Genomic DNA, 72,089 nt, shown 5'->3' on the forward strand with positions numbered 1-72,089 from the left:
TTGAACATTAAAATGGGAAATAGACAACCAGATCATTGCTCCATATACACAGCTGAATTCGGGGACATCATGGAAGCCCTAAGATGGATTAAAGAAAATAATATCAAACAAGCAGTAATATTAAGTGGCTCTCTAAGCGTCATTTCGTCTGTCCTCAACAATAATACCGACTCATGAGAAACTTTCCTTAAACAAACTTATATGTCAATTAAAAGATTAACTAATAACCATCAAATAGTTGACTTCATGTGGGTACCATCCCACATTGATATAAAAGGAAATGAATTAGCTGACCAAGTAGCGAAGCAAAAACTGCCGGGTTCCAGAAGACCTAACACATTTTCAACACCTGCCAAAAACTGAAGAAAGAAAGAACCAAGCTAAAAACGGAGCAAAATAAGATTGGATCCCCGGTGACATACTCAGAGTTTCTAATGAATAACAATCCCAACCGTAACCTCACATATATAAATATAATAAACTTTATATACGAATCTGGGTTACAAAAAAACTCCCCCCAAAAACCTAAACAAACAAAGTACCATCATTATACCATCCGTAATACAGTTGGTCATCTCACCAACGGACGCCCCTCTTGGTGTAACTGGGTTTGGAATTAGGTGCGAGGGTAGCATTCAGTTTACCGCCCAAGTAGGGGTGTGTACCGTCAACGCGGGCTGATGCTGCACCGAGTATTCGGCAAAGATATCTGTCTTAACAAAATAGATTTAGCCTGAAAAATAAAATAACACCACATAAATAACCAAAATAAAGTATGCGCAACTTATGATAACTAAAAGACAAGCAATACAATATAATACTAAAGTATCATAATTAAAATATCCATAATACAGTGGGTCATTTCAAACCGGACACCCCTCTTGGTGTAACTGGGTGGTGAATTAGGTGCGTGGGTAGCATACGGTTTACGGTCCAAGTAGGGGTGTGTACCGCCAAGCGCGGGCTGGTGCTGCACCTGCACCTATCAGACACTGCAGCACCATGGGTTGTCTGGATATATGACCCGCTAAATAAATAGCATTCAATTAATTATAACTAGGAAACAGGCTAACAATCTAAAAGAACAATAAGATCGGATGTCTTTGACACGTCTCAGCGACCCGTGTACTCGTCAAAGATATGTCTTAACAAAATAGACTTAGCCTGAAAATAAAATAACACCATATTAATAGCTCCATCCATAAGCTAGGGAAATGAATCAAACATAAATATAGACCAGCAAATAATAAGGGATAATAAACAAGACCTAATATCTTATGTAAATAGGTGCAACTAGAACAGTGGGGAAAAAAAACATACGAAAGGACTTGTGGGGGGAGCAGAGTGCGAACCCACTGGTGGAAGGCGAGGACAGGCAAGATCCTCAGACGTGGTTATCGTCTACTGCTAGGACCAACCACAAGGGGTGAGGGGGATTGTAACAGGCTGCTGTTCCTAACTCCCCTAATGTGTAAAATTTAAAATAAAAACCATTTTACATTTATATTTTCATTATACTTCTTTAGCCTTATCTATTCATTTCTTTACTCTGAACAACCACTTCTTCTCTAACAACCACCAACAGCATGTGCACTAATAACTCATTACCTCTGAGGACTCGGTAACACTATAACCAAATGTGACAGCTATAATACTATTAAGGTACTCTAACACCTAGAAACACGAATAAGACCCGCAAATTAGATCATATAAGGTGATCAAACACCCAAGATCATCAGTCCCCGCCACACAAAGTGGCACTCCAGTTACCACCACTAGGAAAGCAAGGCCCTAAATTAGCACTTATAAAGTAGTCTAAACACCAAAGACCATCAGGACCGGCAGCACAAGGCTGCAATCAAACCAGATAACACCAGATAATATGACCCCAAATTTAATCCAACAGCAAAGGTGGTCTAAACATCTAAAGACCATCAGGACCAGCTGTACAAGGCGGCAATCATCTCAATAAAGCTGTCACCCTAGGTACCTCTCTTCGTCTTAACTCTCAAACAAAATCAGCACAGAGTTTTTTCAAAATTGTGTCAGACGGCAAATTTAGAATAAAAATACTATGCAGTCAAAGGCACCAACCTGTGACCTTGGATCTGACCTTCCCGCCATCTCGTCCATTGCCACGGCCAGACATCAAAATCTATCAGCGTGCAGTGCACGTCCCTTGCGCTGCCTTCATAAGTATGAGTGCGTGAGGGGTCCATTCCCATCATACACACCTTAGGCAATTCAGTAGATGCGGACTGAAAAGTTTAGTGTGTGTTGGGTCTATTCCCACTCTCTTCAAAGTCCTACATTCAGACAGTTAGGGACTAATCTTAGTCCCACTGCCTGATGACTTCAATTAAACACTTGAGCACGTAAAAGCCTGGAGGAAGTGGCTCGAACTCCTTTCAACAGGAATAATTAAACAGCCTGATGTGCAGGCATAAAACAGTGGTACATGCACGGTTGTGCGAAAACCATTTCAATCCAAAGTAAGTAAGTAAGTCGTTTGCGCCATTCAGCATTGAATAAAAGAAGATGGCAATAGATTTGTTCATCAAACTGAAGGACTGTTGGTACTGGATCACGGATGCAGTCTATGTGGTGGAAAGGCTTTAGAAGGAATATAAGTATCAAGGTAGCCTAGACTTTGTGACTAGCTTGAAAGTAGCCAGGGTTCTGGTACAAGTTATGATAGAGGAGGAAGTATAAAAGTTAAGAGTTTTCATTCAACCTCCATAAGTCAGAGTGGGAACCTTGAAGGAGGCGCTTGATGGTGGCATCAAAGTCAGGTGCTTTTTACAAGACACTGCATTGGACAGACTGGTCATTTGTGAAGTGGGGGCTGGACCAACTAAAGAAAGGAGAACAAATCATGAGAAAAGTGCTGGAAGAAGAGGTGAAAAAGATTGAAGTTAACTGGGATAAAGAAAGTAAGGACAAAGAAAACAGAAAGAAAAAAGAGGAGTTTGAAAGACTGAATGAAAATTGGATGAAGATACAGGCAAAAGTTAGATTGATGGGAAATACTGACTTGATTCCAGAGACGGAAAAGAAGTAGAAGAAAGGAATTATTGATAAAGTGAGGAGATGGTGGAAGAACTGGAGAAAATAGAAGAACCCAAAGGCCCTTTTCAGGACCATTCATATGCCTCAAAAAGATTTGCTTTCTTGCCTACAATTTTTTGTTAGTCGGTTGTATAGTTGTTTGTGTTTGTATGTTGTATGTATTATATATGTCTATGTCCCGCCAAGAGTTCTAGGTCCCCATTTCCCCGCCGTTTGATCGATTTGAGGTCAGCTCCTTGCAACATTGTTACCCGTTTTTAGTAATGTGACCTTCACCTTGCCTGTTCCATTCCTATTGTCCGTATATAACCCAAGCCTTGTGTCCGTATATTGCCCCAAGTTGTTTTTGACTGAGATTTCTCTTGTCCGTATATCGTCCCAGGGGGTTCTGTAATGTATTTTCCCACTGTCCGTATATCGTCCCCCTTCACTACTACCATGGTTTAATTTATCAAGTACTCGAGCCTTGTGTAAGTCTCTTTAAATAAATATAAAATAATTACATAAATAAAAATTAGACAAAAAATAAACAAATAAATCATTATTTGTCATAACTTAAAATCCACTTGCCCGGCAACGCGATATTTTTAACTAATTTTGACACCTATCATGTCCAGAAAATTTAAATGTTCGGTCTTTTATTATATACATTGATCACTGAACCCTGGTTCACATCCTCCTGAAGTATGCTGGCTGAATCGGACAATTCCAGATTTGGCCCAATTACGTACTGTTTCAGATCAAATTATGGGCTTATTTGGACCAAATGCTATGCTGATTCGAACCATGTGAACTATTATAAGAAAATAATGGAATACACATACATGATTTCAATTTAGTAGTGGTTACTATTTTCTCAGTCATAGTAAGGGAACTATAATGTTGATTTTCAGCTCTTAAGTGTACGTCCAGGTGAAATCTGATATGATCTATCTCTTTTATTGTTTTCGCCAAAACATTTCAGTGTTTACAATGAAGAAATCGTAAGGGTGTTCTTTTAATTAATATCTTTGCAAAAACATTTTGAAACTGTTCGTAAGTCGGGCCAGTATGGCCGACTCCCAACACTATCACACAGTAAAGTATCCAACTTCAGCCATGGTTTTTATTGATTTCCTATGCTAATCGTAGTTTTCTTTGCAATATAGTTTCATAGTTACCCAATAAACATCGTGTAAAGAATTATTGATCAGTATCACAATATGAAAACGTACTTTAGTGTTGTCATGTAATTTGTATCTTGAAAAGTGTAAAATCTCGAACTAGTACACCAAGTTATTTTACTTTCATTCTAATCCTTTAAAAATTTTGCAAGTATTAATGAAAGTAAACATATCATTTAAGCATATATTAAATCCATTAAATCTCTCTCTCTCTCTCTCTCTCTCTCTCTCTCTCTCTCTCTCTATATATATATATATATATATATAATGGCACTTCCATGCAACTAAAGAGCACACAAATATTTAAAATCAGCACTATAATTTATGTTATAGAGTTGTGTTAAATTTATTAAATTGGAACATTATAACAAAATTGCTTTAATTGATCAAGCGAGTTATCAGTTAATGGCGTTCCACTGAATCAAAAATATGAAACAGTTTAAATCAATTAATGGTGTTCAAAGCAATCAAAAATATGAAACAGTTGCAATCAATTAATGGCTTTCCAATCAAATAAAGTATGAAAGTGTTCAACCGATGGTGATAATATGATGTTTAATTATAGCGTCATCAATCATTTATTTGTGTTATGAATGGGGGGGGGGGGGGGGAATAACAAACGAAGATTGGTAAAATATATTTCCTATTTCAACAGAGATAATACCACCATTTTCGTTACATTATCATTTTCTTTACCATTGTCATTACGAGGTCAGTATGATCTTACTCTAATTGAAAACAAAATTATACGTTCTTCTACTTTGGGCTTTCCGCCAGGTATAGAAGACATTTTGCGATCGATTATTGTCTGCGACGCTGTTGGCTTCCATTTTTATCTATGGTATTATTTGTTACCGTTTTTGTATTTATTTTAGTTTTTGTTTGTTTTGGAATGACGTATGCTACAAGGCTTGGGTTGTCAGCTGTGTTTGACACAATAGACCATGATATATTATTTCACCGTCTTCTTACTATGATTGAAGCCCTACTTAGTCAACAAATTGTGTCCGTAAATGGAAGACATTACAGACCAGTTGATCTGTTTTGGTGCTCACCGTTCTCCTCTTTCTATAAACTCAGCCGCTGTCATGTGTCATAGATCGACATCCGGTGTCTCACCAACTGTATGATGATGTCACTCAAATATACAGATCTAGCTGCCCATCTGAAGTTGAGGCTACCATCCAAGTCGTAGAGAGGTGCATGTCAGATGTGAAATTATGGGCAACATGTAACAAGCTGCAGGTGAATGATGATAAAACTGAAGCCATCATGATCACCATGCAAGGACTTTCTCATATACATCCTTTACCTACAACAATAATTATCAGCAACACCATCATTAACCTTTATTAGCTACCCGTTCGATCCAGAATCAAATACAAAATCTGTTCACTATGCTACATTTCGTTGACTGGCTCCACCTCAACAGACCTTTCTGACCTCATTAATGTGTACACCCCATCTAGAAACTAACACTCCTTTTCTGACAATCGCATTCTCATTGTTCCCACTGTTAAAACGAAGTCATACGGACAATGTTCATTTGTGTGCCATGCCCCAGCTACGTACAGCATATTGCCCATAGATGTTAGACATAAAGACACAGTAATCTCACTCAAGAGTGCTCTTAAAACTCACCTATTTCGCCTACAAGAACGGACTTAAAGACAATAATGTTTACTTAATTACTGTTAGCATATTTTGTCTTGGAATTTCATGATGTTTATGTTTGTAATCTTGTCGTAGTGTATGTTTGTATATGTTATCTAAAGCGCATCCTTGATAGACTCCCTTGCCATTGCCTCTTCCTACTGAAGGTAACTTAGCTGTCACGGGTGCTAGAGGCGAGCTTGATGTTAGAAAGAGCCATATTCTGAAGGAAACAAAATTATACCGAGTGACAAAGTTGCTTCACATATCCTCCATTACCCGTTCTGACATAGGACTCAGTCTATCATACTATAAAATACAATGATAGACAGGTCCTATGTCAAAACTGGTCATGGGCGGTAATCTGAAGCAATTTTATAAATCGGTATGATTTGTTTTCCTTCAGATTATTGGCTTTTTTTTCTCAACATCAAGCTTGCGTCGAGGACCTGTGCTTAGCTGTCACCTGGCATAGATCTAGTTTGGAAGCTCTCGACAGTCACCAACACTTTGTCGATAAGGAGGTTGTAGAAATATTTCGAATCATGCGCGAACTCGGCGCTCTTTTACGCGTTCTAGAAGAACAATATATCTGATGCAGTTGTTCTGGCATGTTCAAGATGATGGTACACATGTGATCACTCATGTTTAGCAGAGTCCAATCTGGTAAAATGTAGCAACTTGTACTGCTGCCTGATTATGGGTATGAGTTCTGAGAGGGCTGCAGCCAATATACCAATACTATCTCTATATCACCATGTGATCCGTCCATGGCGCAGCAACACGAATATATAAACATTCTTGCATTTGTGTGCTGTCCATTCTAGGCCTATAGATCATTGATGAATTTGCACTCATTAATCATTTACGACATATGAAAATTGCGAAAAAAATTATTAATAATGCCCGTTATCTAACTTAATTTATTATGGTACATAATTTCATCGCAATCCTTTCTGTTTTCCGTTCACCCCTCCCTTCTCATGAATAAGGGAAAAAGTACGCAGAAACCTGGAGTCAGAGAGAATTTTTTGGGGGGCTGGATGAAGATCTTGAAACTGAACTGACACGAAGCAACGTACAAGAACATGCTTCGACGTAACGGCATGTGTACACTTTCTGTGGGATTTAAGTAAACCTATTATGATGTTCTGAACATCGATTATTATTAATTAAATATTAAAATGTCCAAAGACCACCCATCCACCCCCTCTCTCTCGAAAATCAATGAAAAGAAAAGCGTAGAGGATTTTCATTTTGTGTCAACGTGTTTCTCCGTTAATTTTACATTGCAGATTTACGATATTGAACTCGCGTGCAATTCATTTTGAACTCACGTGAACAAAGGAACTAGTTTCTATTGTAAACAAACAATGGATGCAGACGCCAGCACTTTTGATTTATTTTATTTATTTGTGGATGAAGTAGACCAACTTAATGAACTAAAGCAGATGTTTAGTGGACTGCCACATACCAGCTGCTTTGGCACATTTCGCATTAACTTTTTTGATACAATGTTTCGTATTTAAGCTAGCTATAGACGCCAGACAGGGTCCTTACAAATAATATGCAAGTGACAAGGCATATGCTGTATTCTTTCGCTGGTAATAAGACTGGCAAAAAATATAGTTACGGTTTTACATCCCGAATTTCTTAAAAATGTACTTTCTTAGTTCTACAAATCCGAATATTTGATCCATGTCATGCGTTCTCAAGCTCGATTATACATTTCGAAATTGTACTGTAATTTCGACTATATTCCAAGTGCAATTAAATCCACCTTACTGCACTCAAAATAAAATAAATATTAAATTATTTTTGTTAATTGCAATTGAAGGACTTCATATTTTTCCCACATTATAATTTCAAAAATTAAATGACAGAACAGAAACACACTTTCAGATGTCAACACGCTTTTCCCTCGCTGTTTCATCCGATATATTTCATGAAGAATTGGCAGATAAATCCAGTCCATTATCACAAAATTTCGTAGAATCGACAAAAATATCAAAATCTATTAATTCCAGATCAAGTGGAAAAGTTGTTGCAATGCGCATTCATTCACAATATGACTCCACATTTCAATTTTAAGTTGACCAAAACGACATTTTCTTTCGAAAGTTATTTATGGCGTGCTACTAAGTTTAAATTGATCTGGGCGGAGTTATGTGCTCATTAATAATGTTGCTGTGTAATGATGAATCTGCGCTTGTGTATTTATTTTGGAATACGGCATACATTCGGTTACTTTGTTTCGTGAAGTGCATTTTTGTTCACATAAGTAAGCCTTAGGTAGAATGAAAAAATGAGCATATAATAAAAAGGTTACTGTATTTCTATGGGAAAATACGAGCTCGTTTTGTCAGATGGACATACTGCACTCACAAGGTCGTACGGTATTTCCATCCGAAAAACTCGTTCATATGTTCCCATACAAATGCAGTAACAAATATATATATATATATATATATATATATATATATATATACATATATATATATATACATAATATATATATATATATATATATATATATATATATATATATATATATATATATATATATATATATATATATATATATAACCATGTGATACGGTGATGAAAACAAGCAGAATTGTTGATTGAAACTTGAAAAGACTTCAGATACATTTAAACTATGAAAAAAACTGCTTTTTAAAAGCAACTGTTAAAGAGTCTCTAACTGGTTATCAAAAGATAAACATCGAAATTTGAGAAGAGAAATTAGCCGAGAACTATGAAGACAAGATGTACAAAATGGTGGAACTTTTGCAATCACAAAAGAACGTGAATTATAATACACATACCAAGAAACAAACAGGCAATAAAGTATAACTTTGGCACTTATTGCAGGATGTTTGTGAAAATTAACGTTTAAAACATTATTAATTTTGTACCTTTTGTTCCCTTGTAATTGTTTGTTGTATGTAAACCGTTGATTAAAACCACAAATAAGAAACTAGCTAATGTTAGAATAATCGAAGTGGCACAATTAGCCAAGAAACAATCTGTCTAGCTGATTTCAAAAGCGTATTGTACTACAAATTATACCATGAACCGCTGGTAATTGGTAATATCTTTCTTGGCAAATGGAACACATAATTGGCAATATTTGTAATGCCGTGTTTGACATTGTCTACAAATGAAATCTGTGCTATCGACTCCACAACTACTACAACCAACGCGTGCTCCTCATCCAAGACCTGTTAAACATTTGACTAAATTTGATATGGATATCGCAAGCGTAACATTACTGTAATGTTTGAATTTATGTTTCGAATACGATCCATAAAGTGATTATCTAGCCTCGTTAAATGTCCTGCAAAATGAGTTCTTTGTCTTCCAGCATTTTGAAACACTTCTTGCAGCTCAGCAGTTTTAGTGATATCTGCTTCTATGCGTACGTGTTTCATTATATACCATGTCTCTTTGTCATGCATTTCAACATCTGGGCTCATGTCTTCTCATTTTCCGATGACTACTTTCACAGTGTTTGTATAATATTTTACTCCCTTGCCATCTTGTGGAATTAAAGAATCTTTGACCTGTAGTTTTAAACGTTATATTGAAAACGTTGCCCGGTAATTAAATTGATTCTCTAACATCAGTATATTGTTTTAAAACGTAGCTCTGCAGTTAGTTTGTTTCAGTTTAAATCCTCCCATCTCTGTTTAATGAAGTAGAAAGCCCATCATCTTTAACTATAGGATTAACATTTGTTTGTTATTGATTTGTTTTCTTGATTGCCAGGTTGTCCCTCGGCTTCTCCAACCTGCATACCTGTTAAAGTGACCTTCATTTTTTTGCGTAGCTTTAGAGTGTTGTGCCAACATTATATTTGGTCTACCATTTTAATCAAAATTTGTGTTTTAGTTGTCTCCTTCTTCGTAAAACAAAATCCTTCCACCAATGTTTGATAAGGTTTAATGAATTTATATTATTACATATTTGTTTAAATTAAAATTAACAAACTTTTCGTAATTATCCCCTTAAACGAGAGATATAAAATTAAAAGAACGTACGTTGATATCGTTTAATATGGTTCGATATTTTTAATGATTGATTTTATTCAGAATGATATATATTATAATCGTTTCCAGGCTAAATCTTAATAATCTCTAAAACAACCCTCCGACTTTGGGACACAGTGAAATGGATGGAGAACAATTTGAAAATATTTGTGTTTTAACATGTACTACTATCAAGATATATATTAATATTAGTGAAGACGAATACGAACGGAATAAAAATATGTATAGCAAATGTGACATGCAAGGAAATAACTGGAACAACTTTGACAATAATTTGGAAATAATGGACAGAAAACATATCAAGAAAACATATGAGAGTTTTGTAATTGTTTGATCACCTAAACAACCATGTCAGATAGTGTCATCCAGAAAGCAACAAAAGATATTCGATATTTTACTGAGTTCTATCATTTTGGATGAGATTGTCGTCTTCATTGGTATCGGCTTGATAATATTTAAACACATTCATTTTAAAACGTCAGTGGAGGTGAACCAGAACGTTGACATACATAACTTTAAACGGAACACTGAAATACTAGCAAACGTGTACTGAAAACATTCTTTGAACAGGGCTGTAACAATGTATGCCATCACATGAGTGCCCGTGTACCAGATAGTTATCTATTCTAGAAATCGAAAGAAGACATAAAACAGACACGCTATTCAAAATCTCAACAATGTCACAGCATCTTTAAAAGCTTTGATTTTGTTATTATGCTTTCCTATTTGTCTTAATGAATGACATCTGAATCATATTAAATCTATGGACACAAATTTTATATGTCCAGTGTTTGACCCGTGAAAGCGATTCTTTTAATGGTCTGGTTGGAAGAGGACAAATAAAGCACACGGAATGACAATCTATATAGTCATCTCATTGATTAACATCTGTGAAGATTACTAATTTCCTGTGTAAATGATTAGAAGGTTAAAAATTATTCTCATTGTCTTATCATACGTTATAATTTCTTTGATTACTTGAAATACTGTTGTGGTATCTTTTATTTTTGTACCGTTTTGTGCACTCATTCCAGGACCTCTGTTCTCTTCTATAGATAAGTGAAGTCAATCAATCCTGATTTTCCTCTCGCCAGTTTTTGAAACAATTTTTATTTTGAACTTTCCAATTGCATCTTTGCTCACACCAGAAAGGGTTACTGTAAATCTCACTTTTCTTTGTTCAAGAACGTTACGTAGTTTTCTATGTGACATTTTGAGTATATTTAGCTTGTTAATTTCATTACTGAATTTTTCAATGAATTTTTAGTACTCAAAGTTGGTGAGAGCAAAATTGAAGAAATGTTTTTGTTGACAAAACATCAGACAAGGTAACTTCACAAAATAAGCAGTATCTATGAAGAGGTGAATTTTGGAAACAAACTGGACAACGTTCACAAACAAAAGAAAGAGGCAAAAGGAAGATCAGTATATTATTATCTTAGGTTTAAATTGATGTACATAAAGAGTACTACAGGTTTGACTGCTCAAAGTCCAATTTCAGACATAATTTAAGGAAGGCGAATTTTCATAGCAAAGAACAGTATTAATTAGTATTTAACATTTACCACCCTTTCAAAGTAGATATTTAAGATTTCAATAGTTTCTGCAGCAAACACAAGCTTTGGATAATTCACAAAGTTGATTGTTGCGGTTTCTTTGAGCCAATTTACATTTTGTAAAACAAGAGCGCGCATACTCAGCATTACAAACCAGTTAAGTTGTTAAACAACGTAAGCATTAAATAGCTTAAGAATGAATATGAGTACAAGCGGAGATAATGATGATAATTGTATTTTACGGTTAAATAAAAAACGCAGAAGAAACGAGAAAGCTTAAGCAAAAGAGCAAAACCTGAAATCATACCCAGACTACCAAATCAGCCTGTACAATCTGTTGAAAATCATAAGGTTTACTTATGTCAAACTTTGCAATTGGGAAACAATAGTAAGTGCGACAATATTGTTATCTACATTACATTTTGCTTCACAAAGACCAGACTGTGACATCAACTCCAGTTCAATACAAAATTACAATGATTTGATTAAAGATTTCAAGCCTTACAGAGGTGTTAGAGAAAAATACAATACAATAAGTTGGACGCTGCTTTTACTGACTTGTCCTCTAATAGTATTAATGCCGTTATAGGAAAACTTAAATAATCGAAACCTCCAGATTTGTCCAAGCCTCCTGGTAAATACGCAACTTATGAAAATGTATTTACTGTCATTGGTATGGCTGCCAGAGTTAACTGTTTCAAATGTAGGTAAATAAATAGAATCACAACGTAATGAAAATACATATCTCGTCATAAACAAGAGAAAACACCACAGAGGATACAACGAACTCCATCCAACACATCACTGTTGTATACAGCTTCCAAATAGTATGAAGCCTGAACAAAATATATAGATAGGAATACATGGGTTGCTGCCAAATGGCATAACTGTACCTGGCTTATTTTTTCGTAGCATTCGATGTCACGATTAAAGGAACAGTTAGGGAAGTAAACAATTGGGGAAGAAAGGTAAATAAAGTCATAACTATTTTTACGGTAGTGATGCTATTTACAAGTTTAAAGTCAGCATTATTTGTATGGCGTTCAGAGAATTTTGTTTATAATATTATGTAAGAACAACAAAATTAAGCAGGGTATCATAAATAAAAAATGAAGAAAGTCGAGGTTATGACCGCTGAAAAACACACTAGTACAGAAGCTATTCAATTGTCAGTTTTAGGAAAGAGTATTAAAATACAATTTTACATTCAAATAATAACATATCGTTGTTCATTGTACCGTTTGACATTCCAAAGCATCAAAAATGAAAGAACCAGGTTATGAGTTGTAAAGAAAACTGACTCCATCTTAAGTCAGACTCAGTGGTGCCATAAGTTAACGAGAAACATTGGAACGGGTCTTCTAGGACTACATCACATTAATCCTATATTAAAAACGCACAGATAAGATTTTGTTTAATGCAGATGCATAACAGATATTAATTACTCTGAAAAGGTTACCAAACATGATTATATCATTGTGATACATCAAATCTATTGTCACATCAGCACCCTAAAAGTATAAAATAAACAACCCGACCTTACTTATAAATAAATTTCCACTAGCAGATGGGCACCTCTGACATGTTCCGGAGGACCGGAGTACTCAGCAAGGGTGTCCCTCTTACTCAAAAATAACAACCTGTAAAACATATACAACCCACCCAAATGCTCTCTAAAACCAGATTCATGTGCATAGACAGACGGGCGCTTTTGATAGGTCCCTAGTGACCTGAATACTTAGCAAAGGTTCATGTCTTCTTAAGTCCCAAATAAATCCTTAAAAATCAACAAAAAATACTATTTATAAAAAAAAAATCATCTCTACTCTCTACCTAGCCCTAACATGAAAGACAGCCAAGGTAATACTGCGGCCTACTTCTGTGATACAGACCATACTAACTCTAAGCAGCACAGAGTTTTCCATCCAATCCAACCTAGCTCAGTTTTGGACACAAAAACCAAAACTAAAAATTCTGGCAAGTACATCCATTTAGATCAGTATCCCGCAATGAGCGAACTCCTGCCTGCAAATGGTCGCCTGCCTTCCTGGTCACTTCCTCCCTTGCCTCAGTCGGACACAAATAATCGTGCAACGCACGCATAAAGCACCTAACATAAATAAAAGCAAAAATAAATGAATAGCGAGTGGCACTATGGTGTCAGAATCCTTACACAATTCTATCAAGAGGCCTACAAGAACTACCCAGTCCAGCAGCTAGTAGATACAGCCAACTACATCTCTACGCTACACAGCTACCATTTCCCCGTAATTACCCGAGAGGAAAAAGGACTGCGCAGAAATGTAAAGAAGCAGAAGAAAAACGGGGAACATTTGCTTAAAGTGCTACCAATATTGCCTCTTATCCAGGGAATCATTTTGGCTTGGTATCACGTTTCGATAAAATTATTATGCACACTAACTTGATCCTTCAATCCCCCGCTTCAACAAAACTCAAACCTTTTATGACCTAACAGTGACCAAACGTTTTATATGTCGCTCAGGCATATTAGTTATTAAACATTTGTAGGGCATCTACAACATACACTATGTACTAGAATTTTTACGATTGTTAGGACGTGGGAAAATCGCAACGGGCGTTACATACTGCTTGAGTCGACACCTAGTACAGTCAATAACGGACTGAAATCAACTCTTTGTTAACATGAGTGCGTGTTGGTCCCATTCCCTCTCGTGAAAGCCCTTCATTCAGGTCGTTAGAGACGTATAGTCCTACGACATGGCGGCTAAATTAGCAGTGCTCCTTGAGCACATAAACGCCTGGGGGCGTGGCATTAATTCCTTCCCCCAGGAACATTTAGCATCCCGCTGTGTGGGAATAAACCCGTCACACATGCCATTTTGGGCGCACGCGACGTAAATCCAAGTAATGAATCAATCAAACATCAGCACATTCAATACTAGAATTTATTTGGAACACTATACTTTTGGCCTTGTGATAAAAAATTTTACGATGGTTTGCGATTCGATTCACAATACTGTAAGTTCCTTTCAAATTTAAACTTTTGTTATAGATAAATTAATTATTTGTTGAATTTTACTAAACGTGGTGGTTTTGCATTTTGTTATTTAACTGAAGATCATAGTCTTAACTATATAAAGATATACAAAATAAATATGGAATCTGTTATAATTCTGATCTAGAACAATCTTTTAGAAATATAGTTTTCTTTATAATGATAAAACATGTGCATGAACATATATTTAAATATAGTTAAACAAGTATCTTCGAATTCATAATTAGATATCATCTTCAAAAGTAAAAACTTAGGCTCATGATGTTTCTAGATGAGAAAATGCATATTTGTCAATAGAGATGTGATCGAGACAAGCATGTATGTATATTTAATTGTGTGCTTAACCTTTTACTGTGTAGATGATGTCAACAGCATCTTTATTGTACTCGAACTTCGATTCAACTCATGCCTCCAGACGCCAGAATTTTAAATTTTATAAACGATCCCATTGCATTCAAAATGCATAGCTGATTCAGATTATGTTAAAAATTGTCAAATAATGAAACTGATTCACGATACTGCTCCCCTAAGTACAAAGATTCAAGGTAGTAAACATATGGGTGCTATGTATATAAAGTATGTATGAAGATATATTTTAATTTAATACATAAAGTTGTTGTGAAATACAGATGATATACTCAAAAGATTTTGTAAATAATTTAGCTTCATATTTCCATCGAAGTAGATCCACTCAATGATGAAGTTGCTTACTGCCCCTATTCTATCATTTGAAAGGTCGCAGTGAAGGGTATTTGATTCTCTTCTTCCATTGCGATAGCGTGTAACTCTGTATCACCAAATACAAAGACCACAATGACATTCCTTTCCTCTTCGGTTGGGTCTCGAATGATCACGTCCAATGTCCCGAGAAGCTGACATCCAGGGTCTGTAACAAAATTCGGATTCTTCGAAGGTGAAACGTACACTTTGAGTGCAAGCGCAGTCTGGTACGGCGTTAATGTATTGTATATTTGAAGCACTCTATGGCCGCTCTCAACCTGTGTATCGACCTCTATGAATGAGCTGAATACATCAGCACAGTGCGGTTTTTGATTCACCATCACGCGTTTACTTGCAGGATGTTTACCTGGCTCAAATTCTGGAGTAATCTTGACGCCATACGTATATCGAAGAACTCTAGCTTCGATTATTTCCGGTTTCCAACCAAATACAACCGCACCATTCAAAACCGATAGACCAGCCTCCCGTGGTACGATCACTTTCAAACCCATCTTGTCTTGGAACTTATTTCTGATGACGTCTTGTACAAATCCGGACTCAGAGAAGCCTCCAACCATAAGAATCATGGATACGCCAGGGGTCTTTTCCAGCAACTTCTCTACATGATCGACGATCTTATCCGTTACCTGCCTGAATAGGTCCCGAACCAGTTCCGGATCCAGACGCATTTTATCACTAATCAACTTAATTTGGTTGCTGTAAGGAGATTTCTCTACGCAATCTTTGAATGTGCACTTTTTCTTATCGTTGCATATTTTCTGAAGTGAAGCTGGCAACTACAAATTAGAATGTGATAACTTTCATAAAAATGAGGAACTATTGATGTTGTAGTAATAGTAGGACTTAGATTAACATTCAATTTATTTGACAGTTTTAATTTGAATTGCCGATTTCTAAAACAAATGAGAAGAAATTCGGGAGGATATAGTTTTCATTAATATTTTTAATTTTTGAATAAAAAATCGACTCTTGAAATGCAAATATTATCATACCACTGGATCCTACAGTCCATCGCTTGAATATTAATGCTATTCTAACGCAGATATTCGAAAATAGAATGTTATCGTTGTTTGTTGGTAAAATCCCTTATATAATTTACATAAGTATAGATTATATATGCATACTATACATATATAGATTATATATACATACTATACATATATAGATTATATATACATGCTATACATATACATATATAGATTATATATATATACATACTATACATATATAGATTATATATACATACTATACATATACATATATAGATTATATATACATATTATACATATATAGATTATATATACATACTATATATAGGATTTTATTCACCATACTGTAAGTTTTACTTTTTCACTTTGTATATTAGGGAAAAATTATATTTTCAATTTTACAAGCGTTGTTGATTTTCGCTCTTTTTTGTTACATAATTTAAGAACTTTGAACCATAATAACACAAACACACACAAACACACAAACACACACACACACACACACACACGACCAACGTGACTATCGATAAAGTCGAAGTTAAATTTAAAACTACATGAGCAAAGTGAACTGGGCTGTGGGGAGCATATATATACATTAGTGTGCAGTAAAATCAGCTTAACTAGGCAGGTATCATACTCTACATAGCGTTTCATGTGTACTTTCAGTAACGAAAATACGTTAGCTGAATGCTTATTACCGTTACCCCAAGGGGAGGCTTTTACTTCAGTCAACACCAACGTAGATCTCAGAAGAATTAACATAATCTGTAATAACGCCAAGAAATCATAACTATTAATTAATAAATTAATGGGAAAGACCACGGAGTAGCTAAACATGCTGATGTGTGAAGTGGCTGCATACAAACATACTATCGAGGAGGCACAGCCTTTTTCCGGAGAACATTGTCGACTGATGTAATTAACTCAGTGATTACGAGTGATACACATAGGATGGATAGTTTTCTTTTAGAGTGATAGTGAACGGTGTAACATGAGAGGAATAGCGAGATTAAATCAAAATATGAGATATTATGTGATATGCATATTAAGTGCTCAAATTGAAATCGGAACATAGACTGTTTCCACCGAATAGGACACTGTTAAAGTATTGTTCTTGTGTAAACGAAATCATGGAATATTTCAGGAATAATTCGGATTCATAGGTCAGTCTAACAGTCTTGTTCGTGGTATAAATTTGTTATCTAGTGACAAGGTGACGATGAAAGGTAGCTTTATTGATAACAATACAGTATGAAAGACGTCAGATACATTTCGAATACTAGTCAATATTGCCATACATACATGCATATATATATATATATATATATATATATATATATATATATATATATATATATATATATATAACACCGGTAAACATACTTATTTCCAAGCATTAAAGGACCTACGACGAATACAATAAGAGAAAGTGGGTAAGAACTATATAGACAAGTACTACAAAATGATGGAAGTCTTGAAATCATAATGGCACATGATTTAAACAACATAGATCACGCAACCTACACTCATTTATTTATAATCTTGGTAATTATCCCTGGAAGTGATGAGAATAAGGTTTTCAAATATAATTAATGTTTAACTTATGACCTCCTTTTAATTTTTTTTTATTGTATATAAACGTTTGATTAAAACAATGAATGAGAAACTAATGAATGATGTAGTAATCAAAAACCAGCCTAGATAGAAAGAACCTATCCAGTTTATTTCAAAAGCCAGGTAATGCCCCTCTGTATAGCTTGAATACATAATTTGCAATATTTGTAATGCTATGTTTGTCTTTGTCCACGAATGACCACATGAAAATGTGACACTTTCTCCACCAATCCTCATCCACGACCTGTTAAACATTTTACTAAATTTAATATGCATAGAGCAAGAATTGATGACATCATGCCCTTAGCTTTTACACTAGTGGCAATCATACAATCTTTCTTTTTGAACAGATGCTTCAACTTATCTAATATAATTTAAATTTTTAACGTTTGAATGTATTTATTTATCCTTGATTTTTCTCTCTTCCATATGGTAATTGCCACGCTGTTCCTTGTCTTATCCAACATAAAGACTTTATAAATTCACTTTTTTGCGAAGCTATAGAGTTTCGAGTGAATATTATATGTGGACTATCATTTACATCAACTTTATTTTTTCATTGCATACCTCTTGTCAGTATAATATCATTCAATCATTTTTTTTAAAAATAATGCTTAATGAATTTATAGAGTTGCATATGTGCTTAAATTATAAGTAGCAAAAGATTTGTATTTATCCACTTAACCTACAAAAAGAGTTTGACAAAAATTTTCATTGAAGTTGGTTCGATATTTTCTATTGATTAATTATGTTTAGAATTATCTCTCTTCTAATTTGCTTCAAGATAAATCTTCAAAGGCTCCACTACACACATCCGCCATTTTAATATTGTGAAATGGATTGAGAACAACTAAGAGAGATTTTCTTTAAAAGAGATAATAATAGAAGGGGACGGGTTAGTTTTGGTGAAGACAAATACGAGCCGAAAATAAAAATATAGTATACCAAATGCGACAGACAAGGAAATACCTGGAAAAACTTTTACTGCTAAGAATCTGGAAACAAATTAGACGGAAAAAATCGAGAAAATCTATGAGAAAATGAACACTAGTAGACATTATGATGAGAATTATTATTTAGGCTTAAAATACAAGTATAAAACTAGAAAATTATGAAGTAAAAAACAAAACAAACTTTTAACGCAAAAAACTAAAACAGCCCATACAATCTGGGGAAATCTTGAACGTTTTCTATGATACACCTTGCAAATAAAGCACAATAATAATTGCACCAATATTTTTATCTACGGTGCCTTTGAATACACAGAACATGTAATGATATTAATTTCAGATTAATTCAGATTAATTTAATTAAGAATTATTGATTAAAGATATCCAGCATTATACAAGTTGTAGAAAAGATAAAACAAAGTATGTCTTATTTTAAACTGGGTAGACATAAGCCCGAGACTCGCTTAAGTTGTAATGTGTTGCAATCGCTGATTTAGGAATTGCAGGAATTGCATTACGTTTATAATTCCCTTAGCTTTTATAGGTCTTGGTGCAATTTTACTAGGCTGAACACGATGAAATAGTAATACAATTGATGAAAACTTTGAACAGGATTGATGATATGGTGCGACAGGTAATAAGCGATAAGAAATAAGTCGGAACACATTTAGGCGAGTTACAACTGATATAATGAAATAAAGAAAGAATCATAATAATAAGGAAGAAAATTAGCAGCTTAGCCAAGATACTGAAGAGTTAATACGGTTTTGTTTGAGGAGAGAACTAAAAACGGAGAAATAAATATTAATGAAGCTTATAGCAAACTAGAATCCCATAATTACTATAATGTAGGATAAGAGCTACAAGCAAGCTGGAAACAACGTAAAATATTTTAAAATGAATCTAAATGTTTTAACTCTCCGCTGTTTAAATTTTATATTTATAAACGGAAATGTATATCACAACAGAAAGAGAAAATGAAAAAGAAAACTATTTTAAAAATTCAATTGAAAACGGGAATTATAGTCTTACAGTATTATTAAAGAACATATTCTTGTTGGTTTTTAAAAATATTTCAAATGGTCTCAAGAACAACATTATTTATTACACAAATAACAAGAACTGATCCACACTGATGGATTATGAAATCTTGCCAATTAGTCTGGGAAAGTCAAAGAAGGAAAGACAGTTAGTAATGACAATATAAAAAGTATTAATTGAAAGAACTCAACATTTCTCGTTAAGTTTATGAATAATTATAGTGTATATAAGCAATTTCAGCTCTAAATTGCCAGGAGTCAATAGTCAGAGACCTACATGCATGCATACATATACTGAAACAGTTGCGGAATTGGCAATCTAAACACTTAAATTGTTTACCGAACACAACCTATTATCAATTTTATTATAGTCTCTATCTGTTAGAAATGTTTCTCATGACGTCTTTGTTTTCCACAATGTTAATGAAAACATAAAACAATTACAAATCGGAACGATGACCAAGTGAGATATCAGCCGTAAAGACGAAGCCTGAAAGGTAATGCATCTCCAGGATGTGCCTGTAATATATTTTTTCCGCGTAGCTCAGACAACTTAAAGTACTAATTTCATGTTAAGTAAAATACCGTATGGGTGAAATTATGTTTGTGTAAAGTCCTTATAGAAAACGGAAGAGATTGGTGTGATACTAGACTAATCAATAACAGTGACGTAAACTCAGAGCGTAGCCATTTAGGCCATGCGCTAAAATTATAGAATGCTATTTCAAACAGCGTGTACAAAACGTGTTGATACTCAAATATTTAAGACTTTGGATTATAATAGTTTTGAAAAGGTATAAAAGCATGGCAAGAATAAGTAGAAAACAAACTTGTATTTATATATTAGAGTGGGATTTAAAGCGCTACGCAAACTGACAAGCTGCAAATCAGGTTGGCGAAAGAAAAGAAAAGATTTGTACATGACATGTTTAAACAAAGCTTTTAATACCATCTCCAATGCTATTAGAATATTGCAAGTGGTATGAAATGAAGCAGACGTAAATACCCCCTCATTAATACTTACAACGATTTTTGAGCAAAGAATAAAGTCAGGGATAGTTGCATTGGAGATCGACATCGAGAAAAACAAACGTAGTAATAGGATGAATGCAATAATTTGCAATTACCGTCAGAGCATTTAAAGAAAACGTTAAACGATGGGAAACAACAAAATGGACAAGAAATAGAAAAACGCAACGATTCTAAAAGCTATGTAAGCAAATTTAAAGAAATTAAAGAAAGGATAATTTCTAATTCAACATTAATAGCGTTAATGTAGTACCAGCAGTTACCGTTTCTTTTATAATTTAATAAATGCATTGTCACAGTTACAAAAGAAACATCATTTACCAGAAAAAATAATACAAATAAATGAGAACAAATAAATGTAAGTCTGAATGAAAGCATAACCAGAAAACGAAGTATCTATAACTAATTTTAAACGAAAGAATCAAAATGTGTTAAAATAACAGACTTTACGACATTTGAAATAGCACAAATTCACTCCACTCCCAACATCATCGGTTAAAAATACCCAACCCAGACACTAAAGGGTACGTTTATTAAGAACTGATCCGTAACATCGATGTGGTATAAGTTCTTGCCACGAACCATTTTGCTTTGCTCACGTAGTTTTGCTTATGACCGCGTGCTAGATTTTTATCACATTAATTTTAAAACCCTATCATAATTCATCTTTGAAAAGACATGGCACCCTCTTTTCATTTATGAAATATTGAATATATAATCTTTTATTAAAATCATTTGTGTTAAAAAGTGAATGTATTCTTTATGCCATTGTATAAAACAACATACTTGTCAACCTAGATTTAATGGAGACAAGCCAATTATGTCTCAATTACAAAAGATTGTTGCAAGTAATTTTGTTGTAGAAAAATATAGTGTCAATGGAAACTGTACATCGGAGTAATTTTTGACAATATATGGTTATTGAACAAGCAGTTAATATATTCATACAGTACTTTATTTATTCTGTATTTAGGTCTTTCTGTTTTCACATTGGGAAGCAAACATATGTTTTCAGTTGTATATTACCTGGCAGCAATGAATGGAATAATGACACATATTTTAATGCAGCTTCCTATATGTGACATTGTGCATATAAATCTGCATAAAAGATTGTGACATACTATGAGATGTTGAATTAGTTGAGAAGAATGAATATAAAGATATTGAGAGGACATATTCTGACAATGTTTCAAAGATGATTATGCAGAAAAATGTTTATTATCTGATATGAAACCCTGTCACATATCAGCTATATCACATTTATTTGCTCTAAGAACCTATTTGCTTTTCTCACACGGTTTTGCTTATACTTTCGGCGATGGCGATATTTTTGTGGTCCGTATCTGTTTTTCTAAGTATAGTATTGTAAGTGTAAGTGCACAAGGGATTGTATTGATCAAAGCTTCCAATAACATTGTTATCTGGAACGAATGATTAAATCTTTTTCCGATCTAATTTGAACAATTTATTTCTGTATACTTACGTTTGAAATGTATAACATATTTTATTGGATGGGGCTAACTCTACATAATAGTTATAGAGCAAGTAAACTGTAATATTCTCTAAAACCTGATATTGCGTTTTATATGACAAGATATATGTCATCTCTGATGATTTAAGTTATGAATATAAAGTTTCACCAGTCTATTGTTTTAAGTTATTCATCTATATTTGTCAATTAGAATGTGTATAAAGGTGTTTTAGTATATTAATGTTATTTAATCACTACTTGTCATAATTTTCTGTGGTTGATTATATGTGGTACAAAATGTTTGACTACAATTTATATGACGTAAATATACATGATTCCTGTGGGAAGTAGTTACCTTCATGGTCAGCATATCTTTGGTGGATGCAGTCAGATTCCTCTTAGTGGACTCAAATTCTCTGAAGAGATCCATGTAGTCGTACATCTCTTCCTTCTGAAAGGCTGTCATCGCTGGATTGCCAGTTAAGTCCAGTATGAGTTGGAAGAAAGCGGCGTCAACTGCTGTACCTCCCCACGGACCACCACTCGCCTTGGCAATCTCCTTCAGTTTACCACCCGCAAGCTTCTCGTGCATTGTAATGTCCGCTGTGCCGCCTTCGGTATCATAGAATTCATGAAATATTTCATTCTCCTATCTTGAATAATTTGTGTTTTTCTGGAAAGGCTAATATAACTAGCTCAGACAATTGCAAGTATCTATATAATTTAAATATTTTCATATCTGAGGTTCCGGAATTTAAGCATTAAAGAAATTGCATCATTTATGCTTCAAAATGGATGATTATAATCGAATATTAAAAGCTCTAAAATATACTTTGCTATATTTTGTCCTAAGTAGTGGCACTAAGAGAATTGTCTGAGAAATCACGGCATTCATTAAAAGTATTTTTTTCTTGAAATGGACGTCACGGATATAATTTGTGTTATGAATGGTCTTTGCAAAGGAGACATACGTTTTATTTCTTCTCTCTTTCAGACACTATTTCGCAAATGTAAACGTATAAACTGATATAAAGAGCAAAACGTGCATCTACCTCCAAGGTCCAAAACCATGTATTTTGTTCCAGTTGGAGCAGCGCCAAAATGCACTTGTCCTTTCTGAGTGCAAAATTTGTCTACAGGTAGATACTGGCAGTAGAGAGAGGCTGCCTCCGGTTCCAAGGCGATGTCAAGATTGTCAGACAAAATGCCAGCCTGATTGTAGAGATTGTAATGGTGTGATACAATTAGTTAGCAAATTAAATGATAGCTAATATAAAAGAGAATTACCAAACTTTTTAAACCGTTCTACACTCAGCTAAATGGTGTATTACAAGCGAAAGGAAGAAGTATGTTATTCAAGAATAGTGTTATAAACATACTGGTCCAGACCTATATATACGAGAAACAGATTTGAATTAAATCACTCATCTTCATACAATTTTCACAAGACCCGCTCGGATGTAAATATTTAATTCACCTCTTCGACTGAAACAAACATCTCTCTTCTAAATCACCACAAGGACATCATATGACACATCTGTTAAACCATTTGCATCAATAGAAACTGGGATGTCAAATCATTTTAAACGTGCATCGATGTTTAAGCTGCACTAGGATCAAAATGCGTGACGAGTTGTCCAATTTTCTTCGTAAAGGACCAGATAAGCTTGACGCAGTGAATTCTGTCAGGATATGGCACTGTACAATAGGATGACAATGCAAGTGATGTTGAAAACCAACTGTTCCTGCGGTCGCTATGTTTTTTAACTGTTCAATTTCAGAAGAGACTCAACATATATGAAAAATGAGAATTGTATGAATGTAAGGAGAGATTTGCAAATTTCGGGGTACTCTCTAAAGGCAGGGCTGTGAGAACGGCACGCATAATCATGCTAATGGATGATCAAGCTAACTGATCATCAAGTAACAGATGATGTCTTCACCTTGATCATCCATACCATTTTTGTTACTAGTACCTCAGCACGCACGCATAGAGCGTCCGTTACAGAATTATCGAGTTCATATGATTCTGTTAATATCACAATCGTTTGAATACCTGTTCTGCTGCTGTTCTCATGAACTGTTTGGCGGAGTCATTCCAGATGGCAGGGACTGTAAGGACCCAGTGAATCTCCTCTTTTTGGACTCCCGTCCCCTGTTTGTCCAACATTTTCATCAGGTGGCTCATCAGACACTGAATGGACAGGGAGAAAACCTGTAAAGCCGGCATTTTCTTTCCCGTCTCGTCCTGAAGTTGTGAGTCTTTTTTCAGGCCCTGAAGATTGATATACATATGAATAATATTCTACATCGCATTCTTGGAATATTTAAATAATCTCATTTGAACGAAATCTAGTTTGTATTGGTACACCATTTCAAGTCTGTTTGTATGCATTATCATACTAAGAACTTCAAAATGCACAGAGTTAGGACTTATACAATAATAATGCTTATCAGGTCTTTTGGGACTCAGCAATTCATTGCACTGGTAGTTTTGGAGGAACAACATTTTATTTTATTTTGTCTTCGTATTACATATTTTTTGGTCATGAGAATTTATGTCAACTTATTATTGCTATTTAATTCCCATTTAATTTTTAGCCCTCACCACCGACATCCCCAAGCCCTAGTCCTGATAAGGCCACAGTTTAGATGTCTTTCTGGATAACTTTCTTCATCATCATATTCTAATATGGTTTCCACGATTAGTTGTGGTTCCCTCTCTTCCCCCCATATATATATATATATATATATATATATATATATATATATATATATATATATATATATATATATATATATATATATATATATAATTCCAAAATCATCTTCTGCTACAAAATTTTCATAAAAAATATTTTTATAAATGGCATTTATTTTCACTTTTACATTCATTCCATTACAATTTAATGCCATATATTGTCACTTTTACATTCATTTCATTACAATGTAATGGCTAAAATGCTTCAAAATGATCTACTGGAAAAGGATTATGAACACCCCTAGCTGTGCTCGTCCATTGACTGGTATTTTATTTTCACTTCTTTCACGGTACTTTTAACTGTATCAATTTCCTCCTTACAATAACATATTCAATGGTGTTCAATGTTTCAGTACCTCCTCACATTTTAACTTAGAAAATTATTCGTTTGCTACAACCAAGAATTTCAATAAAGATCCGAGGGTACTATCCCCTCAGATGACACACTCTTTCACCATATGACGTAATCAATGTAATTCTTACAATTTCCCTTAACCATCCACGGACTTATTTGTCCAGAGGAAGGACAAAATGTCATATTATTTTGTTATTATAGATACTATGAACTGAACAATATTTAAAATTAATTAGATGGGAAGCAAAATTCGATACATTAGATGTACTCTACAACATATTTTGTTGGAATATTTTTTACTCGGGTTTTCCTTTCACGCAACTCCATAATTTTTGGAAAGAGCGTCTTGTATTGTAAAAATGTTTCTTCTGAAAATTAGCTTAAGCATGGCTGTACTCACTTCACCCTCTTGCAACTTCATCTTGAACCTCCGGAAGTAATACCATTTTGCATTTTCCCCATCCATGCAGAGATCGGCATACTTGTCCTCCGCCTCAAATCCGAAGCTGTGGATTTTCTGATTTTTGTCCAAGAGAAGACAAGTCGGTGTTTTGTAGGACATTAGGTTTGCTTTCCCGCCATTCCAAGCCTGGGGCGCCGAAATTTTGGTTGGATCTTTGTCAAAGTCATGTTTGAACTGAAAGGCATACCCGGAATAGGCTGTTCCGAAGTCAATGGCCACAACAAGAACGTGATTCTTTCCTTTAAGTGACATTCCTAAGATAAGAGTGCTAAATGTAAAACATGCATGTCATTTTTGGCAAAAATAAATTCAATGATGATTTTGAAAAATGAATAAAAGAAAGTATAAATCAATTAATTAAAACTATTACCTGTATTTACAATAGACGCAAGATTTACAGGGATACGACAACGTTGAAATAAATAATCAGCAATTTCTGGCACCCTCGCGCTGTGCAATATTTTTATATCAACCAAATCGTGTTTATATACGACAACAATACAATAATATTTTAAGCCTATATCTCGCACTAAGGTATATAACTTTCTTGAAAAATGTCTTGTCAAAAATAGTTTCTTGACCAGGATCTTTATAACTGACGATAGGACGTTCTCAATCCAGTGCTAAATCCTCTTAGAAATGTAATTCTTATTAATTTTACGCCAATGTACTATACATTGCAAGCAAATGAAGTCGAAACACTTTGTCACTATAAAATCTTCATGTGGTGCTGTGCCGTAAAACTTGAAACAAGCCAAGACAAAACCAAACAGACAGGGTGGCGCTGGTGAATGCGTAAAATCCAATAATTTGGAACATTGGGTTGACTCGAGCATTGTTTGGTGAGAACTATATCGACAGTTTGCAAAAGTAAACTCGTCTTAAGCCAAATGAGAGGAAACCAGGGAGGATCCGAAGCTCTCCATTATTATTAACCAAAATAATGATCTGCTACAGATAGGGTATGGAGAGTACAAATTGGCTGTAGCCAAGATAAGTTTCACTTTTAGTCTCGCTGCCATATATATATATAATAATAATAATAATGAAGACTTTGTATAGCGCCTAATCTTTAGAAGCTCTAAGCGCTTTAGAAAATTAGACAACACCTATATGATAAAAAAACATATAATGATATGATTACAAAAACAAACACCATGAAATTATAAAACATTAAAAAAATATGCTGAGAATATTTTAGGCAGGAAACATTATTAGGTCTTTAAGTTTGTTCTTGCAGTCGAAATAAGTGAGTTTTGAGAGCACTCTTGAATGTGATCACTGTGTCTTTGTGTCTAAGTTCAGTGGGCAATTCATTCCACGTTGCTGGGCCCTGGTATGCAAAAGAACGCTGTCCATATGACTTTGTTTTCATAGTGGGAATAATGAGTATACGATTGTCAGAAGAGGAGCGTAAGTATCTTGCTGGTGCGTACACATAGGTGAGGTCGGATAGGTATGTTGGACTAGAGTCCGACAGTGAAACGTAGCACAGAGAACAAATTTTGTGTTTGATTCTGGATCGAATGGATAACCAGTTTAGGGTACAGAGCAGCCGGGAGGTGTGCTCTGATCGTTGTACTCTAAGTATGATCCGAGCAGCTGTGTTTTGAACTTTTTGAAGTTTCTGGAGTAGATATTGAGATGAACCAGACAGAATTGAGTTACAATAGTCCAGTCTTGAAAGTACTAATGAACACACAAGTGTTTTAGTGGCATCAATTGAAAGATATTTGTGAATTGAGCTGATGCGTCTCAGCTCAAGATATGCAGCCTTGCATATGTTCATGACATGTTGGTGCAATGTGAGAGTACTGTCCAGAGTAACACCTAGGTTTCGTACTGATTGTGTGAATTTAATGTTGGTGTTGCTGATATTTATTGTTTGAGGTAAAGGATGTGAATGAGAAAGTCTTTGTGTTGTGATCAAAATGGCATCAGTTTTATCATCATTCATCTGCAGCTTGTTACATGTCATCCATGATTTCACATCAGAAATGCACCTCTCTACACCTTGGATGGTAGCATCAACTTCAGTTGGGTGGCTAGATTTGTATATTTGGGTGTCATCAGCGTACAATTGGTGAGACACTGGATGATGATCTATGACACTTGAGAGCGAATGAGTGTACATAATGAAGAGAACAGGCCCAAGAACAGACCCCTGTGAAACACCACAACATAGATCAACTGGGCTGGAGTGTATTCCATGTGCAGATACAATCTGTGTCCTGTTCACCAAGTAGGACTTGAACCACAGTAAGGCTGTATCATGAATGCCAAATACATGCTGGAGACGGTGAAGTAATATAGCATGGTCTATTGTGTCAAATGCTGCAGACAAATCAAGGAGGGTGAGGACTGTAATCTTTCCGCTATCCAACACAGAATGTCATTAACTACTTTTAGAAGAGTAGTTTCAGTACTGTGGCAAGGGCGATATGCAGATTGTACATTGCTAAAAAGACTGTTTGAATTTAGATGAGATGCAAGCTGGGATAGAACAACCTTTTCTAAGATTTTTTATATGAATGGGAGATTAGAAACTGGGCGGTAGTTCTTTAAATCGTTATGGTCTAGTGTTGGTTTCTCCAGCAGAGGCTTTACAATGGCAGTTTTGAAAAATGATGGGAATTCCCCAGATGAGAGAGAGGTATTAATAACATCAGTTAGTGAAGGCAATACTGGATCTAAGCACTCAAGCAGCAGTGATGTTGAAATTGGATCAAGTTCACATGACTTTGGTGCACTCTTCATCAGGATTGTACCTACGAAATCCATAGAGACAGGTTTAAATGCTGCTAATCGTTGCCGCTCAAATTCTGTATCCCAACTGTATGGTGACGACGAGTCAATTGAAATTGCGGTGTCAAGCTTATCTCTAATGGTTTGTACTTTGTCACGGAAGAAATTTGCAAACATGTCCGGAAGGTCGACTGGAAAGAAGGTAGTTGGAAGTGGTGTAGATTTGTTCCTTTATATTAGCTTGTTAGTAATCTCGAAGAGCTCTTTGCAGCTGGAACTTTCCATGATCTTAGTAGCGTAGTGGGCTGATTTCGCTGCATGGGCTATATTTGTGACGTTCTTCTTATCGGATTCATAGATTTGCTTATGAATAGTGAGTCGGCTGGAAAGCCAGAGCCTCTTAGCTTTACGGCGGTCTCTTTTAGCAGTGCGAAGCTGGTCCCTAACACTGCTGTACCATGGGGAACACTTTTGAATTGATACTCTGCACTTGGTAGCTGGGGCATGTTTGTCAAGCAACGAACGCAGGCAGTTATCGAGTTGTTCTGCGGTAGGAAGTAAGCAAGTTGTTAGGTTAGCTTGGATATCGTGCATTAGTTTGATTCTATTTATCATACGGAGGTGTCTCTTAGTAGCAGATAAAGGTGGAGGGTTATGGACTGATACGTCAAGATGGCATATAATGCAGAAGTGATCTGATGCAAGGTCATGGGATACCAGGGAGGACCGTAGAATGTTATCATCAGGTTTATGAAGAATCCAGTCTAAAATGTGACCATGGGTGGGTTGGTTGGTTAACTGACTGTTTGAGGTTGAAAACATTAATGAAATCTATGTGTTCTGATGTATTTGAGTTTCCGGGACAGTCAAAGTGAAAGTTGAAATCTCCAAGAATAATCAGGTTGCCACCTATCGAATTTCCATACTCCAGGAGATTCGGAAACTGGTCCAAAAAGATAGAGTCAGCCAGCTTGTTTTTTCTACTAGGAGGAGGGCGGTATAGGCAGAAAAAATGTTGTTTGGACTAGTTCAAATGATGTGTGGTTTGGACTAGTTCAAATGATGTGTGGTTTGGACTAGTTCAAACGATGTGTGGTCGAAATTGAATGGTGTGATGTGGTTAAGACGTTTGATCACGGAGTTCTTTGTGATGACAGCAATTCCAGTTCCGCGAGAATTACGGGGGAACGACTTGATGGAGTAACCAGTGGGTGTTAGATCCGCACACTTGGGCTCATCGCCTGATGTTTTTAGCCATGTTTATGTCAGGGAAAATACGTCAACATTCTGGTCGTTGATAAAATTTACTATTTCTGTGCGCTTTTCAGGTGGTCCTACTGACTGGGCATTGAATAATGCAATGCGCAGAGGTATTTCTTGGACAGTTAACACAAAGGGATTTGAATTAGGTTATCTAAATTAAAGGTCGAATTTTTTTTAAAATTGTTGAGCCGAAATAAGGGAGATAACTGGAATTCTTCTTCCTGTTCTACGCCGGCCAGCTGTGAAACAACGTTTCTTTTTTCGCTTCTGTTTACATTTAGGTAATGATGAATGTAGTCCCAGTTCGTTTAGTCTAGAGTACAATGTAGTGTGGAGAGAAAAGGAGTGATCATTTAAAGCAATTAATGAGGGTCGATCGTAGCATAAACGGGTTGACTGGCTAGTATCACGTGATGGCGCTTTATTCAAAAACAGTGGAGCAAGACAGCTGAGAAAAAGTCTAATTGTTCTCATTTCCAAAACAAGGAGATGAAGAAACACATACGAATTTAACAGCCAATTCATAATGAACACAATAACGAAGATGAAAACAGGCAACAAGCACAAATATCATGAAAACGCCACTAAAAAACGGGACAGCTGCTTCAAGACGGTTAAGCGATAGCGGCCATCTTCGTACTTCATTTTTTAACTTGAAAAATATGCAGATTGCATGGACTACCGTTCATTCGTAGTTCTAAAGAAATACAATTTTCATGTTTATACGGGTCTTTGATGTTGACGTTTTTAATGGTTGTATATGCAGGTGTCGTTTGCATATCTAGTATCCATTAAAGCATTTGCAGAAAAGCGATACGGTAAATAGATGGATAGCAACGTATACATTTACTACCTTGCTTAGAAAATAATCCAAAAACAAAACAAAAAATGTAACAAAAAGAAGCAAAAAAAAAAGCCTCGGATATCCATGCATATGTAACAACAAAACAAGTGTCTATCCTTCCTCGTTGTATTATCTTTTCTTAAAAATAACAAAACAACAACTACAAATAAACACACAGTGAATAAGCCTAGCACAACGTAGTCACGATCAGACATGCTGGTCAGAGTGTCAAACAAATGTCATTCTGATGTTGTTTCATCATTTAGGTCGCGAATCCATGGAAGATGACTCACTTTCCGGAAGATCGTGGTCTGCACTTGATGAACGACCATTATTTAATGTGAAGAAAGCCACAGGTGAAAATGCTTGATAAACAGTGGAAGATATTTTTATTATTAGGATCATTAAATCGTCACTAAATATTTTAAGCTTAGAAAGGCTTGTGTGTGGTCTTTGGATTTTTAACGTAGCTATGAAAATGTTTCAGTCATATCGCTACGATGTCTGCAGTATGACAGTTCACAATGATGTCAATCACTGGAGCATCATGCCGCAGACATGTCACATCATGTCCCACCCAGTCACATCATCCTGACACCTATGCAGACCAGTCCTAACATTAACCTCTTAATGCTGCGCGCCATGTGAGGCAGATGCTAGTGCCATTTTATAAGTTTTTGGTATGACTCGACTGCAACCTCTCGCATTAGAAGTAGACCCTCAACGACTTAGGTCACCGGAGCGATCCAGAAAGACTATAGGTCGCGCAGTCAGAATTTCAAGAGAGTGTAATGAGTATCGTTTTCCAGTTCAACTCCAAGGGATTTAGGCAGACTTCTGTTACCAGATATTCACGGAGGGGCTAACCCACCATGCAGTTGGATGTGCAGTTTTCTATTTTGTGAACAACACAACAAGTGCATACAAAATGGCAGTAAATAATGGAATAATCTGACAGAAAAATGTGTGGAGGTGCATGGGAAGTACTTCGAGACGATTATACTGATATAATATTCAGTAATGAAAACCTGTATTGCACAGCGCACTAATATTCAACACTTTTAATTACCCCTTGTATGTTCCATTACACCACGGAGACAATTACCGATCAGTGAACAAAGGTAGTCTCCAGGAACATGCGCTCTAACGAATGCCTGCTCTCTTCTAGTCAATGATTTCAGAAAAAAAAACTGCCAAAGTAGAAACCTATATACCCACCAAAGCAAACCTATTAAAAAATAAGTCTTTGCATGACTCAGTTAAGTCTACACATTGACACACAAAAGTCTACTTATTGACACACATAAATCTACTTATTGACACAAAAATCTGCTTATGGACACTCATGAATCTACTTATTGACACATACGTCTACTTATTGACACACAAGTCTACCTATTGACTCACTACTTATTTACACTCATATGAAGTGTACTCATAACACATGTACACTTATTGACACTCATAAGCCTGTCTATTGACACTCATATGTCTACTTATTGACACTTATAAGTCTATTTATTGACACTTATAAGTCTACTTATTGACATTCATAAGTCTATTGATTGGCACAGATAAATCTGCTTATTGGCACACATAAGTCTGCTTATTGATACAAAGCAAGATTTTTTCAGAAAATAATTCATAAGATATGGATAAAGTATACGAGAATAGGTTATAGCATGACAGTTTTCATATCATTTTATCTTACAAACCCTGGACTGATAGAGTATGGTTGAAATATGACATTTGCCTTGTGACAACGCCTAAGTTCTGTCTGTAAACAGTCTAATACATTTTAGGTAATTACATTTGTCCTTATTTTTCTATTTTGTTTATGTGTGAGGGTGGGGGTGGGAGTATTTGGCAATTATATGGAGTATTCAAACCGACATAGCTACTTCAAACCAATCTAGTTTCTCCCACCAGAGAATGTTGTCAGGGACAGACAACCATATTGTACATTGGGGGGGGGGGGTGTCGGAAGGCATTATACATCTTTAAGTATTCTGCGAGTATCGGTCATGACGATGCGTCTAAATTTTTAGATTGCTTCTCACGAAAAAAAGAACATAACTTTTGACAAAAACGATGACGACGACGATGATGATAATTAATATTGGGCAGTATTATAAACACACATTTATATATTTGCACATCAAAGAAGTAAAATTTCGTTTCAGTCCACTTGAAATTAGATATCTATGATTGTCATACTTCTGTACTCTTTAAGTAAAGAAACTATCCTGACCATATAAAGTATAATTAAATTAAAGTCTTCATTCCACTTACTGAAAATCTAGTTTATTCGCCTTATCCAACCTACATTCCCAATCCTTATTGTATAAGGTCGGCTTCGTACATTGATCTTTTTCGTTGTTCTGAATATTGGTAGATCACATCCAAGCTGTGCTTCAAGTTGAGCTGGTATTCCACGGATAGGTATTTCCCAGTGAGATATGGAATAAAAAAACTTGGACTACTTTGAGTTTTTAAATCGATTCGGCGCAAGATAAAAATGCATAATTATGGGCGTGGAAACTGCTTTGCGTTTATCCTTACATCATGTAAATCAAGAATTACAGAAACCCTAGAATTGCAAAACAACACCCTCGCCCCCACTAACACACGAGCACTACGAACAATTTTTTTTACCGTTACTTTCAGACAAGGAAATGATTTTTGTTTCTTAAGAGATTTAACACAGCACTGTTCACGTCTCCACGGATTTATTTCCCCTGCGCTGCATGCCAACAACCCAATAATGCATTTACTGAGCTGGATTGTCTTTGTGGTCAGATAGGGTAAAATAGTTTTAAAATGTCAAAAATGTAATTTACTGCAATACAGTAGGTCATCCCAAGCTTACCACTCACTTACATCGCGCATATTTTTATCATCAGTTTGTGGATAAGGTTGAATGAGAATTGATGTTACGAAAAGGGGGTGGGGATGAGAATGGTGTGCTCAAGAGTGAATTTAATCTGCTATGCTTCGATTTAGGTGCAATTTTGATATATAATAAACGAAAAGTTTCGTTTCCTGCTTCAATATCAGATATATTTCATTTTGTAGTACAAAAAACAGTATATTTTAACTCGTGGCTTTTGCCACTACTTTAAATTAAATAGCACATGTTTGGTGCTACACGATGAAATATATCCAGTGTTGATATAGAAGAAAATATCCTCTGTGCATTATTTCCAAGTCAATTTATATTGGACTTTCAGAAAGGTTGTCATTTTCACGGCAGTTTTTCTGCAGTTTTCCTTCATCCGCGAAATCAAGATGCAGTAATATTTACACGTGGAAATCGCCAAAAATTACTCTTTTGATACTGCGATAGTTTCTATTTACCATAATCCGCCAGTTCCACCCTGCCTTCTAAATGGTCATTAAATTGTGACCGGGGGTGAGGGTGGAGAATGAATGTTAATCATATAAAAGCGGACAGAAAGTTGCTTCTATACAATAAATAAGTTAGACAATATTCTCTCGTGTGATCCAGCTTTATAGTAGGGGGAGGTGGAGGGGACTGAAAGAGCATGATAGAGAAAATTCGGGCGCTAAAGAGCCTTTATCATTTCTATCGTACTCTTTTCGACGCCATACCCTACGATAAATCTGGTGTCCCTCTCGAGCATATTGTGCAGAACTTGTTGATATAACTCATCTCTGTCTATAAAAGCATTATTATTGTTGCCGATAGTAGTTGTAGTATTTGTAGGAGGAGGAGGAGAAGCAGCACTAGTAACAATAGTAACTGTAATAACTTTTGTTGTTGTTGTACTGGTGTGTTTCTGTTTTAACCAGGATATCAGCAGCTGCTTCCCCTCCCCCTCCCGTCCCTCCCCACCCACCTCTGCCAACAACTAAAAATTGCATATCTTAAGCTGAAATGTTATTTTAGTACGTTTTCTTCATAATTGGAATGGATTACTTTATAATATGAATAGTGATGTATTGATTCTCTGTACCCTATTATTTTACAAATTTACAATTTAGATGCCATTTGTAACTTTCCTTAGCGATTATAGTTTTACTTGGTGATTATAATTTTACTTAGCGATTATTATCCACACCGGTATATCCACTGTAAGCATCTTAGTGTAATTTTCTTCCTGGTAAATGTATACAAAAATTTCGCACCCCAATCACTAATTTAAGAGAAATTTCTTTTAAAACCAGTGTCTGTTGTAATAATTTCTTTCACGAAATTAAAAGTGATATAGACATAGCAGGGTCATACATAAGACACACTTAAAGTTCATTTTGGTTTCGTTTTTCATAGTGTCACCTTGACTAGTAATGGCGACCCGACTAGCATTTACACTTATGGCTATCACATGACTCTAAATGTTTTTTTTTTCTTCATCCAAATACTTTATTAGATGCAAGAATGCAGAGACGTATGTTTACACAGATGATATTTACTTACCAGAAAAGAAGAAATTAGGCGTGGATCGCTGTCTCCTTTACAGGCAAGACTTACGATTCTTACGCAAGATCCTCCCTATCAACAAGGAACTAATTTAGTTTTACGGTATTGTTGACAGAACAACTATATGGGATATTTATCAAAAGAACCACGACACTTTGCAGGTGAATGTAGAGAAATTAAAATTGTTGTTCCTGAATTTTTGTTCCTCTGTTAGGTTCAAGAGGTAATAATTTCGTGGTTCTTCAACCCAATTAATATTTAAACATTCAGCAAACTTTAATATTGAATTTGCCTTGGTGTTAATAATAATAATAATAATGTACGTGCGTGTGAGTTGGATTTTTAACGTAGCTTTGGCAATTTTTCTGTCATATTGTGTGGCAGTTTATAGTGATGTCAAGCAATGCGGCATCATGCCGCAGACATGATGCATAATGTCCCTGTCACGTTATCTTTAGACCAGCCCGACCAGTCCCAACACTAACCTCCTAAGGCTGAACTCAAAAGAGGCAGCTCTAAGTTTTTGGTATGACTCGGCCAGGGTTCGAAGTCGCGACCTCCCGCATTCGAGGTGGACGCCCTAACTAGGCCACCGTAGCGATATAATAGCAATGATATAAAAACTATTCTTCTTTTTTTTTTTCTTCTTCTTTGTCTTTTTCTTGTTCTTGTTCTTGTTGTTGTTGTTATTGTTGTTGTTGTTCTTCTTCTTCTTCTTATTATTATTATTATTTCATTTGGAACTTCAGTTTTAACTGGCACCATATTACCAACTGTGTCCTGGCGTGCCGTTGAACGTTAATTCATACATATATAAAATACTGCCATCAACAGCCTTTTGATGGTGATTTTGACTAAACATTTTTCTCTAAAACTGGACCACTTCCCGTTATTATTATTGTCTGTTTTAGTTTTATTACCTTAATTTTCATATTCTTACAAATTTGTTCTATGATGATTTAGTTAATCGTTCTCTCACCCGTGTATGCATATCTACTGTTTATGCATAAATCTATACACAAAATAGTTCATCCATCCATCCATACCTACCTACCTACCTACTTTCCTACCTACCTACCTACGTACCTGCCTATCTACATAGTTTCCTACCTACCTACCTACCTACCTACACACACACATACATTCACGTATCTACACATACACTTGCATCTATGGAGCCCCAAGTGGCCGAGTGGTCTAAAGTGCCCACCGTTCCAGATCCTATTGACCTATTATGAATATTATTGTATCACTCTTTAGTGGAGGTAAACTGGTAACCCATTATTTGGTTTAATTTTGAGCGAGATACTTAAGCATTCGAGTATTCCTAATATTGTGTTAAACCTTTCCACTACTTATGCTTTTATCTGAGTAAACTGAGAAGCAAATCAACATTTTACATTTCAGCAGATCTGTAACTTTCCTATTTTAGAGCGCATTTCGATCATAGAGTTGTATCCTTTCAAACTTTCGCTGATTAAGTATGAATCTGAAAGTATGATATGTATCATTTGTCTTTACAGTCTTCAAGTTTCCATCTCAAAGGTATTTTGAAAAAATATTTACTTTTGTAAATATGTATTTGTATATATCGTTTTTTGTTTTTGATATGCTTGTCAGTTAGTCTAGTCTGTATGACAATGGTTATCCACATACGTTGCATAAACTTATTTTTATAGATGGGCCATTTAGTTAAACTTATTTTTATAGATGGGCCATTTAGTTAAACTTATTTTTATAGATGGGCCATTTAGTTAAACATTCTTTCAATATTATGAACATTTTCGTCCATTTTAACTGGTTCCCACAATTGACTGATATTTGTGTATGGAACTGGACGTTCAGGGTCAATGCACATATGTCTTAATTTAGTGTATTTGCCAGTCAATTAAAACGAAATAAAAACATCCAAAGAATCCTCTACGTTTGAGACAAACGTATTTGGACAGAGTTTAATTAAGCATCCCTGTGTTGAAGAAGAAGTCACCAATGGCTGGATCTAATATACACCAGGAAATAAATAATAGTAATTATTTGATTGCTATTCTTTGGTTATCCGAATTTCGTCTGGTCTGACCCCCTTCTGGTTCCAGACTGTAAGAGGAGACTACTGGATGCTGGACCAGTATTAGTTAACATGCCAAAATAACGACCGAAAAGGTACAGATTCGAATCATCCACGTCGGCAACCGTAGTGTTTCCTTGAGAATTTCATTTTATTTTAATCGCATCGGCATTAATTAACCTACATGACTTAATGTGTACCAAAAAACCACCAAACCAAACCAACGATACATGCCAGCGATGCATATCGCTATAAAAAAACGATGATACGACAACACAAACTTGTAAACCAGTTTCGATACATTTTGACGGTGTATCGAATTTGGTTGCTTCCTTAACATATTTGTCCAATTAAGATCATTTTGAATAAAACAACTCGACTTTCTTCCTGGCCATGACAGGAACAAGAACAACACTGGTATTTTACAAAGTCTGAGACCGCAAAATGTATAGGAGAATTCTCAGACCAAGAAACAGTCTTCGTTTCTTCTAATTTGAAAATGACTTCAGAAGATGTTATTTTACTCATATTGTTTGGTTTACTTTCCTGTGTTACTTAAATAAAATATGCGAATTCAGTAAACAAAACATTTAAAAGAAATGATATTTGCCACGAAACTAAGAATTGGGTGTGTTATGGATGAAGTCTCGTATCAAAGTTATTTTAAATTTCCTAGTTTTAAAAATAGAATATAAAATGTTTGACCTTTTTACGAAAAAGCTGTAATATCTATGTCATGATACAAAGCTGAATAAATACTGCATCAGATATCTGATGATACAGTATAACTTTGTTATATTTGTCTGGTTATTTGTATCGTCCAGAGTTATAATCATGCATATTGTTTTATTTATACTGTTTGTGGTCTTTTCTTATTGATTGTTGTTTATGTATATTTGTATTTTGTGCTTGACCTTGTCCAAATTTAAGTTCATGGTATACTTAACCAGTAACATTTGTTTTGTAAACAGCTTAATACATTCTCTATGATTGTGGATTAAATATTCAGATCATTATTAATAATACTTATATAAGAGACCCATGTATCTGAATTTCGCTACCACATCCTATATTAAAAGAAACTTGTTGTATCACTGATAAAAATCAATATTCTTATTGACCCATCTGTTTTGATGTAAGTTTTACGAAAATACTATGAAACATAGTCAGATAACCATTTAAATTACAGCTTTTGTCTCAGATTAAAATTTATCGCCATGCATGAATCAACTAATGTATTCAAACAGGGTTGAAGCTTTAATAATAATAATAATAATAATGAGGACTTTGTATAGCGCCTAATCTTTAGAAGCTCTGAAGCGCTTTACAACATTAAATAACACATATAAGACAAAAAACATATAATGATATGATTACACAAACAAACATTATGTGGATGTGTACAGACAATCTGATAACAATATGCATGATTGGTGGACATGTACAGACAATCTGATAACAATATGCATGTTTGGTGGACATGTACAATCATGATAACAATATTCAAGCAAAGTCAATATGTACAGAAAATCTTATAACAATATGCATGCTTGGTGGATGTGTACAGACATTCATGATAATAATAATAATGAGGACTTTGTATAGTGGCTAATCTTCAGAAGCTCTAAGCGCTTTACAACATTAGACAACATCCATAAGATAAAACACATATATAATATGATTACAAAAGCAAACACCATGAAATGAGAAAACATAAAAAACATGCTGAGAATATTTAAGGTAGGAAACATTATTAGGTCTTTAAGTTTGTTCTTGCAGTCGAAATAAGTGAGTTTTGAGAGCCCTCTTGAATGGGATCACTGTGTCTTTGTGTCTAAGTTCAGTGGGCAATTCATTCCGCGTTGCTGGGCCCTGGTATGCAAAAGAACGGTGTCCATATGACTTTGTTTTCATAGTGGGAATAATGAGTATATCTTGCTGATGTGTACACATGGGTGAGGTCGGATAGGTATGTTGGACTAGAGTCCGACAGTGAAGTGTAGCACAGAGAACAAATTTTGTGTTTGATTCTGGATCGAATGGATAGCCAGTGTAGGGTACAGAGCAGCGGGGAGGTGTGATCTGATCGTGGTAAAATTACCACTCTGTTATTGAAATATCTAGCGCTAGCCATACTACAGCATACGTGACTATTAACTTTAGTTAATAGAAAAACAAATAAAACCAAAATAAGTAAAAATCTAAGCAAAAAAACGACAACACCGCTTTTGATGATGATGTTTATGCCGACGGTACTGCTGCTGCTGATGATGATGTTGTTATTACTGATGATCATGATGACAATAGTATCAATAGGCGTTTACTGCCCTACTGCTATCTCAGCAATTCTGTCGTCATTTTACAGCCATAATAAACTCCACGATAATTATCGATGAGGAAAGTGCAAGAATATTTGAATTTTAAAAATACTTAGAACATCTAAAGTTTGATCATTAATCTGAATAGTAATCATTGATTTAGCATCTTAGGTCCTTGCTGAAGAGTTTGATTTATAAACGTAGGAAACAGCCATCATCGCTACAAAACCTATCTCCAAATAAAAGCAAATTAAAATCCCTTTAATATAACTGTTTTCAATAACCTCCCCTCGGATTACGCCAATTGAGGAGAATGTACAATAAAAAATGCGCGTTGCTTTTGTAGATAAGGATCGAGTTAACAATTTTTTGTCCACCAAATTCTTACTGAGAGGTATTATTATCTGAAGTTGATAAATAAACGTCCAAGGTAGGACCTATTGGCAATGACTCAGCAAAATCAGATCCCAAATCATGGTCTTATGTTGGCAGTTGTGATACTTGTGGTCTTATTGTTAGCCCTTTAAAACACCAATGTGATCTTTTAAACTCATCTCAGGCAAATTTAAGAATATTGGACGATTACAATTTTGTAATTTCTCAATAGTAAGTTTGATTTGAATGGACACACACATGAACAGTTTATATTAGCATATTAAGAGAGAGAGAGAGAGAGAGAGAGAGTAACTTGCAATATTTTGAATCAAACACTCCTTTGCGATTTTTTTTAGCTAATCGGGGACTTTTTCTATTTTCTTGCATCGGAAAATATGAATTAATTATAGAACTCACATATACTTTATTAATCTTAATTGAACCTTATCAGAAATTGATGCTACAAATAAAGATTGACTACACATTAGTTATGCACTGAAAAACAAATAAATTTAAGTAGCCATCATAAAATTAGAAAAGACATATAAAGAATGTAACAAAACAAGAGAAAATTTAACGGTAGACTTTTTCCAATATTTAGATCAAACTCGAAACACTGAGGCCTTAAAGACGGGTTGTCTATGCTAAGAGCTCTATCAAAGTACTGGCAGTACTGAAATAGGTGTATACCGTATACTCCGTGTACTCAGATGATTTCCTTCACTTTGCCGTAGAGTATTGACATAAGGTAAGTTTCGTGAAAGGTATGCGATCTTATTCAATATATTCAGGGATCAACTTCTTACCCTGCCTCGAGTTCTGCTTTATAACTCAAAACTGCTAGCTTCTTAACATTTTGATAGAGGCACATAAAATTAACAAAATTAAAAACGATTTAGGTTTTGAATGTGTCTGACTGGCCTATAAAAATTTCACCTTTTTTAAACTACTCAGCTATAACCGGAAAATGATACACTATCTTGTCCTTATCAGGCTATTATAGATTTAACCGCTATCATCCTCTTTATTGAGGGCAACATTAAAGATGCAAAAACCATCTATTCCCGCATAAATATATTTTATGTTCGTGAGCAAATGTTGCAGAAGTCATATTTATGATAGATAGTATAACAGTCACGTGGATTAAGTTAAAAATCATTGAACTCCCTCATTTTCAGTTTTACAGTTACATGATGTTTACCAAGGATATTGAGAAAATTCTGAATATTTGTGCATAGTACAACAACGTTCTTTATTAGTCAACAGTACATCAGTGCATCCTCTCAAAACACTCCCCATGTACTCTTTATCAGCCTGACTATACAATTATTAAATGCCATTTACACCCACGTTTGTCACTGTGTTCATACGCTGGAAATCAACACTTCCAAATGCAGCTCCCGACGAACGAATGCTTTTGCATAGAAAAAAAAAAGCTTATGAAAATCTCTTGACAGTTTGATTTCGTCGAGAGAGGTGCAGTCTATGCTCTTTCTTTCCAATACAAACTTTATCAATTTCTCTTGGTTCTGGTTTGGAAAAGTGAATCCATGTTTTATAACCACTGACTATCTCAGTCAAACCTGTCTGGTCACTCATTTCATAATTGGGCCAGTTGCTGTCATTTTAACCCGAGTTTTTTTTTATCAGTCATCTACAAATGAAAGAACCATTTTATGCAAATCTTTTCGAGCTTCACGATGATGCCTATGATAAAATGTTCCGCTGTGTATCATTTATCTTTACCCATTAACCCCTTCAAAGAAGCCACATCACGCACTTCAATCGCAGACAACAGTCTGCCATAATATAGGCCATCTTCCATATTTTCACAACCACATTGCAAACAATAAAACTACCTCAATATTGTAGGATACGATAGACATATGGCATATTATTAGAGTGTATATCAGTATGTCTCTTCTGAGACACCCTCGGGTGCATTGTGACGCCATCCGTCCTATTCTTCCCTTCTTCATATTAACAATCTTAGGTACAATGCATGTTTGATAATTGTGTTTGATTGCAGTATAGGCTTTCAATGTCTGCCCTAATAATATAATTGACAGTAGAATGTCCCTTCTGCCTCTGCAGTACATTCTCAAAACGTGTACCTGATTGTTGTGATCGTGAAAGTTCAATAATGTTAAATTTTTGGCAGCTACCGTCATACTCAGGGGCGTATAATTACTGTCAGTATAGTTACAATGATTGGTCTTTCATTGCAATCTGCACCATAAATTGACCATGCAGAAAGATTACCTTAGGTGGTCGACAAAACGGCCGCTATATGGATATGGATGAATTAAAGAACATATGGAGCTCAACGGAATCACTAGGTGGACCTTAATTTTCGCGCTCTTTGAAGCGAAAAACATAAAATTTAGTATAATCGATTTCATATGTCAAGGCAGAAAAAATTATTAATTATCAAGTGTAAAAATACTGATAAATAAAAGATATAATTGTTCTTAAATGAAATTATAATACACTTTTCTCTCTTTATTGGATAATGACCTAAATCAACATAAAACACATACTAACTAAAGGTATTAATTTATCAAACAATAACTGTACAATATAAAGAAATTTAATACGATACACCATGCATATCGGAATTTTCCGCATTAATTTATTCATCGAATTTCAAATTCTAGCATGAAATTAGAGCTTAAAAGGGAAATTAATATTACATAAGCATTATGAAAAGGGGGGCTAAATGAAAGCTTAACTAGAAATCGGTACAGTACATATATGCAGAGGGTGTGAAACTGGGTTATTTGAAATGTCGCAGCAAATGGTACTTTACTTTCTGCTTCCATCGCAATGACACATAGTTATGTCTCACCAAAGAGATAGCCTACAACGACATGACGCACCTCTTGAGTTGGATTTGGTATTGTCACATTCATCTCCCCAAGAATCTTGGACACAAAGTCCGTAACAAACTTCGGACTTGGGTCTGGTGATATGTATACTTCGATACAAACGTTCTTCTAGAAAGGACGAAGTGTCGTGTAGGACTTCACAGTTTTGTGTCCGTTTTCAACCTGGGTGTCCACTTGGATGAAGGTATCTAAAAGTGATCTGGTACAATGGCTTTTTGTACAGTTCGAAATGAACGTTTCGTAATCCTCAACACAAAATAAGAATTTCTGAAGGGTTGAAAAGACATGGAATAGATCGAAATTCAAGTTTAACAAGTATCGAAAAATGATCGGGAAATATCTTATATAACTGGACTAACCAAGTGTGTCCATATATCAAGTAAAAGGAAATTTCGATAAAAAGCTCTCGTTGTTCGATTGATTTCCACTATATACAAACAATCTGATGGATTTAATGCAGCGATTCCTACCATTGTAAGCTGATTACAAATTATACGTGTCCTTATCATCCAGACTATTCATTCTCAGAAGGATTTCTGGTTAGGTCATCATAAGGACTCTTGTATTGACGCAACATGTTTCTTTCCTCGTTTATTCAATCATTTGAAATTTCGTAACAAATGGTATTTTACTTTCTGCTTCCATCGCAATGGTATGTAGTTCTGTATCTCCAAAAAGATAGGCTACGATGATATGACGGTCCTCTTGAGTTGGATTCGGTATTGTGACATTCAACTTTCCAAGAAGCTTGGACCCAGGGTCTGTAACAAACTTCGGACTTGTGTCTGGAGATATGTATACTTCAATACCAACATTCTCCTGGAAAGGACGAAGCGTCGAGTAGACCTCCACAATTTTGTGTCCGGTTTCAACCTGGGTGTCTACTTGGATGAAGGGACAAAATACATCAGCACAATGTGACTTTCCATTGAGGTAGAATAGTTTGCTCTCAGGGTGAATATCACAGTTGAACTCTGGGTTTATTTTCACGCCATATGTGTAACGGAGAACCCTTGCTTCGATTATTTCCGGTTTCCAACCAAATATTACAGCACCGTTCAAAACTGACAGTCCGGCCTCTCGTGGTATGATCACCTTCATCTTCATCTTATCTTGAAACTTATTTCGAATGACATCTTGTACAAACCCTGACTCGGAGAAACCTCCAACCATTAGTATCATGGAAACGTCAGGGGTTCTCTTCAGCAGTCTCTCTAAATGGTCAACGATCTTGTCCGTTACCTGCCGGAACAAGTCCCGGACCAATTCCGGATCGAGACGCATTTTGTCACTGATCAGCTTAATTTGGCTGCTGTACGCAGATTTCTCAACGCATTCTTTGAAATTACTCTTTTTCTTCGCTTTGCATAGTTCCAGAAGGGAAACTGGTAACTGGAAGAGAGGATGATTTCAGAAATATAATACAATCTAAATAGAAATGGAACTTAGATACTGCCGTCAGTCAAGAATTCAGTGAATCTTTTAATTTATTATTTTTATAACTGTATTTTTTTATGCGAGTAAACTATATGATATAAAAACGCACATATGAGATGTGTTTCCATTGCACAGTTGAAGTTAATAAAGGCACCGGTATTCTTAAATGGATCATACAACCAGGAAAGCTTAATTACTTTTTAACGTGATATACCGTGATGCTGACACTAGCAAAAATTGCAAGTCTTTGAGAAATATAAGTTTCAATCTTATTTCATGCCCCGGATTATAGCGGAAAAAATGTTGATTCAATATTTCAGTTTGCTTAGAAAATTATTGTGCTATATATAAGTGTCCTAATGTGGCTGAAGTCTCAGCTTATTATTGGGTCAGAAAACATTGACATGGTTCTATATGCCTTTATCTTAACACGTTTCTCCATTTAGCACACCATTTATGCATTATGTGATAGTATATGAACTAATTTAGTTATACCTTTCAATATTCAGGGATACTGATCTCAGTGACAAAGACTGAATGTACCTAAAGCAACATCATTGCTTCAGAAATCGGCATGTCTTTTAAAGAGCACGCTTGTAAAATATTGATAATTCCGTGTAAGTAAGTTTTCTTCTTGGTTGAATTGCAATAAAAGATAGGTTTTAGCACACAACGTTATAAATATGCTTAAAATCTAAGTTTAATATATGTTTCGAAAATGTACTTAATTTCAGTAAATTTTTGTTATAAAGCGTGTCTTGTGTTTTATTTAAGCTTTGTGATGATAACTTCCCTATTTTAAAATTATTAAATATTATTATATGTATTACGGAGAATACAAATAATAGTTATTCTTACTAATTATTTATAAAGATTAATTTAACTTTTCCTACCTATTTTCTAAACATAAACATAAATTCCAAGTAGTGAAACTTCCCGGCAGTTTTGATAACTTTATGAAATGAATTATCTCTATTTATATAATAAAATCATTATAGCAGCATCGCCTGACAAAAAAGTAGCCTGTTATCTACAACGTTTAAACAAACTGAATTCTCTTGTTCACGTACTGTTAGATTTAAAGGCTTGTCGTGGAAATTATGAGTTAGACAATCAGTTTTAACATCGGCTAAATCGAACATGATTTTTTCAAAAGTAGACCAAAGAGACCAGTGTCGAAGTATTATTGAGACAATAATAATTTAATATAACTGACTCAATATGGACACGTTGTGGATAACACAAACGAGAAAATAATGCAAAACATTGGATTCCTGGGGGAAATATTTACCTTGATGGTGAGCATGTCAGTGGTGGTCGCAGTCAGGTTCCTCTTAGCGGATTCAAATTCTCTGAAGAGATCAAGGTAGTCATACTTTTGTTCTTTCTGAAAGGCTGTCATGGCAGGATTGCCGACTAAGTCCACTAAGAGTTTAAAAAAAGCGGCGTCAACTGCTGTCCCTCCCCATGGACCACCGCTCGCCTTAGCGATCTCCTTCAGCTTACCTCCCTCAAGCTTCTCGTGCACAGTAATGTCCGCAGTACCACCTGCGGTATAAAACATTATATCAGTAGTCTGCTTCCACCATCTTCGATAAGCTGTGCTTTCCGCAAAGGGCAAATTTAAGTAGCTTTTAAAATGACAAATATTTCTGACATTGCTATGCATATCTATAGTGTGTGCCCAACCTTTGTCCGTGATTGAGGTAGAGGATTTTTGTCCGTGCTTGAAGTAAATGTCTAGCCGATTTTTGTCCATGATTGAAGTTAATGCCTAGATGGATTTTGTCCGTGACTGCGGTTGATACATAGACGATTTTTGTATGTGCTTGAAGTTAATACCTAGACTATTTTTGTCCGTGATTGAAGTTAATGCCTAGAAGGTTTTTGTCCGTGACTGCGGTTGATGCATAGACGATTTTTGTACGTGATTGAAGTTAATGCCTAGATGGATTTTGTCCGTGACTGCGGTTGATACATAGACGATTTTTGTATGTGCTTGAAGTTAATACCTAGACTATTTTTGTCCGTGATTGAAGTTAATGCCTAGATGGATTTTGTCCGTGACTGCGGTTGATACATAGACGATTTTTGTATGTGCTTGAAGTTAATACCTAGACTATTTTTGTCCGTGATTGAAGTTAATGCCTAGATGGATTTTGTCCGTGACTGCGGTTGATACATAGACGATTTTTGTATGTGCTTGACGTTAATACCTAGACTATTTTTGTCCGTGATTGAAGTTAATGCCTAGAAGGTTTTTGTCCGTGACTGCGGTTGATGCATAGACGATTTTTGTACGTGATTGAAGTTAATGCCTAAAAGGATTTTCTCCGTGACTGCGGTTGATACATAGACGATTTTTGTACCTGACTGAAGTTAATGCCTAGACTATTTTTGTCTGTGATTGAAGTTAATGCCTAGAAGATGTGTTTTGTCCTGATTCTAAGAAGTAAACAAGATGTTTCCTTTGATTTTGAGCTCAAGACCTGGGGCTTTTTTTGGAAATATTTATTGCATCTTAGGTCAAAAAAAAAATATATTGATTTTATTCATAAAATTGTAAATTACTCATTGAGCTCTTGGAGACTACACTACTTTGGGATTATCTAGATCTCACTGAAAGATATTCTGGATCATATCATTGTGATGTATCAGGACATTCAAGACTATTGGAATTCATTCGGTACATTCTACACGTTTGGACGTGTGATAAATCATTCAGGATTGTTTGGTATTTAATTCACAATACTGTAAGTGTCTTTTTAATTTTCACTTTCTAACTTAGAGAAATAATTTATTCTTTGATTTTGCTAAATTTCTGGAGCGTTTGCATTAAAGAATCTGCCGCTTTAGTAATCACTATTTGCCACATTTATTGAACACGTCTTCAAACGCTTCATTACTTCAAAACTATCCGTTAGATTCATCACCTGTTGCATTTGATGCGTTGTCATGGATTATGGAATACTAAAGTTCTTTATGATATTTTTAATAAAATTACACGAGTAAACGCTATAGATAATCAAATCTAAAAGACCAAACAAGTACGCGTCTAATAGTATGCCCTAAACAGTGAGAAGTAGCTAATTATATGAAAAATAATACCAGCCAATAAAACTAAAGTGTTTATCTTGAAACTGACCCTACAGAGCGCCAACCATGACATGAATTGTCTCTGCAAAGAGACAACCTTCTTATGCTTGTCTCTCATGATCTATTACATAGACGTATACTAATAAACAGATAACAGAATAATAAACATCAATCTACCTCCAAGGTCCAAAACCATGTACTTTGTGCCAGTCGGGGTCGCACCAAAATGCATTTGTCCCTTCTGAGTGCAAAATTTGTCTACAGGAAGATACTGACAATAGAGGGAGGCTGCCTCCGGCTCCAAGGCGATGTCAAGGTTGTCAGACAAAATTCCAGCCTGAATACAGACATGTATTTAGTGTTTTCGTTTCCAGACATATGATATTATTTATCAAGTTATAGACCACACAAAAGTTTAAAATCATTTAATAAGTAAAACTAGGATGTGCTGACCTAGCTAAAGGATAAAGTGGTATTGTTTAAATATTTCCTCCTGATCTATGGCTATGGAAAAGAAATTGAAAAAAGAGCCGCTCTTTCACAAGAATCCGCAGAATTAGGAATCAAGTTGAAATCTTCCACATAAACTAATATTTCTTGTAATCTTGTCTCATCGAATCTGGTTACAGCATGTACGACAAGAAATACCAAGAAATCACCGCTGGTACAGTTTATGCCTCTACAATCAATCGTCCTGTCAATTAGGATAACAAAAGTAACTGTGATTAGAAATCAGCAGTGTTTGTAATGTCTTTGTTCCGTAACAAGTTTAGATGCGATACAACATGTGAGATTGTATTGTGAAATCTTTGCGTATGTACGAAAGGATTTAAAAATTGTTATGGTAAGATAAATCCATCACCCTTATTATCCACATTGTCTTTTTAAATGATATATAGGCCTACTTCACTACACGAGGAAGTTATAAACACGTCTGTCTAAAGAGCGGGTATCGTTTATCTTATCCATCCTTCTGACCACTATCCATTATAGCCAGAATTCTGAGTCGATACTCTAAATTAGGACTTTTTGTACAATAAATTAACAAACTTGGCAAATCTGATCTCAAGCAGTCAATTCTAAATTTTCTATGAACTTTGAACTTTTTTAAAAAAATTTAGAATTCGCTTAAAGATGTGGAAACCCTTCATAACACAATATATCCAAACTGGTTTTTTATTTTCAATTATATACGGTCCCAAACCACCACTTTAGCGGTTCCTTCATATCAAATATAGTTTGAAGATCATAACTCGTCCAATACCTGTTCAGCTGCCGTTCGCATAAACTGTTTGGCGGAGTCGTTCCAGATGGCAGGAACGGTAAGGACCCAGTGGATCTCATCATCCTTTACCCCAGTCCCTTGTTTGTCCAGAATTTTGGTCAGGTGGTTCATCAGGCACTTAATAGATAGTGAGAAAACCTGCAACGCCGACATCTTCTTTCCCGTCTCATCTTCAATCTGTGAGTCTTTCTTCAGACCCTGAACAGAGAAGTGTAAACTATATTGTACGATGGTCATGATGCACGTTCTTCACAGTTATTGTGGTTAAAATATTTAACTTTATTTGTATACCGGTAAATTGAATGCCAATTAACGTATATATTCCCTTTTTATTCGATAGCATCTGGCTGTTTAAATATTTTGTAAGATGTGTTTTTTTCCCCAAGGTTTTTAGTAGTGTAATGCTATAACATAGCATCTCCATGTCTGGATTTCTTTGCACTGAAATTATACTTCTCACAGAAAAGAATTATTACGTTCCCTTGAATATAATATCTTTGAGAAACACGTAATGTTACGTCACTGTGGCAGATTTGTTGTTATGGAACTCATGTCGAGCATATCATCAGGGCAGATTGCGCTAGAACCTTGAACATTTATTACCTACTCTCTAATCTGCCCAGAGATTTATTGATAGCTTAGATCTTTTAAAACGTTTCACTCAAGAAAGTTCGCTTGTGGACTGTTTAACACCATTCACATATTTTCCTTACACTTCGCTTCAAAAATGACATCTTCTTCCGAAATCCATATAATAGTACTGACCACTTGATATTATAACTGCGTAGGTCCTTTGGGATCGTTTGTTAACACGAGTCACCTCTTTTATCTCTCTCACAATCATTGTGTTTCAGCACCGAAATTCAACATAAATCTGTAGCTTTGCAATCATCCCCTCCCAATACCACTATAAACCCTTGAATTCATTCTTTTCACAGACTCAGTGCAGTCCATTTATAAAAAGCCTATTTAATTTTTCTGCAGTAACCTGTGCATTTATTTTGAAGATAATAATATCACATACCTCCCCTTCTTGTAACTTCATCTTGAACCTCCTGAAGAAGTACCACTTTGTGTTTTCCCCCTCCATGCAGAGGTCAGCGTATTTGTCCTCCGCCTCAAATCCAAAACTGTGGATTTTCATATCCTTGTCCAAGAGGAGACACGTTGGAGTTTTGTATGACATAAGATTTGGTTTCCCGCCATTCCACGCTTGAGGCGCGGAAATTTTTGTCGGGTCTTTGTCGAAATCGTGTTTGAACTGGAAGGCATATCCGGAATATGCCGTCCCAAAGTCTATGGCCACGACTATCAAGTAGTTATTTCTCTTGATAGACATGACTAAAACATAAAAATTCAAGTGAAAAATTTACCCTTAATTCTGGTAGAGATGAGTTCAGTCATAGTAGTATAGGAAAGCATTAGTAGGCTTAGACTTAGATCATACTTGCTTGTGGACTCTTTGCCTCCCAAAAATCCATATGATGGCACTGACCGCATACAACTCAACTACATACGTCATGATCATTAAACAATAACATCAACAAAAATGAATTATTTCATTTGTAAAATGTTACATGAATTGCAATATATGGTGGCGCACTTCAAGTCGATATATTTCACATTTATTACAACAACAAAAAAAAACCCGATATATTTCACATTTATTACAAGAACAAAAAAAACCCCCGATATATTTCACATTTATTACAAGAAAAACCATATGCAATAATAATGATCATGTGGTGCAACTGCATTTTTATTATTGCTTCGAATGAAGTTTTAAAGCGTGGCCCGATCTTGTAACGACTGGTTTCTGCAACAGGATTACTTGACTAAACTGATAAACCGGTTTCTAACGATGGAAAATACTCTGTTTTCACGGTCTTAAATGTATTTTTTCATGACCTAATTCATTTGCTCGAGATTCTCATTTAATTCAAATGTATATATAAGTTCAATATGTTGCCCTTTATTTAGGTGGTTTGGGTTTCTAGTTTGTGAGTCAAGGTCACGGGTTAATATCTTAATATTTAAAACTCCGTCTTACCTTTCACTACAAAAACTGACAAACTATCGGACGGACAATTTGATTTCAAAAAAGGAGTGGGAACTACAGACACTATTTTTATTTTACAATGCTTGGTTAGTAATTATTTAAGGCAATGCAGAAAGGTTCTAAGCAGTAATTGCTGAATTTAAAAAACATTTGATAATTTTTACAGGACTGTTTGTAGTTGACGGTTTTTTGACAAGATGAAAATGGGAAAACGTTAAACATTCTTCGTTCTAGGTACAACGTAGTTAAATCTTAACTTCTTCGATATCTCCCGCTATCGATTCTCAGACTATGAGAAGGCATTCGGAGCTGCTCGGTGTTGAAATAGACTTCAAATCCGAAGTCGGCTTTTATATATTTGTAGTTAGACAGTTTGTTAGAATTTTGTAATTTATTATTCCAGTCCGATAGAAAAGTAACTATAACTCTTTGTTTAAAACTTGGAATAAACTTTGAGCAATTATAGAATCGGGAAACATTTACACTTCATCAAAAACCAAATCTGTTAAAATCTCCTTTAGGAATGTGGCCCAACTGCTACTAGTATTTGATTCATTTTCAACATAGAAGTGCTCAGAATAAAATATTTGCAGAATTTTTTTATTCTGAAACAATATGTAACTAACTTAATAAACCTTAAATATTTAAGTGGGATTCTTCCAAGTACACTGTATACACCGACGTCAGAATTATATATTTTTACAGTAAACAAATATTTTTACAGATCTTCGTTGTACACGTTTAATGGAGTCAACTTGGTAATTTTTTTTTATCTCGGATGATAAATATTTCGATATCGGAAGATATGGAAGCAATGCAATCGCCAGAAATGAAAGATATTGCATGTTCTGTGCCAACCATGATATTGAAGATGAATACCATTTTATTTTAGCATGCCCTGTGTATACTAGCTTGATCATAAACCTAATTCGAAAGTACATCTGAAATAAACCACCCATGTTAACTTCTAGAAATAAGAAAATAATATGTTTACTTTGTGAAATTTGTTTATGAAACGTTTAAAATAAGAGATGGATTATTATTTCTATAGTAACGTATTAAAAACATTGAGTATATTTGTCCATTATCTCCTTTTCAGTTTTGACAATTGTTGAGTTTTTGTTTAAAAGTTGCTTATCGCTGCTGTTGAAAAAAAGGACAATGTAATGCGACGAAATAACCGACAAACTGCATTCTGAATATTACGTGACAGTTTCCGAGAAGCAAGTCTGGGCTGTAATTAATGGCTTGAGTCGCCTCGACAGAGAACAAAGTAAGACGCACGAAAGATTAATCAGCTGCACATGTGGCTGGTAATAGTACTAAACAGAACGGATGAAATAAGCAATGATGCAATTCATAAACTCTAAGGTAGGAATGAGGCTGCGTTTAAAACCACGATGACCAAGACCCTTGGAAGCAGCTCACTGCCTGTCACCGACCTCCCCCACCCCTCCTAAACTCCGCAGTGATCTAGAGCAAAATCCATTGGTTAGATAAGCTGTTAAAACAACATCATGCCGATTTTTAATCGCGATGGCACATTCTTAGCGCCATTTACCGCCCAACTAACTACAATCAAGCACAGACAATTCGAACATCAGTGTTAACTAAACTGTAACTGGTCTGAAGAACATTAACACAGAGTATGCAAAGAGCCAGCCTGTCGAGGTCACTCCTATCAAGACAAATGTCGGTTAGGTGAAAGCTGACAAGACTTTCGCCTCTACCGACAGCACCGATATGATAACTATGCGCCAGCAGTAGAAAAGCACACTAAAAACACCAACATGGTGGAGGCTGGGCGAAAGTGGGCAGAAGACAGAAACGAAAACAAAGCGAGTTCCTCGCCCAGTTACGTAATGCTAAGGAACATACATCATGATGAAATGGTGAAAACGATTTACTGGAAAACGTGATTATTATCCAAGCCTAGAATAAAGTAGCGGCGTTTGGCCTGGCTGGCCAGCTATTTGGGCAGTAGTCTCGAGTCCAGCTGTAGTGATAGCAAAGGACAAATAAACATAAACAGGGAAAATCCCAAAGCTTGTCGTTCATACGTTATAGACAAGCGCGGCAACATTCCAAACACACATAATTAGGGGCTGCAAATTTAACACTGGACTAGATCCTATTATACGCTGTAGTTAGCCGTGCTTAAAACGTTTTAAAAATAGTGATATCTGACACTGATATCAAGCACATGTGCATCATGCCACAGACATGTAGCATCATGCCCCACCCAGTCACATTATCCTGACACCAGGCCGACCAGTCCTAAAACTAACCTCTTAATGCTGAGCGCCTAGCGAGGCAACTGTTAGTACCATTTGTGCAAGTCTTTGGTGTGACTCGGCCAAGGTCTGAACCTGTGACCTCCCGCATCCCAGGCGAACGCTCCCACCACTAGACAACCGGAGCGGTCCTGCTGAACTCTCTACGAGCTTCTCACTGTATAGGAAGTACAACCGGAGTAGTGATCCCTAATTAAATTTTGTAGGTCTTTGTGAAGTTTGGTATAGTCTCAGAATAGCTTGGCAGAAAATCATGTCTGATGTGGGTCACTGTGTCCCAGATGAAAATATGCCAGTCCATTAGTGCTGGCAATGATTAATATCACACATAAATGTAATTATTTGGAGAGGTCTGCCTTATGGTAAACTGATTTATGATGTATAGCATAACAAGATACGTGTGCTGGCTAATGTATAGATAGATATACGACTTGAACCTATAATATAGTTATATTGCAGGTAATAAGTAACGTTTAAAAATGTTCACCGGAACTTCGGTGAACAAAATCTGGACACTGAAAAGTTTTCATCTATAAGAAACATCCTTGCTGTGGATTTTGGTGTTTTAACTGATATTTCTTCAGAGAACAATCGATATTTCTGATATATATTCATAATACCTCTTATAAGTATTCGTATTTCCTCGGATAATTTGTCATATTTCCTTAGAAAATTGTTCTTATTTCGTCAGATAAATATTGATATTTCTTCTTTCATATAGCTAATGATCTTTTCTCAGATAATCATTGGTCTCTTTTCAGATAATTATTAATATTTACATAAATATATTGATATTTCCTCAAATAATTATTTTTTTCTTATCAGTTAATTATTGATCTCTTTTGAGGCAATTATTAATATTTCCCCAGATAAATATTATTCCCACTGATAATTATCGATATTTCCTTAGATAATTATTGATATCTTCTTATATTTTTTGGGATAATTATTGACATTCTATCAGATAATTAATCAAATTTTCTGAGATAATTATATAATTCTTATTGAAAAAATATTATCTCCACATCATGGATCAAAAATTAAAATTCTTTTAGTTACTCCACAAAACTGAACAGTTTACAATAAGAAAACAAAGATGCTCTAAACGACGCTTGTATTTGTTTAAAATGACCATTAGGGTAAATAAATCTAGCATAGGAGAGAGAGAGAGAGAGGGAGAGAGAGAGAGAGATTTCAAAATTCATTTAAAGTAGTTGTTGTCAATACATATTTTAAAACATTAGTCTAAAACCATTTAAGAGCCAAGACACGTACTTAGCAACGAACTATTTTTTGACAGCGTGTAAGGAAAAACGCGAACCTGAAATATCAAAAATGGCAGTTTAATTACAGTACCTTATTATATATATTTAATATGCATTGTTTGTTAGTTGTTTTCTTTTTAAATTATTTTATGTCGTGGGTCATGAAATATTGTATCTAGTGGCTGACCTTGTTCAAAGTCAGTGACAGTTTTAGTAAACAACTTTTTTTTTCGTTTTCCCAGAGTAAGGATCATTATCTTAAGCGGAGTCAAGGACGTTGTGTTCTTTTATAGCTGGACTACGTGATGAATGTGATATGATTTATTGTGACCTCTATATCCATCCGTCTGGTTATATTATTTGGTTATTATTCATGAATTAATGTTCTCTTGGGACCTTGTTCCATTTTAGTTTCAATTGTTTTAAGTGAGCAACTCGTTTTAGCATGACACGTAGGGTGCATGTATAAACAATGTGTTGCCTTTTGTACCTTTCAACACACGACTTAAACTGATAAGAAAGTAAATAAGAGAAAAGAGTAGCAACATTGAAAATACCTAAGATTAACATTTTTGCTTTAACTTTCAAGTTGCACTACTATGTACGCTATCTATTATTTCACCACACTCAGGCCGGCCCTTGGATGTGCGGGGCCTACGGCAGCATACGGGGCCCACGACAGCATGCGGGGCCCAAGGCAGCTTGCGGGGCTCAAGGCAGCATGCGGGGCCCAAGGCAGCGTGCGGGGCCCAAGGCAGCGTGCGGGGCTCAAGGCAGCATGCAGGGCCCAAGGCAGCGTGCGGGGCCCAAGGCAGCGTGCGGGGCCCGAAGACAGCATGCGGGGTCCAAGGCATTGTGCGGGACTCAAGGCAGCATGCGGGGCCCAAGGCAGCGTGCGGGGCTCAAGGCACCATGCAAGGCCCAAGGCAGCAAAAGCGATGAGCGGGACCCCAAGCAAAATAATTGCATTGCGGAGTTGATTTCCTGAAAGCGCGGGGCCCAAGGCGGTTGCCTCGTTCCCCCTTGCCCAAGGGCCGGGCCTGACGACACTAGTTTATACATGAATGTCATTTACCTAACAAACAATACGCACATAAGTATACTCTGTAAATACACTTTCATTTACTTCCTGGTTGAAATGACATGTCATGTTTTTACACAACAGTCAACCAAAATAACCAGATAAACACATATTTCTTCTTAAACCAAAATCTGAGTGTACTAGCCTGATTTACTAAAACTACTAGTAATGTAGAGACAACATGGTATTATCGATAATATGATAACACTACATCTGGTTTCATTTTAATTGCCACCTTGATTAAATGACGGTCAGTCACGTATACACATCTTCATCCGCAAAAACAAATTCAAAATTAAAAAAAGAAACAAACAACAAACAACAACCCCCCAAAACTCCAGCTCAAATTGGCTTGTTACCCTAGTAGTCGACGAGACACCAGAAGATAGAGATGCAATATTCACCGTCAATGTATTGACTCACCTGGGACCCAACTTACCACGTGAATCACTCTTCCCCAACTAATTTTATTCGTATACTTGTTACACGTGACCCGCAAAGCCAACAAGGAACTAATTTTGCCTTTTCTTTATAAGCGCCCAACGAGTCATGACCCTATAGGAGGATGTACAAGGAATATACGATTTTAGTCTCATGATAAAAGGACTTTCCGTTTCTTTGTTCTCAGTATTTATTAATAACTAGGTTAATTGACCGTCCTCGGACGAGAATAAAAAAAGTATTAAAAAAATTAAATAAAAAAAATTAGGCTGAGGGAGTTTAAACAAAAGTTTGAAAATAAAAATACATATTTTTTTTCTTCAAACGTGGATGCCGCCGCGAGTTTCGAACTCGCGACCTTTTGTTTGGCAGCCGTGAGACAGATGACAAATCTGGATGTTTAGACCGTTAGAACATTGTGTGTGTGGGTGATCTGGATTTTTAACGTAGCTTTCAAAAAACTTTCAGTCATATCACTGCGATGTCTGCAGTGTGGCAGTTTATAGATGTCTAGCACTGGGGCATCATGCCGCAGACATGTAGCATCATGTCCCACCCATTCACATTATCCTGACACCAGGCCAATCAGTCCTAACACTAACCTCTTAATGCTGAGCGCCAAGCGAGGCAGCTGTAAATACCATTTTTATAAGTCTTTAGTATGACTTGGCCGGGGATCGAACCCACGACCTCCCGCATCCGAGGCGGACGCTCTAACCACTAGGCCACCGGAGCGGTCTGAGAACATTGTAAAATCAAAGTTGTTTGTTATATCATTAATATTATTTGTTATTATTCCACAGACTCGGGGTGGAATTTGTGCTGTTCTTTTCTGTTGAGTTTGAACAACGTGCCGTTCTTCTTCTTCCAGATAATACTATTTCCCAACTGATGGAAACAAAGTTGGTGACATGCAGGTTTATTTATTAGATCATCACTCACCACTCAACTTCTGGTAAAAACGGAATCAAATAGGCCAATAGATGTTTACAAGAATTTTTGAAAGGGTATATAATCCATTTTCTTTTGTATTCCTTCTTTTGTGAGGCGCGCACCTTCCATGTATCGCAGTTATTTTGAATTTGCTGATCTTGTACTGGGCCAGCGGTTCTTTTGCATAGAGAAGAACGAAAGCAAGTAAGATGCGGTTGATTTATTGGATACATACCATATTGCTTTACAACTAATTGTTACAATATCGTATATATATATGTATTTCTTAAAATGTCTTTTCTTTCTTTTTTTTTTAGTTCCTTGCCATGAAGGAGGGCTCAGTGGGAGAATAGTACAATATAACGTTATCGAACGTCTATTTATTATTATTATTATTATTATTATTATTATTATTCCGTACTCTTTTCTTTACGATGGAAATGGCTATCAATGTGATAATTTTTTGCATGTCGAAACCAAAGGGTTTCTTCTTGTTTCTTAAAGCAAGTTTTTGTCATAAGACTTCGCATATACCTTATATGCCTTCTTTCTTTGTTTTCTCCTTCATTCCTTCTATCAAAGTATATCTCTGACTCTGTCCGTAATGTCTATTTCTGTGTCTTTCTAATTATCTGTCCGTCTGTCTCCACTGTCTCAAAGAAGTACAGTTAAACCCCTGCGTTGATGCCTTTATTCTAACATCGAACATAGCCATGGACTGGCTGCTTACTGAAAGGTTGTGCCTAACAATCGGGATCCCAATCACCCGAATGAGGAAAGTTCAAGTTCACTAAGAGATTGTCTTGAAAAGAACAACTTCAGTTTTAACGAAAAAAAATATCTCTAAGGAAGCGTTTGCACATATTTAGTACTACTCGTCAATTGCTACATAAAAATAGTTCTCATCCAAGACATTCACACGTGTTCGTTGCTTTGCACAGGACTACGAGAATGAGGTTAAATTAAAAGTACAAGAAATAATTACACTTATTCAGACAGACATTCAGCTTCCCCAACGAATTATACAAAATTTTAGTGTTTTGCAACAAATGTTTCTTGAAGCTTTTGGAAAATGTACTTGGTTAAGGCTGACAAAATAAATATGAACATAGATTCAGCGATGGAGTTTCGACAAACTTAGCTGTCTTAAATGTAAACAATGGCTGTTATCTATGTGATTTTCGAATTAATTTAGATGTAGCTAAAATCTTGAAAACAGGTTGAAATCTTATATTGAACAAAATATTTCATGTGATACTCTAAATGTGACCTATGTAATTTATTGTTTGAACTGTATAAAACAGTTTGTATTAGAAACCGAAATAAATGTACGGGTTAAAATTGAGTCTTTTTTAGACAAGCAACTACAACACATGTTCGAACATTTTGTTACGAGCAGAAGTAAAGATCATGTGATCGATTGGCATGCGCTACATCATCTGCTGGTGAAAATCGGATAGATGAAAAAGAAAACAGTTCTGAGTTGACCACTTAGAAGCTGAAATTAACTTTGACATTTCACCGCAGTCCTGTGCGGTTTAGGTTTTTAAAATATTTTACTTTGTTTGTGTGAAGCATAGTGTGGGACCATTGAGACGGATCGATTCTATCGTACTCATATGTCAATCTGCCTGTATGTCTTTATTAAATACTTGCCTGTCTGTCTTCACTAACTCATTTAATCCATTTGTCATCCGCCTATTAACCAACTCATTAACCTACGTTTCCTCTTTTATCTGTTTCTTTCTCTTCACATATCTATCCATCTATTTATCTACAGACAGCTAAATCGATTTATAAAAATGTGTGAGTGTAGTATGCATTTAATTTTAGTAAAACTTTAAACTCATACTGAGCTAGAAATTCAGTTTTGAAAATTACTAGATGAAAGTCTGAGAGATGCAGGGAAACACTGGACAACCTTTCAGAAATTGTATTGACTCTTTGAAAACACTGCAATTGGATTGGATCATACGATATCGCAACATGGTTGTTTGAATTATACGATATCACAATATTGCAGTTGGATTGGATCATACGATATCACAACATGGTTGTTTGAATTATACGAAATCACAATATTGTAGTTGTACTGGATCATGCGATATCACAAAATGGAAATTGGACTGGCTCATACCATATCACAACATTGCAATCGGATTGGATCAAATGATATCATAACATGGCAACTGGATTGGATCATACGATATCATAACATGGCAACTGGATTGGATCATACGATATCATAACATGGCAACTGGATTGGATCATACGATATCACAATATGGCACGATTGTATAATACAGTATGAGAAAATGGCAATTGAATTGGATCATACGATACCTCAACATGGCAAAATGATTGGACGTTTCTACAGTTCTCCCAGCCCAATAACGCTTGTTGTATCAATGGGGACAATCGTTGTGTAACAAAATAAAAATCTGAATATTTTCATATTAAAATCTGCTAATCAATTGCCAAAATGCAGTTTTAAGCTTTATTTGTAAACTTGTGAAAGGTTGATGCCCGAAAATGATTGTAAAGTCTCGGAACTTCATATTTTTCGATGTAACAATGCACACGGTAGTAGCATTCTCATAGAATTTAGAAGAAAAAAAATACATGCAAATCGTTGGTTATGCATTAAGAAATATTATGCGATATAAAACGTATTTTAGTAGGCATACATGAGGCACTTTGGACTTTGTAGTGTAATGTCAAAGACTGTAAATTTTGTGTTATGTGTCGCCATTATCGCAGAAGGTCAGGTAGTCTGAGAGAACAGGCGGTGTGTATCCATGGAACTCTCCTGTTTAGGTTGTATTGCCATATTAGTTTTTCGTCCTTGAGTTTGAAAATAACCACAACACGACTAACTAGTTTGGTTTCTGTGAGTAGGTGAGTGACTGGCTGGCTGATCGGGCCAATTTGTGCCCTGAACTGACTGACGTACACTTAACAGGAGATGCCGCATGGGTTTGCTTGATTACTAGAGTACGTACTGCAGTTTTGAGATTCACGATGCACGCGCTTCTGCAATTCTCACGAGCTCAAACCCTGTAGCTCCAGTATAAACGAGACTCTACCAGGTGGAGCGATCCTGTACCTTATCTCCTCAAGACTCATGGTCATTGATAAAATGCTTCAAGAAGACTTGGGGGAATCTTTGAAGCATTTCTTCTGACCACCCTGGAAAAGATTTTCTTCCTTCAGTTCACCATCTTTGGTAGTCGCTCTTCTGACAGCCAGGTGATGTGGCATGCCCTTCTACACTGATTTCGTCAACAGAGTGTGGATTCTTGGAATGCCTGCACGTGTGAGAACCTCCGTATATGTGACCTTATCCTACCATCTTGTCTTCATCAGTTTCCTCAGGCAGTTCATGTGCAAATGACTCAGCTTCTTGGAAAAGTCCAGGTTTCGCAGCATACAGCGGGATTAGCAACAAAATGGCTTTGCAGACCTCCATTTTTTCAAGACCGATGCCTATTCGCTACAAGACATTTGCGCGTAGTCAGTCAGATATCTGACGTCGATCCCAGTGTCATAGCTACAGAAGGCATCAGTAAGCATGGCAGAGAACATCATGCTCAAAAGGGTAGGGATCAAGACACAACCTTGCCTAAGTCCGTTGGTGCCTGAATAGTTCAGATGACTCGTCGTCCACGAAACAAGCATGTCATCATGGAATTGCCGAAACATCACGATGCATTTCTCAGGGGAACCAAATTTTGCACTATCTTCAAAAGATCCCCACATCTGGAATATTCTATACTTTTGGACTTGTAATAGGACATTTAGAAATATATGAGATTTAATTTATCACAATACTGTAGGTGTCTCTTAAATTTTCACTTGTAATTTAGAGAAATAAATAATTTGTTGATTTTACTAAACTTGTTGGTTTTGCTCCTTTGTATTAGATAGTTTAAGACCTACAAACCAAATAACTAGTGAAGTGATATATTTTGTCACAATCTGTATTCTTGCAAGATACTGGTTAATAAAATAACAGTGCTTCTTTAATAGGCCTTGTTCTGGTCTACAAATTACAAAATTCTTAACTTTAACACTTCCTTCATTATGGCTTATACTGTTTGGTGATTTATGGCCAAACGTCATTGTTCTGACTAGGTGACTTATACTGCTTCACTTAAAGGGACATCTTATCCTTAGCTCTAGCTTATTCCACACTTTCTGGAATACCACATTATCATTGTAACCACAGAGGTGATATATATATATATATATATATATATATATATATATACACACATATCCAATTCGCACGATCAAGTGATTACTGAAAACTGGAATGTAATGGCATGATGGATCTAGAACAATCACAAATTTTTAACATTTAGTTTTTAAAAAAAGTGGGTGATCCATTTTTGTTTCTAAACACTAACTGTTAATTTCTGTTGAATTATAACCAAATTTAGTATGGGGTTTTACGCTTATCAATCTCTAAACGTTTGGAGTGTCATCATTCTGGACCATCACTGGGCAGAGTTTCAATGTAATTTTATTTAAATGCAGCCTCTAAAATGTCTCATGTAAATATCTGACAATGATCCAATAGGAATGTGATTGAGTGCAAGTTCATATAGACAAGTTGTCCTTGAAATTGGATTGTTTACATCCTAGTTGGTATCCCCGTGGCCATCATTTATTGAGAGTTATGTCCCCCAAGTAACCATAATTGCAGTTTATGGACAACAGCTTCTCCAAGAGTTTTACCAGATTTGGCACATAGCCCTAAGTCAACAAGTTATGATCAGCATGACACATCACGGTTAAAACTTTTTTGGTGTGTGTATGTGTGTGTATTTTAAATTTTTAATGTAGCTTTAAAAAAATTTCAGTCATATTGCTATGATGTCTGCCGTGTGGCAGTTTATAGTGATGTCTACCACAGGGGCATCATCATACATGCCAACCACTGGCTAGGAAAAAGTGTAATCTAAGTGGACAAAAAGAGTAATCCTAACAGAAAAAGAGTAACCCACACATAACATGATAAAATTCAATAAGCATATGTACAAAATTATTTATTTACCCCTCTGACCTTTTAACATCAATTACTGCTTCAAGTTTTCATATATAACACTTTCAGCTTTAGAAAGCAACAGACTCTCAAAATACTTTGTATCAGCTGAGACTACGAATGTTTTGCAAACCAGTAGAGCACTAAGTGCTGGGTTACTGAGCTGGATCTGAATTCAGTTTTATTTTTGTTAACAATACTGAAAAATCTCTCACAGTCAGCATTAGAATGGTAAAGAACCAATATTCCTTTCATAACCTAACAAAGATGAGGAAATTTATATCTTCCAGTTATTGGGTCTTTTAGCTGGGAAATAAGGTACCATTGCTCATCAACTCTGTCTGCATGAAGTACATTGTCAGGTAGAATGCCAACTTGATACTTCTGGAGTTCTCCTTCTAATTTATCGGCAGCCTTTCCTGCAGCAAGGTGCATTAAATGACAGGGACAACCTGATATGTACACTGATGGAGACATTTTTCAAAACATAGAATGCAACTCCTTTACGAATTCCAGTCATCACTGATGCATTATCAGCTGAAAACCTCATACAGTTCTGCCAATTCATGTTTATTCAAAGCATTATCAAGCAAATCAAAAATGTTTTCTCCAGTGGAATCTACTGTTAGTTCTGGTAATGAAAGAAGAGCACTTCTGACTTTGCCCTTTTCATTGTCGAAGCCTCTAACACAGACTGAGGACAACTTTTTGTCATCATAATCACTACTCCTGTCCTGTCTGTGGCAATACTAAATGACCCAATTTTCATGACTTCTGCAATTTTAAGTGAAGTATATTCTGCTAAACACCAAATAATATTAGATGATTTTGTTCTTGCACATGCATATTTTCTGCAATTTTGGAATCAAGAAACATTTGTTTGAACAAAGGACCAATGTAGTCTTCTACTGCTACGGCGCTAGGGGTAGTCCATGTTCTGTAAAGAACTCGATAAACAACACATCTGCATTTATAAAATTCATCTCCACAATTGAGTTCTGCTGTAAACAAGAAGTTACCTTCATATTGGAGTTAGTAAAAAAGAGCTAACTCAAGGTTTCTTTGTTTTACCACCAAGACCAATATTAAAATCCTTTCCACACAGCCTGCAATGGGCATGAAGCTGCCCTAGAATGGAACATTGTATTATGTAATTCATGTATTCATCTTTGAATTGGTTTTTCATCTTTTTCTAATCCATCTGTGAAACTACTTGAAAAACATCTTTGCTCTAACACATGCATCCACTATAATAAATATGATGACTTCTAGCACCAAATACCTCCAGACTGGTTCTGTACCAGATATGAATTAGAACAAAGAATCTGCGACCAAAGATTATAAATTAGAAAACCAGTTTGTTCTCTCCTAACTAAGGCATACATCTACTATAAACAGAAACTGAGGTTAAATGTTTGAAAGTTGAAACCAGCATGTTTCTTGGAAATAGGGCAGCAGCTATAAATAGAACATGTGTGTGATTAAGATTTTTAACGTAGCTTTAAAAAAATTTCAGTCATATCACCATGATGTCTGCAGTGTGGCAGTTTACAGTGATATCTAGCACTGGGTCATCATGCCACAGACATGTAGCATGATGTCCCACCCAGTCACATTATCATGACACCAGGCCAACCAGTCCTAACACTAACCTCTTAATGCTGAGCACCTAGTGAGGCAGCTGTTAGTACCATTTTTGTAAGTCTTTGGTATGACTCGGCTGGGGTTCGAACCCATAGCCTCCCGCTTCCGAGGCGGATGCTCTAACCACTAGGCCACCAGAGCGGTAAGTATAACATAGTACTGTTAGGAAAGTGCATGCAAGTCTACGGACAAGGTACTCTTATGTCGTAGTTGCATAGAAGCTGTCTTTTCTAGAATACGGTCTGTGGGATTAGTGGGATGTTAATAAAAATTGAGAAAACAGATTAATTCTTTTGGGAGGGGGATATACTGAAAACGCTTAGTATGAATATGTTTACACATAATGTGTAATTGTGTGGAAAAAAGCGTAATGATTATGCCAAAAATGTAAAGGTTGGCATGGATGCATCATGCTGCAGACATGTAGCATGGTGTCCCACCAAGACACATTATCCTGATACCAGGCCGATTAGTCCTAAAACTAACCTCTTAATGCCGAATCCCTAGTGAGGCAACTGTTAGTACCATTTATGTAAGTCAAACTGTTTTGGTATTTTACTGACTTCAAAATGTTGTTTCTTAACAAGATCCTGTATGTTTCAAACTGAATTTCAACTGAGTTTTATATAAATGACATTTAATATGAATTAATTTGTTTCAGCAGTCTTTATCTTTCTTTAAAGTATTCAAAGAGTTATAGCACCATGCTGGATTTTTAAAAATAGATTTCCAGCCATTTTCGGACAAAGCTTTATGTAAAAAAATGTCTTAGTGTGCTACTTGCAAGATCCATTGTACATTATGTATTTCAAATTCAAATGGGTCAATCCAAATACAACATTCCATCTGGTTTGACTTCTCACAATAGTGGACACCCCCATGTCAAAGTTTCTGTCACAGATTCATAAGTAATTAAACAAAATAATGCCATGGACATACAGATAGGATGATGTTTGCACTGTGCACAAAGATTGATATAACTGATGTCTCTCAACAAAAAACCAGCAACATGTACTAACAATATGGATGCTCACACCTACAGTGTAACTTCACAATGAAGATTCTTCACCATCTGGCAAAATCAGTAAATTAAACAAAGATATACAAATAAGATTTTACAATAGAAAGACCGCTGAAAAAAATGGACAGATGGGCAAAGGGACATAACTCATTTTTATGCAAGGCAGAAAAGAACTCAAAGACGTCTTTAGTTATCATGAATTTACTTCTGTGGGTATCAATACTTTGGAAAAATGACAATTTTTTCAGTACATCTTTGTGGACTGATGAAAGACTCTGTTTTTTCAGTACTTCTTTGTGGACTGATGAAGGGTTCTATTTTTTTCAAGAAAGAATTATTGTAAATTTGGTCTTCAAATTTGTGCCATGCAGTAACAACAAAATCCACAAGAAGTGGTACCCATCAAATTGAATTCATGATAATTACAGATTCAGAGTATGATAAACTCATACCTAAACAATCCTTAATATAGTATATCAGGAAGTCTGTATGATAAACGCAAACCTAAACAATCTTTAATATAGCATATCAGGAAGTCTGTATGATAAACTCAAACCTAAACAATCTTTAATATAGTATATCAGGAAGTCTGTATGATAAACTCATACCTAAACAATCTTTAATATAGTATATCAGGAAGTCTGTATGATAAACTCAAACCTAAACAATCTTTAATATAGTATATCAGGAAGTCTGTATGATAAACGCAAACCTAAACAATCTTTAATATAGTATATCAGGAAGTCTGTATGGTAAACTCATGTCTAAACAATCTTTAATATAGTATATCAGGAAGTCTGTATGGTAAACTCATGTCTAAACAATCTTTAATATAGTATATCAGGAAGACTGTATGATAAACTCAAACCTAAACAATCTTTAACATAGTATATCAGGAAGTCTGTATGATAAACTCAAACCTAAACAATCTTTAATATAGCATATCAGGAAGACTGTATGATAAACTCATACCTAAACAATCTTTAATATAGTATATCAGGAAGACTGTATGATAAACTCATACCTAAACAATCTTTAATATAGTATATCAGGAAGTCTGTATGGTAAACTCATGTCTAAACAATCTTTAATATAGTATATCAGGAAGTCTGTATGGTAAACTCATGTCTAAACAATCTTTAATATAGTATATCAGGAAGACTGTATGATAAACTCAAACCTAAACAATCTTTAATATAGTATATCAGGAAGTCTGTATGATAAACTCAAACCTAAACAATCTTTAATATAGCATATCAGGAAGACTGTATGATAAACTCATACCTAAACAATCTTTAATATAGTATATCAGGAAGACTGTATGATAAACTCATACCTAAACAATCTTTAATATAGTATATCAGGAAGTCTGTATGGTAAACTCATGTCTAAACAATCTTTAATATAGTATATCAGGAAGTCTGTATGGTAAACTCATGTCTAAACAATCTTTAATATAGTATATCAGGAAGACTGTATGATAAACTCAAACCTAAACAATCTTTAATATAGTATATCAGGAAGTCTGTATGATAAACTCAAACCTAAACAATCTTTAATATAGCATATCAGGAAGACTGTATGATAAACTCATACCTAAACAATCTTTAATATAGTATATCAGGAAGACTGTATGATAAACTCATACCTAAACAATCTTTAATATTGTATATCAGGAAGACTGTATGATAAACTCATACCTAAACAATCTTTAATATTGTATATCAGGAAGTCTGTACGATAAACTCATACCTAAACAATCTTTAATATAGTATATCAGGAAGTCTGTATGATAAACTCAAACCTAAACAATCTTTAATATAGTATATCAGGAAATCTATATGATGAACTCAAACCTAAACAATCTTTAATATAGTATATCAGGAAGTCTATATGATGAACTCATACCTAAACAATCTTTAATATAGCATATCAGGAAGTCTATATGATGAACTCATACCTAAACAATCTTTAATATAGTATATCAGGAAGTCTGTATGATGAACTCATACCTAAACAATCTTTAATATAGCATATCAGGAAGTCTATATGATGAACTCATACCTAAACAATCTTTAATATAGCATATCAGGAACTCTGTACATTACAGCAGCATCTAACCATTAAGACTGATTCTGTTGTTAGTAAACTAAAATGTAATTTACCTCATAGTGTATGCACAATGGAATTTGAGTATAATTTCATTATCTTAAATGTTTATGGTGTTTAATTTACAAACATAGAAAAACTTCACAAACTCAGTGCTAGGATATTTTCTTAGTATAAATATCAATATTATTAAGAGAGAGACAGGAATTGTCCACATATTCTAGAATCAAAGAAGAACCACTAAATAAAATGTTTTCTTGTACAAGGTTCTCTAAGGTTTGTTCTGTTGGTAAAAGATTTCCATCACCCGATGTAAACAGTCGAAGTTTCTGCAAATGAAACATAAAATACAGATTAACATAGTAACAAAGTATCCATATTAAATTTACTCACACCAACATTGTGATTTTGTCAAGAATATGTTTAATTTAAAATCTGACCAAGATATTTCATATGAGCACATTCTGACCCAAGTTAATAATTTCAGAAAAATTATTAAAGTGACATAAAATCTGTTTTATTCCTAACTAAATGTTTTAAGAGGCAGACCAATGATTATTTTAAGGAAATTTACATTTACATGATGGGATTCAATTTTATTAAGCTTATGAAAAATCAAAAACAATCTTTTACACCAATCTTATTGTGCTTAAAGTTGTTGTCATTTCTGAGGTCTACTTATTTTTTATACAATGTTACCCATCTTTTGTCACTGTTGAGGTCTACTTATTTTTTATACAATGTTACCCATTTTTGTCACTGTTGAAGTCTACTTATTTTATATACAATGTTACCCATCTTTTGTCACTGTTGAAGTCTACTTATTTTTTATACAGTGTTAACCATTTTTGTCACTGTTGAGGTCTACTTATTTTTTATACAATGTTACCCATTGTTGTCACTGTTGAGGTCTACTTATTTTTTATACAATGTTACCCATTGTTGTCACTGTTCAGCCTATTTACCTTTTATACTGACCTTACTATGTTGCTGGTTGTTGTCATTTCTGAGGCCTACTTTATCAGCTATACAATCTACCACATGACCAACACTCCAAACCTGATAAAGTAAAATTCATTAAATTAATATTACCCAGCTATATGAATAAGTTCTCCATGATTCATCAATTGTTACCAAGAGAGCATCCGGGCATGAAAATCTTTAAAGTGTATATTTATCATGTTGATATGCATCAAAAATGACTGCAATTACTAAAAGTAGAAAAACTGCAAAATGTCATAATTAATTGTTCTATTTTTAGTAACAGTGACCATATTTGATGGAGGATCATTATTATTTTGTACATGACAAGATGTTTTCTATCAAACTCAGCTGAATTCTGTTCAGCCATTTTACAGAAGTGATGTTAAAGTTTATCTAGTTTTTGTAATGAAAGTCATAGCTGATGGCTGATGAACATCAACTGTACAAAACTAAAATGCCTTAGTGCCAAAAAATATCAATCAAATTTGATCCATGCTCAGCAGTGTTTGAGAAAAAGTCATTTTTATAGCATTTCTATAATGTCAGCCATATCTCATGGGGGATCACCATGCTGTCAAATTTGTTCAGCACCTTTTGGGAAGCCACTTCAAAATTTGATTTTAGTTCTAGTGGACAAACTTGATGGTGACTTGGCATCAACTCTATAAAAGTCAAAGGCCTTTGTACTACGATGATTTCTGGTAAGGTTAGCCAGATAAGCTAACTTGGTTCATATGTTTTACAACTAAGATAATCAGTGGCATTGACTGATACAATAACCATTTATTAAGCATTTCTTGTATGTGTGTGTGTGTGTGTGTGTGTGTGTGTTTGTGTATGTGTGTGTCTAACTATGAAACTGCATGAATTTCTTATCCCAAGAGTTTCAAAATACAATGTGACGCTGCAATGTAAATAAGTAAAATGAAAACAATTTTTCATAAATCTGATTAAGTGACCATTTCAAGCATTTCATGATAGTCAAATCTGCAAAGGTTACATGACACCAATCAAAAGATGGTTTAACCCTCACTTTGGCATAACTATTGTATGTAGAGAACTGGGCTGAAGTTTACTAGCCCAACTTGAAATGGTAAAAGAAAATTCAGGCAACTTCCTGATTCAGTGCTTACCAGTGTTATTCTTTAACAAAAATCATGTTCTGTTAAGAATGTTACTCTTCAATAAAAAAGGACATTCTGCAAGAAGAGGATGTTCTGTCAAGAAATCTATTATCCTAAAAATGGATGCTCTATTGAGAATGTTACTCTGAAATAAAAATATTATCCTGCAAAAAAGCATGTTCTGTTGAGAACATTACTCTGGAAAAAAGGATTTTCTGCTGAGAATAATAGTTTGTTCCTTGAAAGTTCATATTTTCTACTGGAACTTTGTTTCTATTTTATGCCATCAAGTTTTTACTTTCTACTGGAACTTTGTTTCTATTTTATGTCATCAAGTTCATATTTTCTACTGGAACTTTGTTTCTATTTTATGCCATCAAGTTCATCCTTTCTATTGGAACTTTGTTTCTACTTTATGCCATCAAGTTCATCCTTTCTACTGGAACTTTGTTTCTACTTTATGCCATCAAGTTCATACAAACACTTTATCGATAGTCTTCATCATTAACAAATGCTTACCAGAAAGAAAGCAGTCTGGTCTTAATCCGAATTCCTTATAAATGGTGTCAGAAAGGAAGTTTGAGAATAGTCTTTCACATATCAAATTCAAGTGATTAACATCATCAACTGTTATATTTCTATAATAACTGGGTGCATAAGAGTTTATTCTGGCAAGTAAAAACCTGTAAATGCCTGACTCAATGAGTGCATTTTTTAAGATTTTCAACTGTCTATAGGAACAAACCACAAGCATTAAAAGAGTGAGATTTTTCAGCTGCTAAAAACAGGCCTTATATTTAAATCTGCCAAAAGTAGCGTTCCCAAAATTCATTAGTTTAAGGGAAGTTTTACTATACATTTAATAAATAGCATTGTTCAAAATTGTTTCACTTTCAACCTATGTAGAGATATCTGTCCTGGGCATGTTTGGTACATACCATTATTTTATATTACAGCCAAGTCAAATATGAATATGACAGACACCAATATTTTAATCAATACTCTACCAACTAGTATTTTTAGAATGTGCAAGTCTCTATTAGCTGAGAATTTCTGCACTAATTATGTGCTACATTTCAATGTCTGATGCAAAGCAGTATAGTGAACCCAGTCTATATGCAACCCTGAGGAAGGTAGTGTACCCAGTCTGTATGCGAGCCTGAAGAATGTAGTAGAACCAGTCTGTAAGTGACCCTGAGGAATGTAGTAGACCCAGTCTGTATGTAACTCTTAGGAATGTCGCAGACCCAGTCAATATGCAAATATGAGGTATGTAGTAGACCCAGTCTGTGTGCAACCCTAAGGAATGTAGTAGATGCAGTCTGTATGCAACCTTGAGGAAGGTAGTGTACCCAGTCTGTATGTGAGCCTGAGGAATATAGTAGTCCCAGTCTGCATACAACCCTTAGGAATGTCATTGATCCAGTCTTTATGTAAACCTGATTGATGTAGAAGAGCTAGTCTTTATGGAACCATGAGTATTGGGTTTTTCCTAAATAAGGTTGAGTAACAAAACATTTCTGTAATTCCTTAAATCAATTACACTGGACATCTGATACTTCTGTATCTGAACAAATGCTAACTTAGACTTAATAATAATAATAATAATAATAATAATAATAATAAAAATAATAATAATAATAATGGATTCAACAATGCACCTCACTTGTTTCTTTACCTTAGAGAAATACATAGTTATTTCCTTTTCTTTATTTTCCTGAGGAAGGTAGACGCATAAATAAACTTTTTCTTCCTCTGGAATTCCTTTTTCTCCAACAGCTGACATCTTCATTTTCATAAGAGAAAGTCTGGCTGCAGTTTTGTTGGATTTAGCTCCCTTAGGTTTCCTTACCATGGCAGGTTTTGATACTTACATAAAAAAGAAAGGAAAAATAGTGGAATCAATGTATCTGAATAAGAATGTCACCAAAATGGGTCAGATCTTCAATGTAGGAATGAAATCATCATTTTCACAGCTAAAACGATGTATTGACATTTTCATGTTTACTTCTAAGAGAATAACTGTCACCACATAATAATTCTAAGGTGACAAAAATACCTCAATAAACTGAAATCACCTAAGTACTAAATTCAATTTAGTCTCAATGGCTTTGTCTCAAGAGGTTTTCACTGTAGGTTATGACAACCAACTTTAACTGCATAATTAGTAGTTCAGAACCCATACAGTTGCATGCCAAAGATTATCATGCATTGTAAGTGAGAAATAAGCTTTTCAGAATCTAGGAAAGGTCACATGTCACATGCCAGTCTTAACACCATATCATCTCACATACACAGGCTTTTTCAGCCCATTTGATGAATGTAATCATGTAACATTAGCAAACACTGCAATCACATATAGTAGAGCTATTCTGTATGATCTTACAAAACTCATTTTGGAAATAATTTGTACACAGTTTAATAAAGTCCTGCTTAATGAAGTTGGCAGAGTCCCAAAGAAATAATGTTGTTGTTCATTCGTCTATCTGTATATATATCTGTCCATTAACCCTATCACTTGAGACCTACAGTAATGTTGTTCATTCATCCACTTCTATGCCCATCTGGTCATCAGCCATATAACTACAGCACCATAGTAATGTTGTTCATACATCTGTATGTCCATCTGTCAATTAACCCTATAACTACAGCTCTACAGTAATATTGTTCATTCATCTTTTTGTATGCACATCTGTCAATTAACCCTTAACTACAGCTCTACAGTAATATTATTCATCTGTCAATTAACCCTATAACAGTACTACAGGTCTATAGTAATGTTGTTCATTCACCTATCTGTATGCCCATCTGTCAATTAACCCTATAACTACAGCTCGACAGTAATACTGTTCATTCATCTATCTGTATACATCTGTCTGTATGCCCATCTGTCAATTAACCCTATAACTACAGCTCTACAGTAATGTTGTTCATACATCTCTCTGTATGCCCATCTGTCAATTAACCCTATAACTACAGCACCATAGTAATATTGTTCATTCATCTATCTGTATACATCTGTCTGTATGCCCATCTGTCAATTAACCCTTTAACTACAGCTCAACAGTAATGTTCATACATCTGTCTGTATACATCTGTCTGTATGCCCATCTGTCAATTAACCCTATAACTACAGCACCATAGTAATGTTGTTCATTCATCTATCTGTATGCCCATCTGTCAATTAACCCTATAACTACAGCACCATAGTAATGTTGTTCATTCATCTATCTGTATGCCCATCTGTCAATTAACTCTCTAACTACAGCTCTACAGTAATGTTGTTCATTCATCTATCTGTATGCCCATCTGTCAATTAACCCTCTAACTACACTATACAGTAATGTTGTTCATTCATCTATCTGTATGCCCATCTGTCAATTAACC

At 35.3% G+C, this 72,089-nt stretch overlaps 3 protein-coding genes across 8 annotated transcripts in view; all 3 read right to left on the reverse strand.

Moving 5' to 3' along the window:
• Positions 1-14,406: 14,406 nt before the first annotated feature.
• LOC149779798 (heat shock 70 kDa protein 12A-like) lies at positions 14,407-35,386 on the reverse strand. Of its 3 annotated transcripts, none has more exons than XM_089936460.1 (7): positions 35,234-35,330; positions 33,088-33,219; positions 25,881-26,197; positions 24,421-24,639; positions 23,417-23,576; positions 22,720-22,976; positions 14,407-16,047 (listed from the first exon to the last, which is right to left on the reverse strand). In XM_089936460.1, the coding sequence occupies exons 3-7, from the start codon at positions 26,193-26,195 to the stop codon at positions 15,247-15,249; spliced, it is 1,752 nt and encodes a 583-aa protein (XP_089792586.1). In that variant the 5' UTR covers positions 26,196-26,197; positions 33,088-33,219; positions 35,234-35,330; the 3' UTR covers positions 14,407-15,246. The 3 variants fall into 3 exon arrangements, with proteins under 3 accessions (XP_089792586.1, XP_089792585.1, XP_089792584.1); XM_089936459.1 differs by having other exon boundaries at positions 33,088-33,277; XM_089936458.1 differs by lacking the exon at positions 33,088-33,219 and having other exon boundaries at positions 35,234-35,386.
• Positions 35,387-42,470: 7,084 nt separating this feature from the next.
• On the reverse strand, positions 42,471-55,908 carry LOC149779799 (heat shock 70 kDa protein 12A-like). 3 transcript variants are annotated; one of them, XM_089936462.1, is made up of 6 exons: positions 55,823-55,908; positions 49,725-50,041; positions 48,680-48,898; positions 47,593-47,752; positions 45,611-45,867; positions 42,471-44,274 (listed from the first exon to the last, which is right to left on the reverse strand). In XM_089936462.1, exons 2-6 carry the CDS (start codon positions 50,037-50,039, stop codon positions 43,474-43,476), a joined length of 1,752 nt encoding a protein of 583 aa, XP_089792588.1. In that variant the 5' UTR covers positions 50,040-50,041; positions 55,823-55,908; the 3' UTR covers positions 42,471-43,473. The 3 variants fall into 3 exon arrangements, with proteins under 3 accessions (XP_089792588.1, XP_089792587.1, XP_089792589.1); XM_089936461.1 differs by having other exon boundaries at positions 55,759-55,872; XM_089936463.1 differs by having other exon boundaries at positions 55,839-55,867.
• A 5,897-nt stretch (positions 55,909-61,805) lies between these two features.
• LOC149779800 (AN1-type zinc finger protein 1-like) overlaps positions 61,806-72,089 on the reverse strand; it is a 17,799-nt gene continuing 7,515 nt past the window's right edge. The window contains exons 6-8 of one of the 2 annotated variants that reach the window (XM_089936464.1): positions 70,381-70,571; positions 67,573-67,653; positions 61,806-66,923 (exon numbers count right to left, since the gene is read on the reverse strand). In XM_089936464.1, coding sequence (XP_089792590.1) covers positions 66,750-66,923; positions 67,573-67,653; positions 70,381-70,571 — 446 coding nt within the window. In that variant the 3' untranslated portion in view covers positions 61,806-66,749. Of the gene's footprint in view, positions 66,924-67,559; positions 67,654-70,380; positions 70,572-72,089 lie in introns of both variants that reach the window. The other variant, XM_089936465.1, reaches the window with a different exon arrangement.

This window comes from Sinohyriopsis cumingii, chromosome 16, assembly GCF_028554795.1.
Source record: "Sinohyriopsis cumingii isolate HCF-2022 chromosome 16, ASM2855479v2, whole genome shotgun sequence".
NCBI classification, from domain to species: domain Eukaryota; kingdom Metazoa; phylum Mollusca; class Bivalvia; order Unionida; family Unionidae; genus Sinohyriopsis; species Sinohyriopsis cumingii.

Bases quoted from the DNA above. Each gene is read 5' to 3' on its own strand.
- LOC149779798 (XM_089936458.1), bottom strand. From the start codon at position 26,195: ATGTCACTTAAAGGAAAGAATCACGTTCTTGTTGTGGCCATTGACTTC. The intron at 23,577-24,420 runs GTATTCAAACGA...CTCTACAATCAG, and splicing joins TGAGAACAGCAGCAGAACAG to GCTGGCATTTTGTCTGACAA. The intron at 16,048-22,719 runs GTAACTACTTCC...TCTAATTTGTAG, and splicing joins AAGATATGCTGACCATGAAG to TTGCCAGCTTCACTTCAGAA.
- LOC149779799 (XM_089936462.1), bottom strand. From the start codon at position 50,039: ATGTCTATCAAGAGAAATAACTACTTGATAGTCGTGGCCATAGACTTT. The intron at 45,868-47,592 runs GTAGATTGATGT...TTTATACCGCAG, and splicing joins CATGGTTTTGGACCTTGGAG to GTGGTACTGCGGACATTACT. The intron at 44,275-45,610 runs GTAAATATTTCC...CCTCTCTTCCAG, and splicing joins CTGACATGCTCACCATCAAG to TTACCAGTTTCCCTTCTGGA.